Source organism: Pinus tabuliformis, chromosome X (assembly GCF_031772625.1).
Source record: "Pinus tabuliformis cultivar Carrire ecotype Pingquan chromosome X, CPIR1, whole genome shotgun sequence".
In the NCBI taxonomy this organism is placed as follows: domain Eukaryota; kingdom Viridiplantae; phylum Streptophyta; class Pinopsida; order Pinales; family Pinaceae; genus Pinus; species Pinus tabuliformis.
The window spans coordinates 376,241,631-376,313,719 of NC_142308.1; the positions used below are offsets into that span (position 1 = coordinate 376,241,631).

At 36.7% G+C, this 72,089-nt stretch overlaps 1 protein-coding gene across 1 annotated transcript; it reads left to right on the top strand.

Annotated features, from left to right (window-relative positions):
* The first annotated feature begins 54,424 nt into the window (after window positions 1-54,424).
* LOC149140078 (E3 ubiquitin-protein ligase ATL23-like) lies at window positions 54,425-54,937 on the top strand. The gene has a single exon (XM_089450890.1). It carries the CDS (start codon window positions 54,425-54,427, stop codon window positions 54,935-54,937), a length of 513 nt encoding a protein of 170 aa, XP_089307016.1.
* Window positions 54,938-72,089: the final 17,152 nt, after the last annotated feature.

Genomic DNA, 72,089 nt, shown 5'->3' on the forward strand with positions numbered 1-72,089 from the left:
GCAGATAGGTAAGATGATCTATTCCACCTTGATAGGTAAAGCTATGACTGCACATAAACTGCAAAGTTCACTACATAATATCACTGCACAGTACAAATTGGGAAAGGCCTTGAAGATAAATTCGAAACCATGCAGCTGGTTATAGACAAGTTCATGGTGAAGTTTGATGTTTTTAGGCAGAAAGTTCTACCAAATCCCTTGGTGATAAATGATAAATTAATGCCACAAGAGGACTACAACAAAAATATAAGAGAGGTGGCAAGGGATTAGGTAAATACTTCTTCCATGAAATGGATGCCTACTAGAAAGGTTCTATATCAAACATTTGAGAACCTGTTTTACCTCCAACATGAGGTAAAACCCCTTTTTGTGAATAGACCCACTTTTTCCAAATATACAGAAGCAGATGAAATCTACAGGAAGATGGTAAGTATTCAATTACCAAATCCAAACACATGGGAGAAGTTGAATGACTTACTATAAAAATTCACAATCAAAATGTGAAAATTGATAGTCAAAGTGAAAAAGGCACAATAAAGAAAAAGTAACAGGCCAGCCAAATGAAAGAGTATTATATGAAAGTGTATCAGTTGAAAGATCAAAGTAAAAATAACAGCCAGTGTGAAGACCAACAGCAGGGCAAAGAATAAACAACAAAATATCATAGCATAAAGACAGCACAACCAAATAAATAGGGACATCATACAGCAGTTGAACATCTGTCTCTATCTTCTTGCATGAAGATATTTCTTTCTCCTAGATTAATTCCCAAGACAGTTTGGGATATTTTGTAAACTATTTTTGTATAAATGCTTCATAATTCGAAGTATTGAAGTGTGGATTGCTATATATTTGTAGAGTTGTATTAATCAGAAACCTGAGGGTTATTGTACCAATTTTTCAAATCAACAGACTGGACTGAGTAATAAAGAGATTGCATTACAGGATTCATGCGTTGAGCTATTACAGTGAAGTATTTTCTTTTATCAATTTTTTTAATCTTCTTATGTATTTCACAAACTTGCATGTTATCTAAAGTGAATGAATTAACTGGAAATTTATTTCAGAATTTGTCTAAGTACACTCTGTCTTGAACAATTAATCATTTCTATGTTTTCTTCTCATATCTGAATTTGAGAATCCTTAATTTCTCTCCCATCCCAGTTGACCTCTTTCACTTCTTTCATAATCCGACCTAAGGAACCCTTGATTTCTCTTTGGATCCGATTGAAACCAACTTCACCATCCATCTTTAAGATCTAAAATAACTCAACTACCTTGCCCTGTAGACACTATTTTTAGAACTTGATCCAGTCCTGTTTGTTTGACATTTGACCCCATAGCCCAAGAATAAAGGACATCCCTCCATCCATCTAATTAAGTCATTCCCCCACGAAATCAAAATCAAAACCCAAGTACAAACATAACTAGCCTAAAATCAATTAACTAAACAAAGTTAGATCATAAAGAGAGAGCCATCTCTGAGCATTAGGGAGGCTATATCCTAATCTCCAAAGTAGGCTTGTGGATACCTCTATCATTTATTTCCTAAAAACTTAAAAGAAATTTTGGAGTGATAATAGGTGGTATGGGTGAAGTCGCAGGTGATGGTGGTGAAGATGTAGGTGGTGTGGGTGGAGGTGGTAGTAGCAGGAATCATTGTCTTATTAACTGAATAACACTTCATGGAGAAGCTTGCACTACTCCCTCTTCATCATCCAACGGAGCTGAAATCAATGAACTATATTCAAAACCCTTTCTTCCTTCATTCCCGTAAGTCTTTCCACTTTGCATAGCTCCGAACATCAAGGTAGCTGCATAACCCGTTTTTCACACAATAACATCTTAATCTAGGTATTCAAAGACTTCAAGTACTTACCTCATGGACCTTTGAAAAAGCGTGACTCAACCTCGCTATAGCTAACTAATGTATCGACCGCAAATTCATTCCCAAATCCTCCTATGATGCGATCAAGCCAATGATCGACAGCGCAGGCGATCTTATCCTAAGAGGGTTTCAATATCCATACTAACTCTGGTGTCCAAACAATAGGACTGTCAAGTCTCCACCTTCCTTGGCTATCTTCTAGCTTTGTGATCCACTCGTATAGCTCAACTAGAAAGGAACAGAAAAAGATCTCATGGATCTCTATATATAGGTACATGTTCAGCCACTGTTCCTTTGTCAGTCGCAGATTTTTGTTCTCCTATGTTGTGAATTTGTGGATCTTCCTATCTAACCAGTCCCCAATCTCTTTCTTAGTTGGATTCCAGTGATACGACATCACACATCTCTTATGCAGATTCTGGTCCCAACAATGGAACCATTTGTTGGCTGCGTAGGGCCTAACCTAGGTTTAGCGTTAATTAGGCAAACAAATCCCTACACTACTGGCCCTTTCGACATCAGCCCATGGAGTGTGGACTGAAGTCTCACTTGAAGCAATATGGGGGGATGCTGGAACCAAGTTTCTACACCCTAAGATGGTCGTGATGTCGGTTTATTCCTTCTGTTCCTACTTTCACACTGGTTGTTAAACTCTAGGGCTCTGTCTATCTAGCCCTTTATTTTTCCCTTCAGTACCTCCGCGAAGGGGTACGATTGACCTTCGCACAGCCCCAACCTGTGGTTCATGTACTTTCACTCTGCTAGGGCAGTGTATCGTGCAAATTCCCAAACTATCTTAAGTGTTTTACTTATATTACTAAACAATCACAGTTAGCACCGCGTAAACATATATCGTTACTTGCGTTCAATTATCCAATGTAATTACATACATTCATGCATCATATAAGCATTATAAATGAAATTCATATACAATATGACAAGATGCATTAACAGGAAACAAAGACATCGAATTTGTAAAATGCTTCTCTTTATTGATATCTTCAGATGATTGCAGTCTCTATCCGCCCTGTGCACACAACTGAAGGGATCCGCGCACTCAGCTGCGAACTTCCACCCTAGGCCTCTCCTCACTCAGTTGCAGAGCCTCTGCTTACACTACGACCCGAAACTTAGACTTTTCTCCTTATCGCTCAAGACTTCTTACTTCCCCCAAAACTTATTACGACTTAGAGCAAGCTTACTTAGCTCGTTTTATACAATCCCATGGTCCACGGATCATGGGTAGATATTTACAACCGACTTTACACTTTACAAAATAAGGGCGAACAACCCTTTATGACTCATGACACCTTCACGCTTCGCGACCACAAAATGCGGAGACTTTACAATTTTATTACAATATTTGACACAAAACTCGGTCTTGTCATGATGGACAAGTTTGTCACTATTTGATGCTTTAACTAGTTTAAATACAATGAGAACTTGGTCTTTTTCATATTTAGAGAGTTTGAAAAGGGACAAAAAGAAAACTCCACAAGTTCATTTTTGTAAATTTGTCTCTCAAGTTCGAAAAAGCGTAAAATAATACAAGAGAGAACCTATTGACCATGTTTGATCAACGTATTCCTTTTTTGTAAGTATTCTATCTCAGTCCGGAAAAGGGTTAAACTTATACTGAGTAGATGTCATTTCCAATCCATTTATGAGTTGAAAAGGACAATCGCCCGATAATCTTTTCATGTTTAAAGAGTCGGAAAAGATCTTGAAAGCAGACCCCCTATTTTTATTTTATTTTAACGAGTCAAAAAAGGAAAATACTCGGCAATCTTTTCATTTTTTACGAGTCATAAAAGTGCTTAAAGGTCAATCGCGCTGAAGAAATGAGTGGTATAAAGGGTAGTAATTGGTTCCGGCAATGGTGGAACTGCTCAAAAAATATAATGGTCAAGAGGCTGTCTAATATAACCACTCATTGCAATTGTTCCTCAAAAAGGGTAAAACAACCAAGGGAAAGCATATGATTGGGCAAGAAGGTAGTGACGATGGAAGGAGTAAAACCAAGGCTCATCTAATGGAAGAGGCTAACAGAATGGAAATCACGAGGGTTAAAATGGAGATGGGTTCATTTTTACACAAGCTTGAACCATAGGGAACTATGCTTGGATTCAATTTCATTTTTACACAAGGGTTCATTTTTACACAAGCTTGAACCATGAAAAAACTATGCTTGAGATTTGTTTACATGCCCCCAGCATGATGACTCGATTTTAGGTGCATGCCCCCCCAATATTCATTACATTCACCTAAGTAGACTACTCGTGGCTATCAGGTGGATGGAATGAAGGTTCATCTACGAGATCAATTGAAAGACTCGACTGGGATTTTACAAGATCTAATAAAATATTAGAATTGGAACTTTGCTCCAGGGGACCTTGTTTCATTTTTTAATGAGCTTGACACAAGACAAGGAACTCTGCTCAAATTCCTTGTTTCATTTCTTAACAAGCTTGACACAAGACAAGGAACTATGCTTTGGGACCTATTTCATTTTTTAGTGAGGTTGACACAGTAAAAGAACTATCCCCATATTTCTTGTTTCATTTTTTAATGAGCTTAACACAAGATAAGGAACTATTCTTATGATTCCTTGATCACAACCCATAAGAGGTCATGACTTCCAAGAGGTTCTCATGATATGGGAGAACAATGCTCTGGAATGGATACCAAGCAAGGAATCCATTAGAGAGATCTGGTTCCAATTCCCCTAGTACATAATGCACAACATCACAGAATCGGTCGTCAGTTGATGTAGGCATGGAACAGGTTACCACATAATTGACCCGTGGCGGGGAAGATACCATTGGGACAAATGGACCATTTAGGGAAGATGGTTTACAGGAAGCCATATTTGGGTTGGGAAATGAAAGCTGGTCAATGGTGACAATTCTGCCTTCATGCGGGAAACACATCACTCGAAAGAGTGTTGAAACAATAACTCCCATTCCATAAACATAGTTGCGCCCAAGAAGTAAATTGTAATCTAAATGGTCTGGGACTACCATCACATTGAGATAAACAATTTTTCCTCCCAAAGTCATAGGAAACTGAGGAAGGATCCCTAAAGGTTGATTGGTTCCTCTGTTAAAAGGCAACACATTCTAGGTAACAATCATAAGTGGCAGAGAACCGAGCATCTGCCAAGTAGTGGAGGAAAGGATACTCACGGATGCACCTTCATCTATAATAGTGCTAGATACAATCATATTATAAACCTGTACTATGATTTAGAAAGGAACATTGGAAGGAAGACGACATCCTGCCAGTCGATTCCAATCAAAGGAAGTTACCAGACTACTTGGAGGGGGTACTGTACGAACAGGAGAATTGACCCCTTGAGTTACGAGAATGGGAGGATTTTCCTCTTGTCTTGATGGAACAGGAGGGTTGCCTCCAAGCTCATTGGAATCTAAAGAAGCGAAAAGAACCTGAGTAGTATCATACTCACTCTCTATGGGAAAGGTACGATTAACTGATGGTGAAATCAGGTCAACTGTTTCCTCGACCTATGAGACTCATGGGATTCACATTCAGAGAGAGTGGGTTTGACCAACGGTTCATTTGGGTCAGTCACTTCATCAACTAGTGAAGGATTAAGGAAGAGTCTCCTATAACTAGATGGAAGTCATTGCAAAGAAGTAGGACAGTCATCCGACACTTTTTTGGCTTCATCCAAATAGGGACAAAGGTGATTTCCTTCGCATAACCTACAAGGAAACTTAACTTTACCCTTATTTCCCTGAACTTTACTACCACTAGTTGATGATGGGTCACCAGCATGATATCTAGAAGTTTATGACACGGGATGATGTGAACGAGAAGACCATTCTTCTAAGATCTGAGGAATACCAAAACAATTTCGAAGAAGATGGTCTCCCGTACAAAGTTTGCAAGGATATCGAAGTTTGTGAGGCTTATCGGATGGTTTCTCATCAGAATTTGCATTCGAAGCAATGGTTGCTTGGTTGCCCCCTTGCTGAATTTTCTTCTTCTTCTTCTTCTTCTTCTTCTTCTTCCCTTTCTTCTTCTTCTTATCCACCTGGTTACTAGTGTCAGTACTTTCACCAAGTGAAGAGGAAGAAGGGGAGGAAGAAACAACTGACGAAGAAGGTGTTATCACAAAATCACAACTGAAGGGCTGCTGATCAGGCAGACTCTGTGTAACTATTTCAGACCAAGCTTTTGACTAAGGATTAGCCTCCCTAGCCTGAGAGGGCTCTCTCAAGAAAAGGTTATTGATTTTGAATGTTGATAAGAGGGCTAACTCTTGTACAATAGATTTAATGTAAGCATAACTGGTTGGAAACACACCAAAAGATATCTCATTGGGCTATGGAGTCTATAATATCAAGTAAACAAGAAAAACACAGTGAACTCATAGAAATCAAGGCTCTTAGCATTACAAGTCAAACATATTCCACCACACATAGCTTGCTGTATACACAGGAAGTCAGAGCATATAAGTATGAATTCTGAGTGATTGCATACAACAAAACCATAAAATAACATAAGGTATAACACATCATCACTTCATTTGACCATGACAATCCTTCGAGAATCTTGAGAAGAGTATAACTCTGTTTTACTATTACTGTCAAAAAAGATCTTACAGTGGCCCAAAACAACACACTTTTTCTATTAAGTATCCAACCTTTTTTACATCTAAGTTATTCCTATATATAGCCTATCAAAACACTGCTGTACGAGACTCCTCATCAAGCATGAAGGGAGCTCGGGCTTTTGACATAAATGACCTTAACAATAACATAAACAAACTAATTTATTACAAGAGATATGATGCTACGAAAACAGAGGATTCCATCATATTGGCACTTTAAGTCTTCTTCCTTGTATACCCTGATGTGTCCTTTGAGCTTGCCACCTGTAGTACTGCAATAATAACCATATCCAAGCTTAAAACAGATTCAATGTACATACAGCTCCGGATACTTGATGCATAGATGACTTCAACAACCGAAAAGAAAATGAAGCCTATATTCTTGGTTGCTGCCTCCCCTCGGTGTTCATATATTAATGATCCATCTTTAAGCCATTTAAACCTTGGATAGTCCCGCGTGACTGAAGAAAACTCATAACCCAGCCATCCCACAACTGGACAAGTGTATCATTTAACACCTCAGCAGCTCTATCCAAACCCTAAAATTTCGGAGATAAAGTGACTTTTAGGCAAAAGACAAAACTTCGACTTTTTCTTTGAATATTTACACCTGGCCTCCTTTTCAAAATTTCTGACTGATCTTCTATAGTCTACATGCTGATATTAAACCATCTCTTTGAATATATGCTGATCTCAGCATTCCAACTCAAGCTTTAAACCTAACCAGTCATCTACAGCAGTTTCGTAGCGCGCTACGAAACTGCTGTAGGTCATCAAAATTAAATATATGAACCTCAAAACAGCAATATTTCAAATCTATGATTCCTTTAGTCTTTCCATACAGGTGTGAAGACACAAAAAAGTCTCAAAAACTTTTAAAAAGACAATGGCCTAACATATATCAAAATTTGAGAAAACACATTCCTCCTTGAATCATTTAGCTAGCTTGTCTAGCTTTTCTTTCAGGCTGATGACTTCCTCCTTCAACTTCTTGTTCTATGCTCTTAGACTTGCATTCATTTGTTTCATAGTTTTTGCCTGTTTTAGAGCTGGTATTGTCCATACATAGGCGTCAGATACCGAACTAGCTTGACTGATCAAACTTGTTTTACCTTTCATCACAGCTTTCTTATAACTAGTATATCTCACTGCCTTCTCTTTAAAAATATTATGAACCTGAGGTATCTCCTTACTTGCTCCAGCTTGTTTTGTAATGGCAACCACATTTCCACTTTGACTGATAACCACCTTATTGTCCTTATTCTTGTTTTTAACTGCTTGGACTATTCCAGAGAAGATTTCAAGTGCCTCTGTCCTAGGCATGTCTGAAGGGACTTTCTCTTTTTGAGCCTTTTCTGCTTCCTTCATTTGCCTCCTAGTCATTGGTCTGCGAGGTTTAAAGGCATACTCTTCACCTGGTTCTTCAAACTTTAACCTTTTGGAAGCCTTTGACTTCTTAGAACTCTCAGGTGAAGATTGTGTTAGATCAATATGCATAGGTGACACCAATTGATCTGGTTCTATTTCAAGTGGTTCAACTTGAATTGGATGTTCTTGCTCTAATTCAATGGCTTCCAACAAATCATTTAGACTACCCTTAGAAACAGGACTCTCTTCCACATGAGCTGATTTTCCTTTTTCTTTGTTCAGCTGGCCTCTAGTTCTTACTCTGGAAACTCTTTCAACTTCACTAGACTTAATTTCATCTTTTCTTTTGTGAGTCTTCTGTTTAGATGATTCTGGTGTTTCTTTAAGAGGCAACTTAGAAGCTTCTTTTTCAGATACTTTAGATGATTTTGAAGTTTTGACTACTGATGCTTCAGGAGTTTCTTTAACTGCTAACTTAGGAGTCTTCTTTGTTGATGCTTCAGGTGTTTCTTTGACTGTTACAGACCTCTCTGGCTTCTTTGTTTTAGCTTTGGGCTTCTTATGGTCTGTTATTTCTTTCCTAATCTCAGCCAAAGTAGTATCCTCACTCCTATCTTCCCTTTCTCTTACAGGTAATGGAGTGAGGCCCGTTTTACTAGGGAAACCGGCCATGAATACAAACGAATCCCAGTCTTTACCAATTTTATGTAGGCTATCCAACACCAATAATTTAACCAGACCATGATGAAAAAGAGATGTTTCATAAGCTTCCTTTTTCAACTGAATCTTGTCACACATCTTAGAAATACTCCTGAATAAGTAAAAAGGGATGTCTATTGAGCTCTTACCAGTGAAGTGTAGTAGCAGCTTGAAATGATATGAGTAGACTTTGTTGTACCGACCTTCACATGTCAAGTACCTCTGGATGCATGTCAATAATGTAGCATAATTCTCCTTAAGATAGCTCCTTGGGACAGCTTTAGCAAGATCTTCGTCTACATATGGTGCCTTTAAGAACTCCTTACACGGACCCATATCAAACTTGAAATTCTTAAACCATTCTTGGCCACCTCTTGGGATTTCTGTGACTGTAGAAATGACTTCAGGGGAAACCGGAAACTCCAGCATGGCCACCTTTGAATTTAATCCCGTGAAGTTCACTGCAAATGCCTTGGTCACTTCTGCATGTCCACCTTTGAGTTTTTCACAGAACCGCCAACAACCAGCACCTCTGAACGCCTTTGCTACTTCCTCATCCCTGAGGGTTACATCTAATCCCTCCGGCTCTGTTCTCACACATCTACCCGAACGGTGCTCCTTTCTTTCCATGTTTCTTTGCACAATTCTACACAAGGAAATGACGGTGGTTTGCAGCACGATAACACTCTTTGGCTGTAGAAATCAGGCTCGCTTGCAGTAGTCTGTTTAGAATAAAGCTCACGCTTTTCATAGAGCAGAAGACATTCATATGTTATGAAAAACACATCATGGAATGACCACTTCCTATAACGTCCTCCAAACTGACACCTAACTCAATGAAATCAGACCTGATGGCAAAGTAATGGCTAATCATGACACGTAAATGGTGTGAGGAAACAATCATAACCGGACTCGTGACTCACCACTTCTCGAATTAGACATTCCAGGAAAAAAAACTAGACAACAGCCCGAAACCCCGATTTCGTAGCGCGGGCAGTTCAAATTTAAAGGAATGCGCTACGAAATCGCTGGCAAACGGGCCGCTACGAAAACACGCAAACATTATTTAGCAGCAGAACTGACCAATCACACTCGCGCTACGAAACTGCGCAAGTACCTAAGAGATCATACCCGCGCTGCGAAACTGCGCAAGTACCAATGACATGACATGACATAACTAACCATGATGGAAGATGACTAATGCCCTTGCCTTTACACGAATTTCATTCATAACTCTTGAATTTCAAAATTTGAAATTGACATAAGTTAACAAACTTATTTACAAGACCTCAAGACTTTATAAAAACTTATGGATAATTAACATATACATGAACTATAGATTCTAGTGATAACAGAAGGTAAAGGGTAAACTTTAGGATCAATTGGAGGTTGATTTTTTCCAGTTGTAGGAACATTCAGTTGTGGGTCCAAGGAGGTTGAGAACAACCATACTGGCAATCCAATGGTAAGTCCCAGAAAGGACAATGTAGCCATATAAGGAGCACTAATATTTCTGAAAGGAGGAAAAGGAGTAGGATTCCAATCAAAAGGAATTCCTTGATCGATGGACTCCGAAGTTGTTGCCATATGTCTCAAATTAAGATAAACTAAGGAGTGACATGGAGGATGTTATCTGTGGTCAGTTAATTTTATTTTAGTCAAAATAACATAACAAAAAAAAAGAGGGATAATCTAGGCAAAAAGGATTACCAAGTAACTATGAATTGTAATATACTGCCTCAGCAATCGAAGGACTTAACATACATGCAGGTAATCTCCCCGAATGTTGTTTTCAGTGTATCAGAGTATACAAGGCGCTCGACTCGATTACCTCTAGATGGATAGCAACCTAATGTAGTCCTCCCAAATATACCCGAAAGTACGTGGAGACCCAATCCGTGTTGGCGTTGTCTAATGAGAAACTGCACAGTTAGAGCATTCCCTTATACTTTTCGTATTATAACATCGCCCGATATACTTGAAGGTACGTGGATGAGCTACAATATACTTATGTACATGGAATGAGGTATCACACTCGGAATGTATCATAGACCATTAGTGACAGCTGCTATGTTTAACGATGCCAGTGTTGGAATTATGATGCATGTGTTATACTTGATGGCAACCCACTCGTAGAAGAACAACTCTCTTACATATGAATCTACAGAAGAGATATCAGATGTGATAGAATACATGGGGTGCAGGACAGCTCAAAGGAATCAGATGACAGATCTCAGTATGACAAGTTAGCTTTGCCATCAAGTCCAAAGGGGGAGATTGTTGGCATTATGATACAAATGTTGTCCTTGATGGCAACTCACACAGATGACAGATCATAGTGCAGCAGATCAGTAGAAAAGAATTGATGATCAGACTACAAAGAATGAAGAAAGAAGAATATATATGCAGGTTCAGAGTATATACGCAGGTTCACTATATATCAAGTAGGGTATACACGGAGGTTATACTTAGGTTCACTACGTACCAAGTCGCGTATATATGCAGGTTCACTATATACCAAGTAGGGTATACACGCAGGTTATCTATATACAAAGACGCGTATACATGCAGAATTTCCGATCAAAAGTCGCGTATGCATATGCACGGAATTTCATGCACAGAAAAGCGCGTAAATGTGGGAAAGCTTATTTTTGGGTCCGTGGTATTTAGACCTATGGTTTTGGTCCTTGGTATTGCGTCTAAAGTGTTAAAACCGGGTATTAGGTTCCTAGTATTGGTTTTCAATGGTTTTGGACCATGGTATTGCGTAAGGCCTAAGACTATAAAAGGAGAAGAAGGTCATTAGGCAAATTGCATTCAGAAAGTCTTGAATATCCGATGAAGAATGAAATTCAGTATGCAGGTTATGGGCTCATGATGCATTGCTTGATCTGAGCTAAGGAGAAATCTCACCGGTTGATAGAGAACAAGATCTAAGGATAGATCGGGATCAAATGGTTTGAAATGAACTATCTCTATATGGTTGATTATGCTTATTCTAGATTTGTATACTGACGCTTGTAATGTTCTGACCTGGGTATAACTTAAGTTTGAAATAGCTGCAAGTCATGATTGAATATTTATAGATCTATACGTGGGTTGGCTTTGGTGAAAGCGCGTATGTACGCGGCTTTGGCTCATCGTAGTAGCGTATACATTATGAAGTATGATATTTGAAGTTGTAGTTGGGTCTGGTTGTTATTGCAGAGTTCTGTTGTCTACTCTGTGTTCTGGCGACTGTGTTCTTGACAGGGTTTCAGTGTTTCAGTGATTAAGAAATTGATGATGCTAGTATTGATTGTTTTGTGATATTGATGCGTCCAGTATGAGAATTGGATGAAACGTGACCTTCAGATTATAGTGTTCTGCTTAAGGAGTATCCAGTCTGAAAATGTATGAAATGTGGTCCCTGGAGGATGAAAGGAGATCGTAGGCCGGCGCCTACGTAATAGTACATTAGCTAGTACAAGAGCAAAGGGGGTGGTAGCTCCCTTCCAGTAGCAGCTAGAGAACGAGTGAAGATTGGAGCATTCAGTAGGTAGGCACCTATGTACTAGTAAATGGATAAACTAGTACAAGAGCTAAGGGGGTTGTAGCTCCCATCCAGGAGAGTCTGGAAAATGAGAGAGGGTTGTAGCCTTCTGTAGGTAGAAGCCTGCGTAATGGTATAAGACAGCATCAGTACAAAACTATTGTAAAATGAAGTTTCTTATTAAAAGAAGATAGAGACGACTTGCAGCAGGTGGTTTTCACCCACATTGGGTTTCCACCTTATATCATGGTGTGTATGTGTGCTTCTTGTGTGTGATGATTTGTTTTGTTTTACTGCACCTGCTTATTATACATATGGTTAATGAAGTTCCGATGCACTAACTAAAGATCAACATTTAATGGATTAACTGAAACATAAGTATTCTGGATATACGCTAGTTGCATTAGACACAGTCGTGTATACACGCGGGTTCTATTAACTGAAGTAGCATATATGTATCTTAGTTTGGAAATGAAAAAGTATTATTGATTTGATAATACTGATTCACCCCCCCTTCTCAGTATTATTTCCAACAATTGGAATCAGAGCAAGTCCTTTGGTAGAAGCTTGATCACTTGAAGGAGATCCGTAGATCAATGGGAAAGAAGCTTAAGAAGAAAGCGCCTAAGAAGAAGAAGACATCTCAGAAGAACTATGACAGTGGGAGCATCGATTGGGGATTATGTGGAAGAAGCACTTCAGATTCAGAATCACTTCAGAATGAAGATGAACAAGATCTATCAGGTATGAATTTGTTATTCTCTGGTGATACATTTATCCATCCATGTGAAAATGATGAAAGGGATAGCGAAACAACTGAATTTTCTCTTATGGGTGAGCAAGAAAGATATCAAATAGAGGCAGAATTTAAAATGTTAACAAACGAAATTAGAGATCAACAAGATCTATTGAACAAAAGGGAATGTGCCTTCAAAGAAGTAGCTACCAAACTAAAATCTCAACTAGAGAACGGTAACAAGGTAAGGAAGCTATTCAAGGAAAAATATCAAAAGTTGCAGGATGAAGTGACATCATTAAGAAATGAAGTAAATGAAAGAAGCACAACAATCAAGAAACTCAGAGATAGATCCTGTTACTATGAAAGGCTTGAAGCAATGATCCTCTCGCTAAAGAAAGATCTTGAAGAATCAATGAAGCAGAATAAAGAACTACTCCAAGCTCATGAAAAACAAGAAAAATAAGCTCTTAATATAAGACATCAGTTGGAAGAAGGAAGAAATGTTGAAGAAAACATGAAGAAGCAGCATCTTAAAAAGGAAGAGAAACATCAGGTTGATATAAATATTTTAAAAGATAAATTATAAGAAAAAGATAATCTCTTACGATTTCAAGATAGTACTAAGATCTTGGATGATATTCTTAGTAGTCAAAGGTCTCCTGCTATCAAAGCTGGTCTTGGTTTTCATGAATCTGTTGAAGAAGAATCTAGTTCACAAAGTAAGACAAGGGAATCTAATGCAAAATCTGAAATGCTCAACAAGGAGATGAGAGGTCAACCCCATCAACAGCCAAGGAAAGAAATTCTTCAAAGAAAATCTTTTACTCCTCCAATGAATAAGGTTGAATGTTATGTATGTCATAATCTTGGACATGTTGCAGCCAGATGCAGAAGAAGAGTGGTTCAAAACCGTCATGCAGAAAGATCATCACATTCCAGGTACTTTAATGGATATTGTTTTTCTTGCAATATGTTTGGTCACAAAGCTGCTGATTGCTATAGGAGGAATATGAAACATATGAGATGTTATGCATGTAACAAGCTTGGACATATAGCAAAGGAATGCAAGAACAAGGTACGGGCACCACACCAAAAGGAGAAAACATCATCACACTTGAAGATATGGAAGAAGAAGGAAGTACAGTCAGGAAGATGTGGCACAACACCATATATAGACATAACAGACTCAGGGGGAGCTGGAAGTGTAAAACTTCAGTGTCCTAAATCTCATACGCAAGTTGCAACAAGGGAATTCGTGTATATACGCAAGTTAGACACTGAGCAGTCACGTATATGTCAGTCTGAGGAAAAGCAGTAGGGACAGGCTCAGAAAAAGGATCTGATATGATTCAGTCTATTATTTGCTCTGTTTGGTTACAATCTACTAATGATGTGTGGAAATGCCTTCATACTGATAAGATGTTTAGAAGTGTTTTTGATCCTAACTTGATGATGATGATGTCGTGATACTTCTTGCTGATATATGCATGATCAAATCTGACAGTAATCAGATGGTACAAGTTTAGGGGGAGTTTATGTTTTGAATAATGCATTGTTGGCATTATGGTTAGTAGTCCTTGGTGATGAAGCTTATATGGATAAATGATATATCGTGCTATGATATGGTGATGAGTTATCCATGACAAATCTCATATGATTCTTCGGGTTACATAGTTGATGTTCAGACCAGATTTATGGTTTATTCTCTGATGATGCATATATGGTGTTTACATGGTGATCTTCATAAGGATAAGGAGAAGTACAAAGTTTGTATATACATCTTCATTACTTGATGATGAGTCACTCCTATGCTGCTGTCGTCATATGCATAAAGATCAAATAATACAGTTATGTTGCAGGATTCCTATAGTTCTTAGCGCTCACATGGATGAGGATTGTGGCTGTTGATGATATCAAGAAGTCTTGAGCTCTAGATACATAGTGCTGGATACATGAAGTTGCATTGTTGGAGACATGATGATAATGATTTCTTACCTATATGATGATAGGTTGATACTTACATATGTTGATTGATGCAGATATTCCCAAGTGATGATACATGGATGATATATAAGATCATCTTGTTGATGAGATGGGTATGGTGTTTTACTCATATGATATAATGATGATGTTCAAAAGGATGAGTTGATATCTATATGCAGACATACCTTGTTATAGTACATTTAGAGGTTGCAGATCTGGAAGTGGTTGTACGTGAGTTTCATGAGGAGGATCTGCGTATATACGCTTGTTTCTATGGATACAGTCGCGTATATGTTAATTAGAAGGAAATCAGTGGGCCAAACTCAGGATGAGAAGAGTCTAATATGGTTCTGACAGAGACCATCTAGCACATATGAAACAGGTACAGAGGGAGAACATGATTGCTGGTCTAGATGTTGTTGACAGATGCTTATGGAGCATATCACACATTGTGTCTTATTTAGAGATTTGGTCTCATGTAAAGGTCATATCAAAACTCATGATGTAATAGTGTGTCTCTTCTATTGTAGTCATTTGATGAAATCTCTTCTGGTCACATGATGTAATTTGTAACCCCTCTATGCATAAGAAGGATGATGAAATATTTCAGTCATGTATTTCTTTTATCAAGGTCATGTAATGGCCTATGTTGGTTTCCCCACTATGCCTGGGATGAATGATGTTATACTCTTGTATTATCATGTGTAAACTTTTGGTATATCCCCACTTTGATCGGAGATGGATGTATGTATGAGTCCTTGGTGATAGGAAGGTGGAGTCATGCTCTTCTTGTAAAAAATCTTTTTGCAGACCTTGCTTACAGTCAGGGGGAGCATGAAAAACACACTTCAAAAGTGCAGAGATTTTAGCATGTACTCAGAGGGAGCATGGACAGATTGGTACAACTTGGCATATACAAAGGGGGAGCTCATTCAGGGGGAGTATGGACAGCGGAATGTTTATCATGGAAAGAGAATATCTTGGTCCGCCCTTTGCCCTTGATTTCAAAGGGGGAGAGTGATTTAGTGTTGTTGCCATCAAGTCCAAAGGGGGAGATTATTGGAATTATGATGCATGTGTTGTACTTGATGGCAACCCACTCGTAGAAGAACAACTCTCTTACATATGAATCTACAGAAGAGATATCAGATGTGACAGAATACATGGGGTGCAGGACAGCTCAAAGGAATCAGATGACAGATCTCAGTATGACAAGTTAGCTTTGCCATCAAGTCCAAAGGGGGAGATTGTTGGCATTATGATACAAGTGTTGTCCTTGATGGCAACTCACACAAATGATAGATCATAGTGCAGCAAATCAGTAGCAAAGAATTGATGATTAGACTACAAAGAATGAAGAAAGAAGAGTATATATGCAGCTTCAGAGTATATACGCAGGTTCACTATATACCAAGTAGGGTATACACGAAGGTTATACGCAGGTTCACTATGTACCAAGTCGCGTATATATGCAAGTTCACTATATACCAAGTAGGGTAGGTTATACACACAGGTTATCTATATACAAAGACGCGTATACACGCGGAATTGCCGATCAAAAGTCGCATACGCGTATGCACGCACTTTCATGCACGGAAAAGCACGTACATGAGGGAAAGCTTATTTTTGGGTCCATGGTATTTAGACCTATGGTTTTGGTCCTTAGTATTGCGTCCGAAGTGTTGAACCCAGGTATTGGGTTCCTAGTATTGGTTCTCAATGGTTTTGGACCATGGTATTGAGTAAGGCCTAAGACTATAAAAGGAGGAGAAGGTCATTAGAAAAATTGCATTTAGAAAGTCTTAAATATCTGATGAATGATGAAATTCAATATGCAGGTTATGGGTTCATGATGCATTGCTTGATCTGAGCTAAGGAGGAATCTCACCGGTTGATGGAGAACAAGATCTAAGGATAGATCGAGATCAAATGGTTTGAAATGAACTATCTCTATATGGTTGATTATGCTTATTCTAGATCTGTATACTGACGCTTGTAATGGTTTGACCTGGGTATAACTTAAGTTTGAAATAGCTGCAAGACATGATTGAATATTTATAGATCTGTATGCGGGTTGGCTTTGGTGAAAGCGCGTATGTACGCGGGTTTGGCTCATCGTAGTAGCGTATACATTATGAAGTATGATATTTGAAGTTGCAGTTGGGTTTGATTCTTATTGTAGAGTTCTGTTGTCTGCTCTGTGTTCCGGCAATTGTGTTCTTGATAGGGTTTCAGTGTTTCAGTGATTAAGAAATTGATGATGCTAGTATTGATTGTTTTGTGATATTGATGGGTCCAGTATGAGAATTGGATGAAACGTGGCCTTCAGATTATAGTGTTCTGCTTAAGGAGTATCCAGTCTGAAAATGTATGAAATGTGGTCCTTGGAGGATGAAAGGAGATTGTAGGCCGGTGCCTACGTACTAGTACATCAGCTAGTACAAGAGCAAAGAGGGTGGTAGCTCCCTTCCAGTAGCAGCTAGAGAATGAGTGAAGATTGGAGCATTCAGTAGGCAAGCACCTATGTACTAGTAAATGGATCAACTAGTACAAGAGCTAAGGGGGTTGTATCTCCCATCCAGGAGAGTCTGGAAAACGAGAGAGGGTTGTAGCCCTCTGCAGGTAGAAGCCCGCGTACTGGTATAAGACTGCACCAGTACAAAACTATTGTAGAATAAAGTTCTTATTAAAAGAAGATAGAGACGACTTGTAGCAGGTGTTTTTCACCCACATTGGGTTTCCACCTTATATCATGGTGTTCATGTGTGCTTCTTGTGTGTGATGATCTGTTCTGTTTTACTGCACCTGCTTACTGTACATATGGTTAATGAAGTTCTGATGCACTAACTAAAGATCAACATTTAATGGATTAACTGAAACATAAGTATTCTGGATATACGCTAGTTGCATTAGACACAGTCGCATATACACGCGGGTTCTATTAACTAAAGTAGCGTATATGTATCTTAGTTTGGAAATGAGAAAGTATTATTGATTTGATAATACTGATTCACCCCCCCTTCTCAATATTATTTCCAACAGCCGGAACATGTCTCTAGCCTAGATATCTAAATGTTATGCATTAAGTTACAATGCTCCATTAGGTTAATTGAGATAAATTTTAGTTGATCTTGTTTAAAATTTTGCCTTTCAGGTTCACCGCATGATGTTTATGAAACTCCTAGAATGCAACTAAGATGAGAAACATTCTTTTCATTTGATTTAAACAATGAAAACCATAACTAAAATGGATAGAGCAATAGAATCTCTAAACAAAGAGCATAGAGAACATCTAATGCAAATTTCCCTATACCATTCCTATAAGCACACACAAACTTCTAAATGCATTATGCATGTTTTTCTTTTCATTCATTTAATGTTTAGATTAGCATAAAGAAACTAAATTCACAGATGATCAACCAATTATTTTCACAAGAATAGAAGACTTTACGACAGTTTCTTTTTCAAAGAAATGAAGACTTTACGACAATTCTTTTTCAGAAAATTAAAGACTAATCAATATAAGCTAACTTTGACAATGAATTGATAATGATAAATAAATCTCTTAAGAAACACTAAACAATCAAGATCAAAGTAGAGATAAGAGAGGAAATGCAAACTGATTTCAGAGACAAAGAAAAGCATTGATCTCCAGCAAACAACATCAGAAGCACTTTGGAAAAAATCAAACAAAAGATGGATTTTTTGGCTTGATAGGGATCAACGCACCCCTGAGTGGGAGACAGTGTGATGCAGAGGACTGTCTTAAAGCTAAGGGTGCTCTGCAGCGCACTGTGTTAGGAACAACACTGTTCTGATGCCAGAAAGCACAATCAACAGACATTTAAGCACAATTTTTTGATAAAAAAAGCTTCAAAATGACTGAAAAGAGATCAATGAATTCATGTAAAGTCCTCTAGGACGTAATATGATAAGGGTAAACTACCAGGAATGATGGTCGTTCTTTAGTATGGTCACCAATTTGTTATACAGAATTTATACCTAAGGATAAGTACATCTTCCCTAAGTGGGTAGTTACACTTAGAACAACAGAAGTAAAGATGTTTAACCTTTTGCTACAATAGACAGATAAGATAAAGGAACCTACTTGTGATCTTTTGCTTCCTTTGATCTCCTTTGATTTGCTCCCGTCGCTCCCACTCAAACTAAATTCTCTCAATTGGTACCTGCCAACATAAACAGAAGATGACAACAATCAAAGCATATGATCTATCTACTATAAAAAAAATGGAATTGACAACATTTGAACATACATTAATCATAAGTATAGACAAAATTATTGGAAAAGGAACAAACAACTTTATTGATTGATAGAAGGAGAAGTTACACCCAATGTGGTTTGATCCTGTGTCACTCATCCAACTTAGTCCAAACCCTCATCACACTAATAGCACATCAATATAGTAGCATAACATTACTTGAAAATGATTTCAAGTCTCAAACCAACAATATTTCTCTATAATATCCAAGTTCTAGCCTCCTGATCAGTATGATGAGGGGTCAATTTATAGGGAAATGCAAGTGGTTTTGTCATAAATTGGGTTTTGAATGTTTTTCCATAATTGGATAATTAGTTTCCATGGAGAAAGGGATGAGAGGATACAAGGTTGAATGATCCATATCCTGTCCAAAATCGAGCTCATAGGATGAGATAAGAGTCGGGCATCCTTCTAGAATGCTCTAGAATCAAGGAATATTCCCAAAATCCTATACCAATTTTGCTCATCCTCGCCCAACATAGGCTAAAATGGGCCTAAGTTCTCTGCAACGTAGGTCTGAATGGGCCTACCTGCTATGCAGAGTAGTTTCCCCTGACCAAGGGTGTGTTGGTGTCCCAAGGAGGCATTTCAACAGGGTTTCAAACTAGGAAAATTTCATGGATGAAAACATTCAATATGATGACTTGTCTAGGGCATGTAGCAACAAAAATTAAGGTTTGATGAGCCTTATTTGTACTGATCTGATCATCGGGAGTGATGTGCCCAAATAGACCTGTAACAATTGGCTGATTTGTTTCACAGGTAGATGCATAAGGATGATGTAACATGCTCAAGAAATTTCGGTAAATTCCATTGCACACTTTTCGAGAAATTGACCTCCATCACCTACATCTAGTTTTACATTTTCTTGGTATTCGAGCATCCATTAGAAAATATTTTTTATGGGGAGGTTCATAAGGAGGATGGAGACATTCTCAAAACATTTCAAGTCAATATAGTCTACCATTTGAGAGATACGAATAAAAAAATTCCACTACAAGACATTGTCTTGAAATGCTACAGGAGGGAGAAAAATTGCTACATGAGCTCACCTACAAGTTCTCCTCGATTTTTCCATCCATAAAATATAATATGCATACCCCTTTTTGATATTACCATCTCTCTCCACCCTCCAATCAAACAGAAAGTCAAATTTCACCTCCTCAACGTAATGTTACAAGAGGTCATGTAATGCTACAGGAGGAGTTTGTCCAGCTACAGGAGGGAGATCCAATGAGAAGAAAAGCCCAAAATGCCATGATTCCTCAAGTAAATGATGAATAATTCCCTCCTATTATTTTCTCATCACCCATCCTCACTCATCCATTCCATTTCACCTAAACTTTCTTAAAATGTTCACTTTGGATTGCCTAAAAAAACACACGGAGACCATGGTTCTCCATTTTTCCATTCTTAAACTACCTCCTCATGACTCCAACCCTATATACACGGCCTTTAATCACCCCCCTAAACACCACCATTCCAACTGAATACTAGAAGAAAGGATCAAAAGTCTAATATAGGAAGAAACTCCTCCTGTAGCAACCTGTGCAGTCAAAAGAAATCTCTCACATTTTTTCTCCCACAACAACAGGAAGCATGAGGTAGTAATGTATGCACCTAGGAAGAGTATCATCAATCTCAAAGAAGCACTCTACCATCAGATGCAACCTAGTCATGAGAGAAACACCTACACACACAGGAACATCATAAGTCAAGGTGCAATCCAATTCAAAAGACATGCACACCAGCCTTACCTCTGTTTAGAAATAACATATGGTTAGCTACAACAATCACATCAAGAGAACTTCAGGAGGAGAGAAATAAAAATAGCAAGAAAACCTAGAGGACCTCTAGCATATCATCACATGTAGCTTCAAGATCATCGAAAGAAGCCTCCACAACTACAACAACATCCTACACAAAAGAAAAGGACACACATAGTAAGACACGGGTATGCAACTCTCTAACATCACCCTTCAAACCTATTCTATCTTAAGAAAACATTAAAAGTTTGAGAAGGAAAGGTCTTTTATAGCCAAAATTAATAGCAAGAAGCCTTGGTCTTATCTAGCAAGTCACTTAAATTTTCTCCAGAGGACAAGCACACATGTTGAGATAAATGAGACAAAAGTGAAGAAAGACTTAAGAAAATGGGATGTTATCATGTAGTTCAAATATTAGTTGGGGGCCAACTCAGCTAACTCAAAGCACATTGAGTTTATTTTGCATACAATGAAGAAAAGGAGAAAAAAATTGAAAGAAAAGAACAAAAAATAATGAAAAAATCAATAATAAATAAAAAGGTGGACCCACGATCTCTGGGCATGCAATGAATAGCTGCTATAGGATTTGGGTTGGTTTCTACATGAGAAAACAAATCTTCTACAAGAGGAACACATTGCTACAAGAAGCTTGTTAGTGGAAAAAATTTTCCTCAAACCTTAAGAAGGAAAATAATCATGAGGGAAAGGGTAAGTACAAATTTTCTCCACCAATACTTGGCATGAAAACCCTTAAAAAATCTCAATTATCAAAAGAATACTCTGTATTTTCCACATATTTAAATCTTAGTAAGAAAGATCAGTGAGTTTGTGTCATTAAGGATAAAGTGTCTTGGGTTGCATGTTGAATTCTACCTTCTCCTCAGCATCATAAAAATAACATTTATTCTACCTTTGTTTCCATAAACACTCTCATGCATGTAGTAGAAAAGATAAACTCCTTGTTTCACATTGGTACAATTTTATTGAAGTCATGAGTGGAGGAGAATCAATAGATACTTCTGAAATACTAAAACCAAGAAGGAGAATCAAAAGAATCATGGGAAATTCATATAAACATAAATATTATCCAACAGGGGAAATTACATCCACATTAGTGTGGGACATCATGAAAGTCATATGAGGCATAAGAAAAGAACAACATGGCAAGAAGATGGAGAGGTTGCTCATAGGATGAGAAGTAGTTTCAGTAGGGGGTATAATGGGCCTCCAAATTAGACCCAAATTAAGGCCCATGTAACCTTTATTAGGCACTTGAAGGCTATATTAAATGTCTCCTTCTACAATTAATAATTTTTTTGTTTCTTTAATATGTTCTTAGGAAGGTTTAGAGATGATTGCAGATTATGTGCCTAATATTATTTACTTTTGAAGAATATTGTGAGAATATTAGGAATATTATGAAGATTTGGAGGAGGCATAATATAGGGACTTTATCCCTACTATAGGAGGATCAATATTTGATAATAAATGAAAAAACATATCATGAAATTATTGAAAAATTCATTAGCTCCAATGATTGAGAAAATCTAGGAATGTGTTCCTTGTCATTTAATTGAGATTCCTAGTGTAGAGAACCAGATCCACCATTTGAGGGATTTTGCAGGGAGCTTCCTCATTTCAAGGAGAATGATTCCTCATCATTTTTTATAAGTGCCAATTCCAATTTTCATCTGGATGCATGTATTTCGTAGTCTTCTTGGGGAGAAAAATTTTATTTTCGCAACTCCACTTTCATTTATAGCAGGGATGTACTTGGATTGGTTCGAATAATGAAGTGTTGTGCCATTTTTAGCTTCTAAAGCTTGGTCTCCTTCGTAGGACTCTTAGTATCCTTTACCTTCGCCATCCTAGGATCCTAAGAGCCATTTTTTATATTTTTTTCTTCTTCTTTTCACTTCTTGTTCAAATGCATCTCTTATTCTTGTTTTTCCTATTTTTGGATTTAGTGTTGATGCTTCTTTTGTTGTAGGATTGGGTTAAATGATTGAAGTAAGTTATTTTGCAAGTTATCTATAGAGCCACAAGTACAATTCATCATTATAACAACTTTGAAAAGAAATCTTCATCATTGAGACACTTGGATTGGTTTACTAGTTCACAAATCTAGAATTTCTAAAAGTCCCTTGTAGCAAAATAGTAGTAATTTTCGGTTATTTTCAGAACGTGTTAATGAAATTAATTTGAGTTTATTATACTTGAATTAGGTCATAAAAAAATTAAATTTAATAAAAAAATCTACCCCATTGCATTTTCACTTGATTAGGTTAGGTATTTTATAGGTTAACTAGCTCACACATTCTTGAATTTCCAATTTTTAGAGTAGTGATTTTCTATTATTTTTTAGCACGTGTTAACAGGGTATTTTGGAGTGATTGCACTTGTAATGGAGACCTAATACATTCTAATTAATAAAAAAAATTCCATCCCATTTTAATTTTATTTACTTGGTAATTTAGAAAGACTCTCATGCATGTAGCATTACAGGCCTCATGTAGCAATCACCTGTAGCAAACCTGTAGCATCATTTTCCTTCACCATTTTTGATCCCCACTATAAATTTGACTTAGCATAGATGAATAATGACCTCTAGGATCTAAATAAATGATTAGGGAGCCCTAATGAACACAATAGACCCCTCCTTTTGCCACTACAAGCACAAAACAACAAATAGAGTTAGGAAGCAATTTTCACATTTGAAGGTCTTCAATGGAAGTGAAGTAGACTTATTTTCTGAATTTCCTAGTTATGTTTTATATATTAACTTTATTATTTCCAAGAAAAATGAAATTAGATTAATGATTTCCATTTTCTAATTAGAATAATTGATTTGATTTTTTTTGCAATTAGAGTAGCAAGGTTTATTTATGAAACTAGTTTAGGTTAGATTTTATGGCATTCAGTTCATTAGATCAATGAAAGAATGACACATTGCATGATACACTTATAGTTCTGGCACCTATTAAGTTTGTATGAACCCCAGTTTGATCATTTATGTTTGTAGCCTTAGGATTTGAAACATTCGTTTTGCAACACTGGGGCTCATCAACTATGATGGTCTCAGGGGGAGCGTTGGTAGCTTTATGAGCAAGAGTTTGGCAACAATATATGATGAGTTCATTCTACTTATATGCATGTTCAGATCAGTGGGATCACCACATGCATATGAGGTATATTTTTCTTAGTGGGAGTTATGATATCTTCTAGGGATTCAAGGCTTATTCTTCATAATTTTATTTCTTTTCACTCACACTTTTACAGTTGGTATATTTATTGTTTATGGGTGGAAAGAAAAGTTATTTAAGCCTTGTTAAAACTTTTGTTCATCATTTTTCAGTTATCCAAGCATGATACATTGTGGCATGGAATACATAGAGTGATTTGAGACATGGACCAACCATGTGCGGGTTATTATACACTCTTATTAAAGCCATGTATTTACTATTATCTCATCATCTTATGTTGGTTGAGTGTCCAGTCATTACTATGTTGAGTATTCATGGTGTAGGGATGTTTTTGGAGTCTCATGGAGTCTTCTTATAACCATATGTATACGCTAATGGTGTTGTAACAACCAGGTTATTATTTTGGTTCATTTTTCCTTAGGATATGATTACAACATAAATGTATTTCATTGATAAAATCATGTAAAATTCTCATAAAACCATGTACTTGTATTGTCTCTATCATTAGGTCTTTAGTGGATTGGAAAGAGAGCCATGAGGTTATATGATAGTCATGTATGAGATCTTATGTCATTGCTACAACCATGTATATAAAATGGTATATGTCATTTAGTCATGGTCATATGGAGTCTTAGTCGACATTGTGCTTCTTACTTGTTCTAAGGAAGCAATGGTTGCAACGAAAGTGGTTCACTACAGTTTGGAGATGATTTTGGAGATGGCATGTGTTTAGGGGAAGAACTATATCTTTCTATTTACTTCAACCATCCATTGTTGGAATTATAGTCCGCTTGGAGGTGTTCATGATGTTCCTCATGCTATGCCTTGACTATTGGTTTTCTTTAACTTATTAAATGGGAATATAGGTTGATGATTCACCATTGATGTTGCTATTGGGCATAAAGGTTGGTGGTTCTTGTAGAAGTCTTTCTGCATCACATTGTTTTCTATTATGGAGAGTATGGGTTGGTGCCTCATGTGGATTTTGTTTCATATTATGCTTGATGCTACTCATAGATGCACATATTGTCATTCATGATGTTGTTGTTCATTGATGCCTCGTGTGCATATTTCTATTGCTACTATAGTTTATTTGTTTGACATGCTGCTCTAAAGAGATTAGTTTTTTTCTTTTCTTGATATGTTGCTTGTTTTTGTTGATGTGAGAGGCATGGAAACTTATTGATGTGAATTCATATTTTTCCATGTAGATATCATATTCTCTCATTCTTTTGCTTGTGTTAATTTTGCCTTTTCATATGGAGTTGACCCTTTTCAATTAATGTTAAAGGGGGAGTGCTAGAAGAGAATATTGATCAGGAGATTATGTTTGGTTTCCATCAATGTCAAAGGGTAGATGGTTGGAATTATGGATTTCATGATTGTAGCTAGCTAGTGTAGGATTTGTGTTCATGGTTGCATCTAGCTTGTGTTAGCATTGATGTCAACCTTATGACGTTCTACATGGTGCATTAATTTGAACCTTGTGATGCCTTATGTTGATCTAGACGATGCTTGATGTCAACCTTATGATGGTCTAGATGATGACATTGACACGGTTTGTATACTGGTCTATTAGGAACTAATCTGCTGGAAAGATGTTGGAGTTGTTAATCCATGTTGATGAGTTTGGCAGACTAGGTTTTCATTTAGGTATTCATGTTCATGTTCAGACTTATTGCAGTGATGTTTGGCATGATGATGATGTTGCTGATGTGCTACAAAGTTGTGCAAAGGTGTTGAAATTTATGTTGGTGTCTACGGAGAGTAGATGGCTTATTTTCACTCGTGTCAAATGTTTTCATGTTGTCTTATATATAAACTTGGTGGTGGCACTTGGTTATGTTATTTAACCTATTTTTAGAATTGTCACAGAGTTTGGCAGAGGTTTGGAGGTGTTTTTAGATGTTGGAGAAGATGTGTAAGCAGTTGGTAGAGGTTATGAGTTGAAGATATTTTAATTTCTCCTATACTTTTCCCTAGCCACTGTGAAGAAGTGTCATGCATGTGGCTAAAACCCTTCATCCGAGATCTTCCAGTGTTATGTGTGCATTTGTAAGCCTTTCAACTGAGTTTTTTCAGTGTTGTGGGTGCAGTTGAGGCTGTACATGGAAATTTCTTTGCATTCATCATAAACATCAGAAGTACTTCATCTTGGTAATTCATAGAAGGTTCTAAATTAACTGGATAAGGTCAAAATTGGTTGAATATGCACTCATTGGGTGTGAATGCCTTTAGTGCACAAGTAGTGATGGTTATGGATGAATTTCATCCATGTTATGCACCTTTAATCTCAGTCCAAAAGTGGATTTCACCGAATATGTTACACATACTTCATTTGGATCTGAGATATGATTGGTTAGTGTGATTGAGAGTGAGAAATGGTTGCAAAGAGGAAGAATGCTTTATATATAGTGGTGAGCTAAGATACATAACATGTCTGCAAATGGAAGCTATGTGAGTAGATCAAAATTTTGTAGTAGAGTGCTCGAGCAATCTACCAAATTTGTAGATCATATTCATGGTTTTTGTAGCAGAGTTTGTTTGGTGGATATGGAGTAGATTTTAATGGGAGAGTCGAGACAAATCATAGAGTGCCTCCTATTTTTTTGACTAATTCATTTGTTTTGCAGAGTTACTGGTGCATATGGTAAAATGCCATATTATTTTATGTTGCTAATTAATTGAGGGTTTGATGTTATGGCTAAGTGTGAGATGCGTTTATGATTTTTGATAGTTATGTTGGTTCATATTCGATGTATGTAGCCACCATTTTGATTTACTAGACAACATATTTGTTGTGGTGCTTTTGTTTTGTTGATGTTGAAACTGTCTTATTCCTATGTTTTGATATTATGGAGACGGGTCTTGTTCAGCATAGTGTCTTAAGGATCTAGTTTAAAAATGAATGAAATTGGGGCCCACATAGAGTTGTGGAGCAATGACCTACTACAAGTGGGTGCTTGATAAGTGGGAGTAGTGATTCTATGCTAGTGATTTCTAGTAGCAGTGTTGCGGAAATGACCATTTCTTCCCAGTGATAATTGGAATAGTTGATGTGTTGAAAATAGCAACAAGGAAATCCTAATTTAATTTTCCCTTGAATTAAATTAGGAGAAAATTGTAATTCCACATCAAAAGACAACAAGAATGTTTTAACTAAGTTAATTTCACTTAGTTGGCTCAGTTAATTTGAGTTGGGGTCTAACTTGAGTCATGTAGGTTGAGTTTATTTTGAGTTGTAATAGTTTAATTCTGTTAAACTGAGTTAAAGTCAGTTAAACTAGTTCCAATTGTTGGAGGAATTAGTAGGAGGTATAGCGGCGGAGTGCAATTTCAGTGTTCACCCATTTAACTGATAAATCAACCATAATTAACTCATGCATGCATGGAATTCGAGTTACCCAGTTGAGATTGGACAATGGAAATGTACTATCAGTTGTATAATTTTCCAAGTTGTATAGGTGGTGGATGTCATCAGAGAAAGGCCTATAGGGATTGCACAATTCTAACTGGGAATTTCCCTAATTAGTAGGGTGCTAATTCCCAAGGAAATAACACAAAGAAATAGGAGCTTGGAAGGCAACAAAATTGGCTAAGTATTGGCCAAAGTCAGCTTGTGGGCAGTGAGATAGATTATAATTGTGCAAATATTGTTTGGGCTTGAACAAGCATTATATTTCTTCTCTATTTTCTTATCTAATGCAATAAACATAAGAAATGGTTTTGAGCGAAAGCTTTCCCCATAGATAAATATCTAACCATATGTTATTTATTCTTGTCTCATGTTTATGTTGTGATTTATCGATCAATTATCTATCTCCGCTAATGAGTAGAGTAGATTCAAGTCATTTGTTTTAGAATATTACATAAGAATTTTGAATCTACAAGGAATTTCTACATGGTATCTAAGCGAGAATTACAATAGAAGAGAAGAAAATTTGAATTTTGTGTAGGAGGTTTGAATTACAAGATCATTGTTGTAGGTTGTATCGAGGACTCAAAAGATGACTTCCAGTAGACTCAGGCTCGAGTATGCTCTGGAAGGAATCAAAAAAATTTGGCAATGGAAGATACATATGGAGGTTGTATTACATGATAACGAGCTACTATATTACATCAAGACATATGTATTAAAACCCCCAATAACTGATGCCTAGGATCTCGCTTAGTGGAAGTAGGATGTAGCTCAAGTGAGGAGGATCATATTGGAGGGAGTTTGAGATCATATTGTCTTGAATCTCCATTGGAAGGAAACTCCATTCGCAATGTGGAAAACATTGATCGAAATTTTTGAGAACAACAATGACACAAGAACATGGAACTAAAGGACAAGCTTCATAGAATCAAGATGTAGAAGGCTAAATCAATTCCTCAGTAGCTCAGCAAATTCACACAGTGTAGTGATGAACTTGGTGGGCTCGGTATTACTATGCTTGAAGAAGATAAGGTAGCTCCAGCTTTATTGGGTCTTCTGAAGAGTTGGCACAGTCATCATGATTCTGTGAATGGTAGAGAAAAACTACCAAGATGGAAGTGGTTATGGTCTGATCTCAAGCAAGAAGAGATCAGGCAGAGCAACAGAGATGGAACTTCATCCAAGGTTGAGGATGAGGAGAATTGTGCCTTAGCTAGAAAGGAAAAGGGAAGAAATCCCAATCTAAAGGAGATTATGTTCAGGAAAGAAAGAAGAAAGACTTGTCAAAGATTAAATGTTTTCACGGTCATGATCTTGGGCACTATTGCACGAAGTGTCCAAAAAAGAAGGCTGGAAATAATCCCTCAAGAGTAACAGGTGAAGCTCTAGCTTCACAACTGAAGTTGGATTTCACACTCATTGAATGCATGGTGACATCGGTGATGGGTAGTGTGTTGTATCTGGATAGTGGAGCCTCATTCCATATGACAAGAAACAAGTATGTTTTTAGTAAATTGGAGGAGAAGGACCTCCAGATGCACATCGAGAAGGGATATTATGGAAGATATAACGTGACTAGTATCAGTAAAGTTACTTTCTAGAGGGAGTCTAGTTCTCCTCTCACATTAAAAGATGTCGTGTATGTTCTGGGTCTAAAGAAGAATTTAGTTTCAATTTATATGTTGGAAGATCATGGCTATGATGTGATATTTAGCAAAGGAAAGGCTTTCTTTAGACATATCACCACAGGACAAGTGAAGCATATCAGGGTTCATGTGAAGAAAATCTACAAATTGGATGTAGAAGACTGTGCATCTTTGATCACAAAAGTAGAGAAGGTGCATAGTGAAGACATCAGTGAATTATGGCATAGGAGACTTGACATTTTCACCATGGACCCTTGAAGGTTATGCAACAGATTTTTGTAGGACTTCCCAATGGTGCATTAGAGCAATGAAATATATGAAAAGGGTGTACACTTGGGAAGGACACTAAAGCCACCTTTCATTATAAGGACAGTAGAGCGCAATTAGTCCTTGAAAGAGTTCACTCAGATGTGTGTGAAACTTTCTCAACAACCTCCATGACCAAGCATAGGTATCATGTTATATTTGTAGATGATTTCTCATGTAAGTGTTGGATTTTCTTCATACAGAAGAAAGACCAGACATTCTCCAAATTTTGTGAATTTAAATCACTTGTTGAGAAAGACACTAGTAGGAAGGTGAAGTCTCTCATCACTGATAATGATGGAGAATATGTTTTGAATGAGTTCAAGAAATGATGTGAAAAATAAGTCATTCGACGACATTTAAAAACACCCCATAACCCACAACATAATGGGGTGGCTGAGAGGAAGAATATAAGTATTGTGTGAGATACATGGGAAATGTTGCATGATCAGGGCCTACCATTGCACTTGTGGGATGAAGCATGAAATAAAACTATATATGTGTAGAACAGGAGTCCTCATCGAATTCTTGGGATGAGTACACCAAAAGAAGATTTTTCAGGGAAGAAACCAGATGTGTCACACTTCAGGATCTTTCGTTCATCAATTTACTATCATGTTTCCAAGGATGCAAGGAAAAATGTAGAGTCGATAGCTGAGTTGGACATATTTGTGGAGTACTTTGATACACGCCACAACTATCGGGCGTACCTTCCATCTCACAAGGATAAATTTTTTTTGTAGAGATGTGAAGTTTGATGAAAAGAAGGCCATGTCATGTTCCCTTCAGAGGGAGCTTCAGTTGCATGCAGATGAGGAGCTTCTGGATCCAAAGGAAGAACCTCAAGATGTCATGGAGAATCCACAAGTAGAGGAGTAGAGAGTGGAAGCACCCACTCATGCAGAGGAATCTAGAGATGGAAGGAAACACACCAGGTAAGATGACATATTATTACATGATGCTAGAGGGAGAACCCACATTGTAGCACAGGAAAAGGAGGTCTCCATATCGATACACTGGGTACATGGTTCTGATGAGTGAGCTAGTTGAGACAGAACCATCCTCATTCGAGGAAGTAGTGTAGTTTGGTGCCATGGTAGATGAATATGATTCCATAGTCAGAAACAATGTTTGGGAAGTTGTCCCAAGACCAAAGAACAAATTAGTGGTAAGATTGAGGTGGATCTACAAGGTGAAGCAAGTTGTAGACAGAAGCATCGAGCAACACAAGGAACAATTGTGGCCAAGGGGTTCTCTTAGGTGGAGGGAATTGATTACGAGGGGACCTTTGCTCTAGTAGCAAGTTACTCTTCTATCAGATAAATTCTATCACTTGCAACACAGATGGGATAGAAGATCCATCTGATGTATGTGAAGACAACATTCCTCAATGGAGTGATTGAGTAAGAGGTGTACATGGAGCAGACGGAAGGATTTGAGACCTTTGACAGAGAGTCACATGTGTGCAGACTCAAGCAAACACTATATGGATTGAAACAAGCAACCCGTGCTTGGTACATAAGGATCGATTGTTATTTCACCAAGTTGGGCTTCACCAAAAGTGAAGTAGATGCAAACATTTATCATATTATTGTTGAAGGTAAATTATTGATTATAGTATTATATGTTGATGATTTGATTTTAATCGATGACGAGAAGATGATCAAGTCTTGCAAAGAGGATCTCGCAAGATAATTCAATATGAAGGACATGGGACTCATGCATTAGATCCTAGGTTTGGAAGTATGGCAATGAGATGGGGAACTATTTTTCTCTCAAGGAAAATACGCCAACGAGATATTGAAGAAGCTCAACATGGAGTGTAGCAAACCCATGGACACTCCTCTAGTAGGTAGTTGGAGGAAAAAGGATGCCACTTCAGGTGACAAAGTGGAGGCCATTATTTATAGGCCGCTTGTGGGTTCTCTTACATATTTAGTGACCGCACGACATACATGTGTTATGAAATTAACCATCTTAGTAAAGAAATAGTTAAGCCAACCAAACTGTATTGGAATGAAACTAAACATGTCTTGAGATACCTCAAAGGAACTACTTAGTATGGTATTTGGTACATATATATAGGAGGAGTGAAGCTTCAAGGCTTTATAGATGCAAATTGGGCGGGTAGTCCATCAGATCGGAAGAACACATTAGGAGGAGTCTTCAATATTAGGTTGGCAACACTTTCTTAGTACATCAGGAAGTAGAGATCAATTGCACTCGGTTCAGCAGAAGCAGAGTACATGGCTTCTAGTCAAGTATATTGTGAAGTTATCAAGCTGAGGAAGATTATTGTTTCATTATTTGGTGAGATGATGGATCACACTGTGATTTACTGTGACAATCAGAGTTGTATAAAACTCTCTAAAAATCTAGTTTTTCATGATCAATCCAAGAATATGGAAACCTGGTATCACTTTCTATGAGATTGTGTCTAGAGGTGGATCATGTTGTTAGAATACATTCCTATAGAGGAACGTTATGAAGATATTTTGAAGAAGGCATTGTCAAGAGGAAAATTAGAGTTTCATAGGGACAAGATTGGGGTATCTGATAATCCCTTTCTTGCTGAGAGGGAGTGTTGAAAATGGAAATAAGAAAATCGGATTTAATTTTCCTTTGAATTAAATTAGGATAAAATTGTAAGTCCAGAGCATAAGACAAAAAGAATGTGTCAACCAAGTTAATTCCACTTAGTTGGCTTAGCTAATTCGCATTGAGGGCCTAACTTCAGTCATGTAGAGTGGTTCCTAAATTTTAGGAGCCTAGGTTGAGTTTAATTTGAGTTGTAATAGTTTAATTCATTTAAACTAAGTTAAAGTACGTTAAATTAGCTCCAACTATTGAAGGAACTAGTATGAGGTCTAGCAATGGGGTGAAACTTCAGTGTTCATCCAGTTAACTGATAAATCAACCAAAATTAACTTAGGCATGCATGAAACTTGAGTTACCCAGTTGAGACTAGATTTCAATGAGAGTGTACTATTAATTGTATAATTTTTCAAGTTGTATAGGTGGTGCATGCAGTCAAAGAAGGGCCTATAGGGATTGCACAATTATAATTTTGAATTTCCATAATTAACAGGGGGCTAATTCCCAAGGAAACAACGCAAGGAAATAGGAGCTTGGAAGGTAGCAGAATTGGCTAAGTATTGGCCAAAGTCAGCCTGGGAGGTAGTGAGATAGATTATACTTGTGCAAAGATTTTTCAGGCTTGAACAAGCATTGTATTTCTTCTCTATTTTACAATCTAATAAAAATCTAAGCCTATGTGATTGATTTTGTGATTTCTCAATCAATTAATTGTTTTTTCTCATGACTAGAGTAGATTCAAGTCTTTTGTTTTAGTATATTACAGAATTAGTTTGAATCTACAAGGAATTTCTACATGATGGTCATGAACTCAATGTATATTTTGGATCGAGTCTCCTAACCTGTGTTAGAGGTTGAGCCTACTAGCTAGTGGTAGCCAGAAATCTATGTAATAGACTACTACTTGACATAACAAAAGATTCAGAGAAGCGCAACAACAACATGGGTAGTTTTCTCCTGAAAGGGTTTCCACGAGATATCATGTGTTCTAATATGGTTGATTGTTCTGTTGTGCCTTGTTTCTCTTAGGATTGCTTTGGTTTTTTCTCATATGATTCACATGTTATGCTGGTTAAATTAATGCGTGAATCGGTTAAAGTTAAAATTGGTAAAAATTGTTCATAAGGCACACTATTGATTCATCCCCCCTTAGTAGTGCTCAAGGCTCCTTGCATGGTAATGGAGTATAATGCATATTTACATGCATGCACTTATGGAATTAATTGTACCCTTTTCCCAAGTTTTGGTACTAAGCATACCACATATACATTGTGATAGTCTTATAATGTTCATAATTGAACGAGGATATTGTAAGTGATAAGAAATGAGTAATGAGTTGAGACTTATTTAATAAGGGAATTGTTTGAATAAGGTTAAAATCATAAGAGCATAGGAACTAAATCGATAAAGTAAATAAATTCCTGAAATATCACGAATCAATTAGGAAGCTGTAATTTACAGTCAAATCCTTTATAATATGTTAATTGTGAGTTCACATACTGTTTCGATAAACTCAAATGTGACCAAGGAAAGATAATTCAAAACTGAATAATAATATTATATGAGGTATCAATAGTGCTAAATTTACATAAGTATGGAGAAAAGATAGTTTTCGATTCCTAGTGAACCCATAGACTAAGAGAGAAACAACAACTTGAAAATAGATAACTTCATAAGGGAATAATATACATGTATAACTAGAACAATCACAAGTCAACAATAGCCATGATGGACAAAGTAAAAGTAAGACCTTTTCAATATAAAAAAGGGAACATAAACATGTTTGTTGTAACCCAAAATAAATACATCAACCTTGTTCGTTTACAAGTGTCTTTGTAAAGTAGAGTGAAAAGAAGACTATATAGGAAAATTTCCAAAACTTTATAAGGAAAGTCTATAGTCTAAAATGTCTATGGCTGAATTGTACAATGTATAAAACCTTATAGGGTTGAAAGATAATAAACAATGGACAACCCACATTGAATTGGGTCTAGCTTATAACAATACATCCTAGGAGAAAGTGAGTGTTTCAAGGTGTTGACCTGTAGAAGCAACAAGGCGGGGTTTAGTTGTCACTTCAAAACAAAATCCTAATGCAAATTAACCAAGAAATTAGCAGTTGAATGTCATACCTATAGCCAAATATTACAAGCTAGGGTTAGATATTGAACCATTATTATGAAAATTTGAGTAACCATAAGGTTAGTATATGAAGGGAGAAGAGGTTCCGAGAAAAAGTTTACCTGTCACTGAGAAAGGTCATTCCTTTGTTGTAGAAACTATGCCTATCACAAACATGAGAATGGATTAGAGAAGGAGATTTAAAAGTCTTCATGAAATGAAGAGAAATAACCATGGGGGCTTCACTGACAAAGCAATGCCATATCATGTGCGTTCATACTAGGGCATAAAAAATGAGGAAAAAATGAAATAATATATTGATCATATAATAGGGGGGTAAAGGGTTTTTATATGTTGTATAAAAATATGTGTATTATAAGGTATTGTTTATACAATACATTGGCCACGCGGAGGAAAAAAATAAGTCGGTTGGAGAAATAGAGGTTTAGGAGTATTATGGGAGTATTGAGAGTGGGAGGGAGAAAGAAAAAACTATAGTAATATTAGTTCCATAGTATCATAATATTCAAACCTATGGCTCTAGTATTGACATGCAATTCATGGTAATGTTAAATTCTTAAAGTAAAAGTGGCATTTTCCTTATCTTTTACTTTCATCCTTTTACTTAAATTTTTAACATTACCATGAAATTACTCAATATGTTTGAGAGTGGTTCCAACCTCATTAAATTTAATATGGAGAAAGTTGAATTTTATATCTCACTCAAAATTGAGCATACTTACTAGTTTTTCAGGATTGAGGGATTGAGGGAATTCCAATGTTTCCAATGGATTTTGTCATGTACTAGGGTATGGAACTTGTATTTAATAAATAGAACCAAGCCCTCTATGTACCCTGATGTTAGTGACATTGGTTTTCAAGCTCCTCTATTATGACCCTACTAAAAATGTACCTCTCACTCAAACAAAATCTTAACTTGACATGCTACGTTTCTTCTAATGTATGCTAATTCTTAAAGGGTGATATTAATGAAAAATATACCAAGATAGGCAATGATTTGATGATATGTAGGTATTTGTTGTAGCATGATTTTTTGGATGCTAGAGGCCATCCAGAGCCTATTTGTTGATGTATTTTCGGTTCAAAGATGGATTGCACTCGAGGTTATTTTGGTTATGTGCACCCTTTTATGCTATATAAATGAGAACTTGTAATTTGAGGACTTATGGTTGATGAAGATTATAACTAAGTTATATGAATGATGCTATATAGTTTAATCCATGTTTTTATGTTTTTTATCACAAAGTCATCATTCTACATGTTTTTGTTGACATATATGCATCAAAATATACAAAAATATATATTATATAAAATTACCTCCCAGAATCACTCCCAACCTCGGAGTTTTTGAAAATGTCACTCCTCTCTCCTACTTCCACTCCTACTTATTGCTTCTTCTCCTGCTCCCAAACAACCTTTCTCTAGAATAGAAATGCATCACATTAATAATACCCCTATGATCTATGTCTAAGGTGCATGTTAAGATTTTTTACCTATTGCTCAGCTATTGATCGTCCAAATGATGGGACAGTAGAGAAGACAACATATATGGCACCATCACCCTTTCCTTTCATTAGTGATGAATAGGTTGAATGAAAGTCAAGGAGATAGTGATACTAATTATTTCTTGATAGAGGGCACATGCATGCCACGGGATATAGCAAAATAGACTATTGTTTGGAAAAGGGTGCATGTATGCTAAGGGCACATATGACACACCTTCAATTAATTCCAGTTTAGATGTTGTTTTAAATTTAGAAATTTCAGTCTTGGATAGATTTTTTCCATTATGAGAGCTTTCTTTTGTTATTTTCTGCATGCATGATCTATTCTTACTAAGAGGGTGCAAATCCTTAGTGAATTAGAATACTTATGCATGAAAAATTCCCATCTTAAGTAGAGGACACATATCTCAAGGTAGGGATGCATGCTTGCATGCTCCATTTCATCTTTTGATGGAGACACACTTACCTGGCACTCTTACCATGCAACTATGGTGTTTGGTCAATTTAGTGTGATCTAAATTGCTATTTAAAATGTCAATCCGGGGTTCGTAAACTGACGAAGTGAAGTGTACTATATGTACTAGATAACCATTTTCTTAATCTTTTGTCGTTTTTGAGTTTTTAGTTTATTTTTGGATTTATCTTTCCCTAATGTGTGATGGTGAAAATGAAAGTGAAGTATGAAGTATGGATGGTGATGGTGGTTTCTATAGTGATTTTCTCAAACTTGAAAGTGCTCAAGAAGAAAGCTTTAAAACAACTAAACTGAAATCAATTCTTAAGAGAAAGTAAATGCATCAAACAGTGAACTAATGACAATGGCCCAGTATCCTTGCTGCTGAATGAAAAGAAAGTAAAAACTGAACTTAAAGCAACTCAAACCAAAAACAAATCAACTATTTCACACTACTTAAACTCTTCAGATCCTTTACCCTTCAGCTCAATCTACCTTGTGGGAAGTAATCATGAATAAGTCAAGCAATATGCTATCTAAATGGCAAGAAATTAAATTGCATAAAAGAAACTAGTCACACTACTTTAACTCTTCTGGTCCTTTACCCTTCAGCTCAATCTACCTTGTGGGAAGCAACCATGAATAAGTTTAAGCAATATGATAACTAAATTGCAAGAAATTAAATTGCAGAAAGGAAACTAATCACACTACTTCAACTCTTCTGATCCTTTACCCTTCAGCTCAATCTACCTTGTGGGAAGCAATCATGAATAAGTTTAAGCAATATGATAACTAAATCACACTACAGTTAGTAATATTCTGATTTCTTGCTAATAGAGTCACTTCACTATAGAAAGAAACCATAAATTGATGAGCAGTATGATATCTAAATAACAAAAAAAATAAGTAAGCAAATCACAACTTGAAAAAGACAGTGCTGAAATTAAACTTCAGAAAATGAAAGTTAGCAGGAAGGACAAGATGATCTCATATGTCAATAGTTATCAAAAAGATGAAAATTTGCCCGGGCTGCCTAAGAAAACCTGCAGAAAAGCACTGATCAGTTGACAGTTATAAGAAAACAGAGGTGAAAATATAAACAGCAGTGAGTTAAGAAACATCAAACAGTGTGTTATGTACAAGCTAATGATACAAGAACATAATAAAACCAAATGAAAACTTTACAAGGCTTCAGCGCGCAGGGGCCCTCTGCCACTTCAGCCGGTCAACAAGTAGTCACACGAATAAACTCAGAAAAGTCTTCTCATATATTAAAACAGCAACATATATAAATAGTGGGGTGATAACACAACAGTTCAGAATTTACATATCCAAAAAAAGCTTCTTTACAGCGTTCATCGACGCGTTATTTATAATGAAAAGTGCTGAACTAACTAACTAGATTCTACGCTATTGACTGTGTTGTCAAAGACACGTAGATCCCTTCAGCCGAGATCTAGCGTAACTGTCATCATGTCTATTAAATCTCCGGAGTGGTAACTGTTGAATTCAAGTTACGGGAATGATCTCCAGGTGTGCCGGTGTCTTCGTGAGCTGAGGACTGTGCCACGTAAACGCTCACATGCTCAAAACAGAGACGTGCCACCGCTGAACTCCTTGGTTGGCTTTGCCTTTGACCTTCGTTGACCGTGACCTTCTATGGATGATTTGGCTGATTTGAAGGGACACGTTCCATGTATCCGTCACCTGGAGCTTGCCCATGTGGCTCGTTTCTTCATAGGACACCTGTAGCACAGCTTTTAACAAAATAGCTGCGGAATCCTGTGCTGGCTGCGGAAACCTGTGCTGGCTGCGGAAACTGACAAGTTTCTGCAGCTGCATGAACAAAAAAACTAAACCAAACAACAGTCATAAGCATAGTCAAAAAACCATGTAAAAATCTCTTTTTAAACTATAATGCAATGATTTAACAGTTGGGTGGATGAAATAAGTGGAAAAGGAAGGCTGAGAGGGTGTATAGGAAGGTGCAGGTTTGAGGCTCAACATACCCCCACTGTGAAGGTGTTGCATGTCCTCATGCAACCAAAATTGAGTTATTTCCCTCTAATCCATATGTTCTGATGCTTCTGCAAGGACATCTATCCCTCTTTTCTTCTTCCTTGATGCTAACATCATCCTTGGCTTCCTGACTAGGCATTTGAACTTGAGGTTAATCAATGCTCTGCTTAACTTTTTGCACTTCTTCTTCAGTTTTCTGTTTTTCTTTTGCCACAGTCCTAAATGGAGCATAGTGTTATCATGGACAATCTTGTCTACTTTACTCTGCTCTTTGAGTGCTTCATTTTCCTGTATGATATTCCTATTTAGGACTTCTAACTCAAATATTTCATGTTTCAAAGACTAAACTTGTGCATCAAGTGGCAGAGAGGTACTTGGTCTTGCAGCTGATTGTTCTAAGGTTTCCAGGTAATTTTATGCCTCTTGCTGATTAGAATCTACCTTAGGTTTCTTTCTCGGCCTAAACTCAAAATCTGGTGGAGGAGGACTGCTCTCTCTTTCTGGCCGAAAAGGGCTTTCTTCATGTGGAGGACTTGACTCAATGCTTGGCTAGGCTGGAGATTTTTCAAGTGTCTCTTCACCTAAATCAATAAAGTGAGACTGTTTTTCTTTGGCTTTATTCCCCTTCCCTTTTAGCCTAGTGCTCCTTCTTAAGTATGAACTAGTACTCTTCTCTTGTGCACTCTGTTTTCCTTTTTGCTTTTTCTTGGCTATGGCAGCAGCTTGAAGATCTATTAATCTTTCTGACAGAGGTTGATAATCCTCTTCTATGGATTGCTCAGGGGATGGATAGACTTCTTGGATGGTTCTTTTGCCTTTTTTCTTCTTCTGTTTCTTACTTCTAGCTCTATCTTCTTTTTCTTTTTGGACTGTTTCTTGAATTTCTATTGTAGGGGAGTCTTGGATTGTAATGTTCTTTTCTTTCCTCCTACTTTTCCTTGGAATCTTTGGTGGACTGCTTCTAGAGGCCTCAGACAGCTCTTGGAAGTAGTTTCTTGTCAAAAATTGCCCCCAAGTATCCTTAGTTTTCTTCAACTGATCCTCAATAAGAATTTTTATGAGCCCATGATGGTAGAGATGAGGTTCAATATTGCCTACATGTTTTTGAACTGTAAAACTCATCTTTTTCAAACTTGATAGCAGAAAATGAGGCAAATTAAGTGTGTGACCGTCTATGAAATTCATCATCAGTCTAACATGATACATATACATAGAGCCAAAACGATCTTCACACGTGATAAATTTCTGGATGACTAACAGTAGACTAGACCATTCCTCTTTTAATACATGAACAGGGATGCCTCTTGTAAATACGGTTGTATCCATACCTTGGTTTTGTAGCATGGTTCTCCATATTTGATCGTCCACACTTCGATTTTTAAACCACCTTTCACCTTCTTGAGGTAGGCCCATGGCAGCTGCTACTGTGGCCTCGGTCACAGTGAATTTCAAGTCTCCAACCTCCACTGTTTGTCCATTAAAGGACCTTGCAAAATCTTTGGTCACCTCCTTGTTATAGCCTTTAAACTTCTGGATAAATCGTAGCCATCTAACTTTCTTCAGCAATTCCTTAACTTGAGGATAACCCTTCAAGTATTTCGGTCCTTCCGGCTCAGCTCTCAGTAATTTTCCCATCCTCTGTTTTAAATTCCACTGAGAGTTCTTCTGTGTGTGAGGGTTAAGGGAAAAAATAGCTCTGTTACAGGGTTTAGGATAAACTATAATGACTGTAGTCAGGGTTTAGGATGACTGTAGTGACTGAAATCTGGGTTTAGAGCAAACTGTAGTGACTGCAGTTGGAAATAGAGAACAGTGAATGGAAATACCCGAATTACGGGAGGAACAGTGGGTGAGCAGTGGTAAACAAGTTCATAAAATGAAATGTGGACGCATGCAAGGAGTATGGTATAAGTGGAGTATGAGTGGAGTGATAAGCGAGTGGAGTAACGGCATGATTCTTTCGAGTCGGATGACTGTGTATGAGATTTTACACGTCTCAATAGACGACTGCGGAAATTACGGCTGGGAAGAGCCGTAACACAATAGGTCACGTCTCAAGAGTACGGGTAATAACTAGAAGTGCAGTCATAGTTGAGTTCAAACTTGGAGTAATCATGAGACCGTTAGGGAAATGAATGTGAGGTGTGTGGAGTGATATCGCAGAATAAGAGTGATAGTGGGCTAATATATCAAATCATTGCACATAGAAGAACCTATTATGGTTTAATAACTATACGTAATTATGACTTGAATTGTTATTTGATAAAGATTTTTTATCATACCTTTGGAAACTTTGTCAATTCTTGCTCAAGGCTTCTAACCAGTTGCTCTTCTTTGATATCTTGGAGATGCCCCATGTCTTTAGCTCAATTACACCTGCATTTCATGATTATGGCACTAACAATTGATTGTATTTTTGAAAACAGAGTGATGCTGGCTGCGGAAATCGTTTCTGGCTGCGGAAACTGCTTCTGGCTGCGGAAACGGTTCCCAGCTGCGGAAACTGAGACAACACCCCCTTGTCTGCACAAAGATAGTTAGAAAAGAACTAACTGAATGAAAATAGTCCTGAAGGGGACTTTTTATTGATGGAGTGAAATGGAATGAGTGAAATGAAGTGAAAATGAAGTGGAATGAAGTGAAATGGAGATGAAAATGAGATGGAGGTGAAGTGAAATGACAAGTGAGATGAAGTGAAGATGGAAAGAGAAGGAGAGGAGATTTTTTTTGGAAAATATAGAGTGTCAGGTGTCCCTGATTTTCACTCTATATTTTCTGCATAAGACCGCCAATCTGGGATTGGTTTTCAGGCTTATACACATTTTTTCTTTTCTATTTTTCTCTTTTTTTTTCTTTTTTTTTTCAAAAACTGAAAGAAACAAAGATTAGGCTGGTGGGAGAGAAGGATTCTTCTCCACCAGCCTTATTGCAGAATTCTCTTGGAACATTTTGACAAACTCCTCTTTTGAAAGTGGCTTATGATAAATTTTCAATCGGTGGCCATTCACAATAAGAGGGTTTGAAATTCATTAATGGTCTTGATTCTTACTGCTCCATTGTTAAAAACTTTATCAATCTCATATGGCCCAAACCAATGAGTCTGAAACTTCCCTTTGAAGTCTTTAAACTTGGAATCAAACAGTAAATCCCAATCTCCCTCTTGAAACTTTCTCTCTTTAATATATCTGTCATGCCACTTAGCTCTTTGATGTTGAACTAGATCAGTCCATAAAATTGCATCTTGTCTGATCTCATCTATCTCATTCAGCTGCTCCATTCTGTGCTTTTGGGCTTCTGATAGATTCATCCCCAACTGAACTGCCATCTTGAAAGTCTTGACTTGAAACTCAATGGGGAGCAGGACTTCTTTCCCATAAACAAGTTCATAGGGAGAATGTCCTGTTGTGTTCCTCCATGTAGTTCTGTAGGCCCATAAGGCTTCAGGAAGCCTTTCTGCCCAATCTCTTCTGTGGAGATGAACAGTTTTGGTGATGATGCTGTCAAGAACTTTGTTTGTAGATTCCACTTGACCATTTGCTTAAGGATGGTAAGGAGTAGATTTTTTGTGCTTGATTTTGTATTCTTCCATCAGCTTCTCCATCAAGTTAGATGTGAATTGACTTCCTTGATCTGTCACAATTTCTCTTGGGACACCAAAACGAGTAAAAATATCCTCAAAAAGAAATTGAACAACTGAATTTTCAGTGGCAGAAGGCAATGCCTTGGCTTCTACCCATTTAGTGACATAATCAGTGCAAACCAATATATATTTATTTTGTCTAGATGGTGGATTAATGGGTCCAATGAAATCTAAAGCCCATTTTTCAAAGGGTTCGATGAGTACCTGTGGCTGTAATGGCATTTCATTTGAAAGAGTCAATCTCCCAACTCTCTGGCAGCTGTCACACCTTCTGACATATTGTTTTGCATCTTTGAAGAGAGAAGGCCAATAATATCCTAAAGAAAGGATTTTATAGGCCGTCCTCTTGTCAGCAAAGTGTCCATCGCATGGTTCATCATGACATGCCTTGAGGATGTCAGGTATTTCATCTTCCCGAACACATCTTCTGATCACACAATCTAGCCCTGTTTTAAACAATTCATTAGAAATCCATGAATAATTTGAACTCTCCTGAATAATTTTCCTTTTCTCATTAGGAAATAAGTGTGGAGGTAGCTTCCCTGTAACCAAATAGTTAGCAATATCTGCATACCAAGGAGTCTTAGTAGTTACTGCAAACAAATATTCATCTGGAAACTTATCCTCTACAGGAGAATCTTCGTTAGTATTTTGGATTCTAGACAAGAAATCAGCTACTGTATTTTGTTTCCCTGGTCTATCCAACACAGTAATATTGAATTCTTGTAAAAGTAAAAGCCATCTTGTAACTCTACCATTAGTAACAGGTTTGTTCATGAGATATCTAATTGCAGAATGATCAGTATGGACAAAAGTTTCATAGCCTGTTATATAATGTCTAAACTTGTTGATTGCATGAACAACAGCTAAGAACTCTTTCTCAGTCACAGTATAATTTAACTCAGTAGGAGTCAAATTTTTACTGGTGTAGTAAATGGCATAAGGAACTAAATCCTTTTGACCCAACACAGCTCCTAGAGCTGTATCTGAAGCATCTGTAGAAATATGGAAAGGAAGTTTCCAATTTGGCCCTCTCAAAATGGGTGCTTCAGATATTCTTGTTTTCAAAGTTTCAAATGCAGATTGACAATCAGGATCCCACTTGAATTCACAGTTTTTTGTAAGTAATTTGAAGAGTGGAGATGCTATTTTGGTGAAGTTTTCAATAAATTTTCTATAATATCCAGTGAATCCAAGAAAATTTCTAACATCTTTTTGACAATTTGGAATAGGCAACTTGGAGATGACTTCAACTTTTGATCTATCAACTTTAATCCCATCCCCTGAAATATGATGTCCTAAAACAATCCCTTCAGTAAACATCATAAAGCATTTCTCATGACTTAATGAAAGGTTTGTTTCTTTACATCTTATAAGGACTTTTTCCAAATTCTCTAATGCCTCTTCAAATGAATTACCATAAACTGTAAAATCATCCATATAAACCTCTACACAATCATGAATTAGATCAGAAAAGATTCCTAGTACTGCCCTTTGAAATGTTGCGGGTGCATTACATAATCCAAAAGGAAGTACTCGGTAAGCAAAAGTTCCCCATGGACAAGTAAATGTGGTCTTGTCCTGATCTTCAGGTGCTACCTGAATCTGATTGTAACCACTAAAACCATCCAAAAATGAGAAATATTTTTTGCCTGCTAAAGTATCTAATACCTAATCAATAAAGGGTAAAGGAAAGTGATCCTTCAAAGTTGCTTTGTTTAATTCTCTGTAATCAATGCAAACCCTCCATTTACCATTCTTTTTAGGTACTATAACCAAAGGAGGAACCCACCGGCTATCTAAAATTGGATAAATGAAGTTTACATTAAGTAACTTTTGGAGCTCTTCTTTCACTATCTCCCTAAGGTTTGGATTCATCCTTCTTTGAGGTTGTCTGATTGGTCTACTATTTTCCTCAATGTAGATGTGATGAATGCAAGTCTTAGGGTCAATACCTTTCATATCGGTATACTCCCATGCAAATGCAGTAGAATGTTTTTGCAAGATTTTGGTTAGCTCTTCCTGTTGTGATTTTTCCAAGTTTTTGTTGATATTCAATGTTTTTCCTGGAAAAATCTCAATGGCGGAACTACCAAACTCTTCCATAGAGAAAAGAGACATTTGTCTAGATGATAGACACTGAATGTCAGAATCCAACTGAAATTGTGTGTGGTCATATTCTGAAGATGTTTCAAAGTTTTCTAATGTGTTCAGAATTTGACTATCTTCACTGATCTCAGAAATGGTAAAGACAGGTTGTATAGTATCTTCATCATCAACCCACTCATTATCTTCTATTTCTGTAATTGCTTTTGCTGGAGGATACAGATTGAACTTCTTTGTCAAATTAACATCAGAAATATACATATCCCTAGACCTACAACTGATAAAAGCATCAGCTGTGGCTAGCCAAGGTCTTCCTAAGATGAGAGGATGTCCTCCTAGATTAATCTTGGGAGTTAAAATCATGAAATCCACTGGATATTCCCAAGAGTCTAAGGAGACTGAAATGTCTTCTAATACACCATCTGGTTTAATAATTGATCGATTTGCAAGTTGCAATAAAGTAGGTGTAAAAAGAAGATTAGGAAGTTTTAGCTGTTCCATAGTCTGTCTACTCATGATGTTGATAGCGGCCCCTAAATCAATCAGAGTATTTGGTATTTCTACCCCATTGATATGTGTTTTGACAATTGGACTACCGGGATCTACATACTTCTGCATAGTAATTTTTCCCATCATGATATCTGCAATTTTTCCTACCAGGTGGATTCTTCTTGTATCTCTTGGTTTCCTTCCTGGTCTTTTAAGACTCAACTCCTTTATTGTTTTCGCTAGAATAGGAATCTCTTTAATGGCTTGTAACAAGGGAATCTTGATACAGACATTCTTCAATTCATCTAGAAAATCATAGTCAGGCAACAAGATTTGTTTTTCCACCCCTTTGTCAATTTGTAATGTTTCAGGAAAAGGAGGTGTGGATGAAGATGCAGGTTGCTCAACTATAGGAGTTATGGGGGTTAACTCTTTTTCTTTTTCTTTTTGAGTGCTTGGGTTTTGAAGAGATGCTTCAGAACCCTTATTGGCTTCAAGAGAATCTTCCTCAGAAATGCTTTGCTTTTGAGCATCTATAGAAAGCTTATCTAGGACTCTACCTGATCTGAGTTGTACATCATTGAGAGGAACAATCATATAGGCAGGAAATTGTTGACCTTCCATCATGTAAGCATTTTGAGGGTTTTTGTTATTGGGGTTTGGCAATGGCTGAGAAGGAAGTTGATTTGACTTTTGTTGGAATGGAAGCAAGAGTTGAGAATTTGGATTTTGTTGAGAAGGTTGTTGTTGTTGTGGAAATGGCAATGATAGTTGTGGGTTTTGATTTGGAAGTTGTGGAGCTTGTTGGTTTTGAAAAGATGGAGGATATTGATAAAATTGAGCAAATGTCCCATAAGGATTTTGCATACCTTGTACCCATGATTGAAAAGGATTTTGAGGTTGGGACCAAGGTTGTTGCCAAGGATTCCAATTTGGTGGTGGTTGAAAATTCATAGAGTTGTTAAACCCTTGATTTTGTTGCCCCTGCCAAGGTCTCCTTGCAACAAAACAGAGAGACTCGATTGTATTTGGATCTTCTTGAAAGACAGCTTTGAGCCCAGGAATTGAAGGACAATCCTTGGTCTCATGATTCTCTGAACAAATTACACATGTTTCTACAACTTTTGCATCCAAGGGACATTCCCTTAGAGCATGTTCCTTTCTACACTTTGGGCAAAAGATGGCCAAAGCCTCAGCTTCTGCTTTCTGCTTATTGTGAATCTTAAGAGTGTCTAGTTGCTCACTAAGACTCCCTAAGATGTCAGTCTTGAATTCATCAAGCATGTTGCCAATCTCAGCCCTACTTACTGATCTAGTTACAGATTTGTTTGCTCTGATGAGAGAAGGATCTCTAGGCCCTTTTTGAGTTTTAGATTTCCCCCTTGAGAGATGGACACATAGCTCTGCTATATCATGAAGTGGAAGTTGAGATACGTCTCCTTTTCCCATCATGTTCAAAATATCTATCCATTCATCTCTAATGGCTTTTAATAGAAGGGCTTTCAAGGTCTCCTCATCTAAGTTACTCATTTTTGCTCTTTTCAGGTTGTATTGAAATCTTTCAAGTAAATCCTCCAAGTTTTCGTCTTCTCTTTGCACCATTTTGAATACCTCATCCTTGTCATTGGTGGGCATACAATAGTCCAGGTACCTATCCAAAAATGTTTGTTTCATATCATTCCAAGTCCTAATGGATTGAGTGAGTAATCCCATGAACCATTTCAAAGCTGCTCCTTTCAATGTTGAAGGAAACAATTTGAGTTTTTGAGAGTCTTCCAGATAATCATAAGTTCGACACACGACCTCAAACTCAAATAGAAATGTTTCAGGGTCCTCATTTCTTAACCCATGGAAGTTTGGGAGGACAGATGGTGAGATGTTTTTCATTGTGGCTCGGGAGTCCTCATCGACTATAGGAAATCCGAATGAGTTATCTCCATCCCTATTTCCCCCAATGTTACCTCTACCTCCTCCATTATTTCCTCCTCCTCCTCTACCTCTACCAAATCCATTTGCTCCTTCCTCTGTCATAGTAGTTTCCCTGGAGACTTCAGAGTCCTCTGGTTCCTCTAATAAGGGTGAACGAGAAGGAATTTCTCCCTCTTCTTCTTCAGATGATTCTACTTCTTCAATTACAATTTGTCTCTCTGTAGAAGGAAGGAAAGGATCTCTTTCTAATTCAGATTCGATGGAAGGTGTGGGAGAGTCAACTACTGCCTCTTGAATTCTAGGAATCCTAGGGCTAGGAGTGTAAGTTGGAGATGATGGAGGTGTCTCTTGTCTATTTCTTGAAGTAGATGGAGTTGTAAAAATCGAACTCTTGGCTCTAGCTGAAAACCTTCCCCTAGAATCTCTTGCTCTATGCATGTCATTTTTTTTTATTTTTCTTCAAGTCGGGCTAATAATTCTCTTTCTGATCTTCCAGGTCACTCTAGGTGCAAGAAGAGAGCATACTCAAGAAACTATTAAACCAATAACTTTCTCTTTTCTGATCCTCCAGATCACACTAAGTGCAAGAGGAGAGCATACATTGAGAGGTTATCAATTTTCCTTCCTTGAAATTTTTTTTTTTTTTTTTTTTTTTTTTTAGAAATTGGCTACCTAATTTCACTTCCCCAGCAACGGCGCCAAAATGTTTGGTCAATTTAGTGTGATCTAAATTGCTATTTAAAATTTCAATCCGGGGTTCGTAAACTGACGAAGTGAAGTGTACTATATGTACTAGATAACCATTTCCTTAATCTTTTGTCGTTTTTGAGTTTTTAGTTTATTTTTGGATTTATCTTTCCCTAATGTGTGATGGTGAAAATGAAAGTGAAGTATGAAGTATGGATGGTGATGGTGGTTTCTACAGTGATTTTCTCAAACTTGAAAGTGCTCAAGAAGAAAGCTTTAAATCAACTAAACTGAAATCAATTCTTAAGAGAAAGTAAATGCATCAAACAGTGAACTAATGACAATGGCCCAATATCCTTGCTGCTGAATGAAAGAAAGTAAAAACTGAACTTAAAGCAACTCAAACCAAAAACAAATCAACTATTTCACACTACTTAAACTCTTCAGATCCTTTACCCTTCAGCTCAATCTACCTTGTGGGAAGTAATCATGAATAAGTCAAGCAATATGCTATCTAAATGGCAAGAAATTAAATTGCATAAAAGAAACTAGTCACACTACTTTAACTCTTCTGGTCCTTTACCCTTCAGCTCAATCTACCTTATGGGAAACAACCATGAATAAGTTTAAGCAATATGATAACTAAATTGCAAGAAATTAAATTGCAGAAAGGAAACTAATCACACTACTTCAACTCTTCTGATCCTTTACCCTTCAGCTCAATCTACCTTGTGGGAAGCAATCATGAATAAGTTTAAGCAATATGATAACTAAATCACACTACAGTTAGTAATATTCTGATTTCTTGCTAATAGAGTCACTTCACTATAGAAAGAAACCATAAATTGATGAGCAGTATGATATCTAAATAACAAAAAAAATAAGTAAGCAAATCACAACTTGAAAAAGACAGTGCTGAAATTAAACTTTAGAAAATGAAAGTTAGCAGGAAGGACAAGATGATCTCATATGTCAATAGTTATCAAAAAGATGAAAATTTGCCCGGGCTGCCTAAGAAAACCTGCAAAAAAGCACTGATCAGTTGACAGTTATAAGAAAACAGAGGTGAAAATATAAACAACAGTGAGTTAAGAAACATCAAACAGTGTGTTATGTACAAGCTAATGATACAAGAACATAATAAAACCAAATGAAAACTTTACAAGGCTTCAGCGCGCAGGGGCCCTCTGCCACTTCAGCCGGTCAACAAGTAGTCACACGAATAAACTCAGAAAAGTCTTCTCATATATTAAAACAACAACATATATAAACAGTGGGGTGATAACACAACAGTTCAGAATTTACATATCCAAAAAAAGCTTCTTTACAGCGTTCATCGACGCGTTATTTATAATGAAAAGTGCTGAACTAACTAACTAGATTCTACGCTATTGACTGTGTTGTCAAAGACACGTAGATCCCTTCAGCCGAGATCTAGTGTAACTGTCATCATGTCTATTAAATCTCTGGAGTGGTAACTGTTGAATTCAAGTTACGGGAATGATCTCCAGGTGTGCAAGTGTCTTCGTGAGCTGAGGACTGTGCCACGTAAATGCTCACATGCTCAAAACAGAGACATGCCACCGCTGAACTCCTTGATTGGCTTTGCCTTTGACCTTTGTTGACCGTGACCTTCTATGGATGATTTGGCTGATTTGAAGGGACACGTTCCATGTATCCATCTCCTGGAGCTTGCCCATGTGGCTCGTTTCTTCATAGGACACCTGTAGCACAGCTTTTAACAAAATAGTTGCGAAATCCTGTGCTGGTTGCAGAAACATGTGCTGGCTGCGGAAACTGACAAGTTTCCGCAGCTGCATGAACAAAAAAACTAAACCAAACAACAGTCATAAGCATAGTCAGAAAACCATGTAAAAAGCTCTTTTTAAACTATAATGCAATGATTTAATAGCTGGGTGGATGAAATAAGTGGAAAAGGAAGGCTGAGAGGGTGTATAGGAAGGTGCAGGTTTGAGGCTCAACATATGGTGCACTAGTTGATCAGGTTAGGGCTATGATTTGACAAAGTCCAACCAGATAGGATTTTGCATGTGTCCATATTCATTGTACTTTCCGTCCTCTTCCTATTCTATAAGTGAGATAAAGGGTGCAACATTATGTTGGCTATCAAGGTTTTGTTTTCAACTATTGTAGTGTATATCATTCAGTATTCAATAGAAAATAGATGAAATTGAGAGTTCGAATCTATGTGTTTTCCATTCAAATTTTCTACAGCATGTATTTATAAATCAACCAACTTATATCTGCCTCTTTTTTATTGTAACTTTCAAGTTTTCAACTACCTAGTATTTAAGTTATTCTTTCTAGGTGCATAATTTTCTTACCATTGTTAATGAAAATATAGGAATATAAATGTAAAGTGGTATAAAAAATGTTAATGAAAAAATGGATACCTACAATATCTAGTGAAAGTAGAGGCTTTTTAAATTGGGAAGGTGTATTGAGTTCGTATTGTTAGGGAGTTAAATAAAATTATTTTCAGAGGTATTTTCCAATATGTAGTCAAATTAAGGGTATTATTTAGTATAGAATGAAAAGACGTGCTATTTTAGAGGTTCATTAAGTGAAGTCTTCATGGAAATCACTGATAATTTATCTATGATATTAAAAACGAAAAATAGGCGAACATCGCTAGGGTTTTGATAAAAACCCTAAGAGAGAAAAATGAAATAAATTTCATAATAAAATTTTGAGACTTTAGTTGAAAGAATGTAGAATCATAATTCAATTGTAAAACCTTTGTCTCAGATTCAATAATATAAAGAAAGAGAAAATTCAAGAAGTCCTAAAATTTTCCAAAAGGAACTAAATTGGACCAAAACTCTTCTTTCACCAAGAATCATAATAAAATTAATTCAACAAGGTAATTGAGAAAAGGGTAAAAACCCATTCTCAACCCTATCTCTTTTGTGACAATATCAACCCCAAATACAATAAACCAAATGTAAATACAAGGTCTGAATTCAAAAGGTAAGAGCAAATGAGTGAAAATTACCTGGCCAATAACCCAGATAACAAATAGAAGAGTGTGGAAAAATGCTCTAGATGCAATCTCCACAATGTAAGAGTTTATTAAAAGATCCTCTCCAAATGTCAAAAACTAAAAAGTTTTTTTTATTTATTTATAAAAGAGAGAAAAATATAGTTAGATGCTACCTCTAAAGAAGAAATTGAAACCCAAAAAGACTCAGTTGGTAGTCATAAATTCTCCGTAACTAGGCTCATTGTTTTCCTTCATGAAGAAATTGAAAATTACAGCCAAACAAGTGAATTTCCTTACAGGTAGATACAATTAACAAAAGTCGACAAATATAATGAAAAATACCAAATATAATGTACCTACGAGATTAGCAAGAGTTCAGAAGGAATCTTGGGTATTACAGGCATTCCCTTGTGACGAGTTATAGGTGTAATGGTGGCCAAATGGCCATAAAAATATGGCCCTAATCGATGGCACTTTTCTAAACCACAGAGCGACGCTCTAGTGGAATGAAAAGATCAAATGAATTTGAATGAAACTGGGAAGATTAGGGCAAGTCGATAGGTTTAACCCTAATCAATCTCTACCCTCTGATCTCACAAACAATATTTCCACCATTAAAAATGTGTAGGTACAAAGAGTCACATGGAAAGGGACCGCGTGGCATATGAAAGTCTGCAAACGTGGGCCAATGATCCCTGTCGTATTCGTATATCCCACACGAAGGCCATAAAATAATATCATAGTTAAAAGGGATTAGGAATTGAGGTTTTCATATACGTATTGAAGTGTAACTACTGGTTTGGACTATAAGTGATTATAGATTATATACCATCGAATTTATGAGGGAAGTATGGTTCTCTTTGAGATGTATATTATGGTTATGAGGTGTAAACCTTATAGCTACAAATGTTTAACATAGTGATACCAAACTTAATGTCTTGAAAAAAATATATTATCTTAGTTCGATGAAAATAAGTTGGAAGAAGACTATGAGGGATAAATAAGTATCTTGTGTAAATAGTAAGATTAGTAAGATATCCAATTTTACTATGTAAATATGTAAAGGAGGAAATTCAAAAATTGCAAAAATAGATGTAAAAGAATTTAAGTAAAAATATTGGAGTCATCAATGTAGATTGAGTAAACATGTTATTATGTTGTTATGTTTTGAATGTTTATAGTAATTTTTTTTTTTTTTTTGGTATTTGAAATTAAGGTATATTATACATTGTTGCAATGTGATAATTATTGTCACAATGTTATATTACAATGCAATTCATCTAATGTGGTTGACTATATTCAATAATGTTTGACTATGTTTGATAGTAAACACTCTTCAACTTTGATCAAATATAATCTCCTATTATTATTATTGATTAATATTAATAGTTAAACATAGTCAAACAAAATAGACCTTTATAGTCATTGTTTAAATAATTGATCATGATCAAACCTGGTCAACCCTATTTTACCATATTTAACAATAGTCAAACATTGTTCAGTCATAGTCATCCTCAGTTAATGTAACTCAACCATATTCGATTATAGTCCAGCATTCAAACATTATCAACCTTAGTCAACACTACCCTATAATGCAACATTTCTATTTAACCCTGTGTTAGATATTATGTTTCATAGTGAGCACTCTTCAACTTCAGTTAAACATAATAACGTATTATTATTATTATTTAATTTTTATAGTTAAACATAGTTAGCCACATTAGTCAACATAATCAAACAAAAACAACATTTATAGTCATTGTTTTAAATAGTTAACTATTATCGAACTTGATCAACTCTATGTTTACCATATTTAACAATAATCAACCTTGTCCATTCACAGTCCTCCTGAGTCAATGTAACTCAACCATATTCAATTATTGTTAACCATGGTTCATCAAAGTCAAACATTATCATATCTAGTCAACATTACACTACAATGCAATATTTCTATTTAAGGTTGTGTTAAACATTATGTTTAATAGTCAACACTCTTTAACTTCAGTGAAACATAATTGCCTATTACATAATTGATTAATATTAATAGTCAAATATAGTCAACCAAATTAATCAACATAGCCAAAAAGAAGCAACCTTTTATAGTCATTGTCTAGATAGTTGACCATGATCAAATTTAGTCAAATTTATGTTTACCATATTTAATGATAGTCAACCTTGTTCACTCATAGTCATCCTAAGTCGACTTAACTCAACCATATTAAATTATAGTCAACCATGATTGACCAAAGTCAAAAATTGTCAACCTTAATCAATAATACACCACAATGTAAAATTTCTATTATAGTATGTATATAAATATTTAAAAAAATATAAAAATTAACATTAACATTAACATATTAATGTTAATGTTAAGATTAATGCTAATGCTAATGTTAATGGTAACATAAAAATGAATATTAATTTTAATGTTAATATTAGTATTAATTTTAATACTAACATTAATTTTTATATTAAAATAAATACTTTTAGTCACACATATCAACATTTTTTAATCATGATCAATTAATCCACTTTACAGATATTTACTAATAGGGCTGATATACACTTGTTAATGGTATTTTTAACTTTTTATTATGGCTAATATACACTTATGAATAGTATTTTTAACTTTTTATTAGTCAATGTATGCATGCATATATATCAACCCATAAATATATATCAACCATACTAGTAAATGTGGTGGGTTGTGATAATTATTTGTAAATTTTAATAGAATGTAAACTCATATTTCAAAAATGTGCTGGGTTATGATAGTTATTTGTAAATTTTAATAGAATGTAAACTCATATTTCATATTTATATGAGATAAATATAGTCGATGACAGTTGGTGAGAGAAATTGCTCGCTTGGTTCGCAGCTGGTTTAAAGAAATGTTTATTGAATATTCAGCCCATAGGGGAACGTTCTATGATGATGTTTTGGAGTAATTGTAAGGACAACTTTCCGGAACACGACTATCAAAGGCCATTTCACACACGACTAAGGAAATATCGGGTTGAGCAAACTTAGCGAAGGGGTTTTGGGCTTACATGATGATGACTTGGACTAGTCATAAGAACAAGATCCAGGAAAACGACGATCAAAGACCATTTCCCACACGTTGAAAAAAAAAAAATTCCACCTGAGCATACTTAGCCTGGGGTTTTAGGACCATCGTCTAGATTGACTAAAGTTATAAAAATGATCAAAAGATCATTGGCCTCACAAAAATGTCAGTGATGGTACAAAGAGCAGAGGCTATCGATGCAATCAAACTGAGTCGATATTAACGCTCCGCTATAGTAAGGGGAATTTGACCATGGATCAAAGTAAATTGTTGACTTTACTGCATGTCCTCTGAACCTGTAATCAAATTAAGGTGAAGACAAAGAATGAACTGGGCAATGAAAATAAGTACTGGATTTCTTTGAAAATGGCCATACGCTTATATGGGCTGGGTACTTCATTAAGGTGAAGACAAAGAATGACCTGGGCAATGAAAATAAGCACTGGATTTCTTTGAAAATGGCCATACGCTTATATGGGCTGGGTACTTCCTTAAAATTTCTAATCGAGAGTTTTATGAGTTGTAACTTGTGAGATAAATGAATTGATTGATTTAATGAATAAGGTTGGTTGGGGCAAGCTAAGGCGTAAACTATGTAACAACTAAGTTGTAGACTATGTAACAACTAAATTGTTTTACTCCAAATTAGCCGAACAAAGAATTTTACAATCCCGTCAATCAGTTATTGAAATTGTAAATATGGTAATTTAAGTAGATGCAGAAACCACGAATCATGGCTAATTTGCGGTATTGAAATCCCCAATTGCGAGTTTGAGGATACTAACCTCCATTTGAATTGAATCCCCTAGGAAAACGAAACAGAAAATGTGGAGATATGCTTGGCAATTAAGCTATGCTGTCCAGGTTAAGCGAAACAATTCAGTGAGGTGTCTCTACCGTCACTCCAAGTAAAGTCGGTAGAAAAATGGGGGGCTGCAAAAATCGGAGAAAAGATAGGGACGACGGGCAATGCTAGTACGAGTCAACTTCAAGCATTTAATATGCTTACGCTGGAAACACTTGGACCATGTGCGTGGCAAAGCAGCCCTTGCACATCTCCGACATTTTATGTCAACCCTAAGCGTATGGGTGGAGCGGGTTTTAAACTATATTTGAAACAACTGATTAAAGGGGTGGCCATGGCCAGATCGGCAAGTGACCTAGTATTTGAATCGTTTGTGTGCATGGGTTTCTACTAGTATTTGTAAAACCCACCTTCATTTCCTTCCGTCTGACATTCATAGTCAGTTAGTTTCTGGAATCAGATATTCTCCTTGATATCGTCAGTGCAGAGGTGAAAGAACACAGAAGATTGTGGAAACGATGGAGAGAATGTTTATAGTGCTGATGTTCTCGTTCATGTTGCTCTTGGGGACCATCGCGAGCATGGTTTTGGTCTATTTGTGGATTGTCTGGTATGTTTCTTTACACGAGAGGAGCAACCGGGAGGAACCGTCATCACAAGGCAACGGTATAGCTCAGAAGCAGCAGGGCCTCTCGGTGGCTGACCTCGAGCGGCTGCCCACCATCGAATGCGTTCCTCGGGGAGAAGAGCGCTCCTCGGAGAGCGAAGGAGGGGCTAACGCCGAGTGCGCGGTGTGCCTCGAGGTTTTCCAGAGCGGAGACCGGTGCCGCGTAATTCCGGCATGCAGCCACGCTTTCCATGTGGAGTGCGCGGATGCGTGGCTCTCAAAGCGCTCTGTCTGTCCCATTTGCAGGCGGAGCGCCGCTTGCGACATCAAGGTAAACAACGGTATCAATGATAGCGCTGTGGCGGCTGAGATTATCGTGGTCGACATGTCGATTGCCACAACACCCGTAGACCACAGAGGTTGAGGCCACGTATATAAACGCAGCCGTCGTAGTTGTATATTTATTTACATATTTTTGCTCTTGGGTGCAGGGAATTTGGTCAGACCTGCTCGCCATTTTTCTCTCGTTTTCGAGTTGAAGATATTCTGTGCTGAAATTATTTCTGGAATATTCTGAAGTCTGATTGATTGTAGAGAGTTAAATTAAACAATTGATGTGGTTGTTGTTGGTTGCACTTCAGCGAGCATTCTGAGTTTTTTTATACTTTGCTAACACCATTTGAAATGAACGCCGTTGTCCCAGTGGATTGTCTTTTTGATAGAACTCGTGTTCATGGTCACATAGTGTTGCAATTTTGATGATGTGTCAAGAGAGTTTGTTATCGCAATCCTTTATGATGTTTGAATCGAGATTTTCTTCACACTTGTGATGAGGTGTGAATATGATCGGTATGGTTAATGGTGTGCAATGGTAGTAGCCGGTGCATTTGTGACGATGTGTCATATAGAAAAGGGGTGAGTGGAGGTTGTCGTTGCACGGTGATGGAGTGTGACAAAGTGTTTTTCTCTGCCGAACAAATTGTTTTTCTATGCTGATGCAGTTTAACGAAATTGTTTTTTTCTTTCAAAGTCATGGAAATTCCTATATTTTGAGAAAATTCAGTAAGGATTTTTGTAAATCTAAATTATAATCATTAAATTTTATGATTTTAGGTGTTTTAGAAATTTTTGATAATACTGATCTATTTTCACTATCAAAAACATGATTCAAATACTATCTCTACAAAAAAAAATCAAAATTTTTTAACCCAAATTCTAATTTCACTATAAAAACATGATTCAAATACTATCTCTACAAAAAAAAATCAAAATTTTTTAACCCAAATTCTAATTGTCCATCCCAACAATTCCTCCGCCTCCTCCATAGACTACTCCTGCTCCTTTTTCTTTGCATTGTCATGAGGCGTGAATAGAAGTAGCAGTCACAATTACGACGAGTGTCATTAAAGAAATGATAGTAAAACCTATGATGATGTGTTAATAGGAGTGTATTTAAAGCTCTTTGTAGCAACGAAGAAGGGAATATTTGTTAGATATCGTGTTTGAATCCAGCGGAGTGTTCGCTTTTTAAAAATTATATAAATATCTAATTTACAAGCATATATGTGAGAGAGAGAAATACTAATTTAATGATTAAGTTAATTAATCAAGTTTTAAGTTAGGATGTGAAAAACTATTCTGGTTATCATTTTTAAAATAGAAAAATAAAGATATGACAATAGAATTGTCATATGAGAAAACTTTTTATTAATTCAAGTTTATACATTTAGTAAATACATAATAGAGTTTTATTTTATAGTAATGAGATTAATGGATGGATAAACATAATAATTTTTATTAATTCAAGTTTATACATTGACTAAATACATAATAGAGTTTTATTTTATAGTAATGGGATTAATGGATGGATAAACATAATAATTTGGAAGATAAAGGTTCTTATTATAAGTCGATTCATTTTTATGATGGAAAACAATACATTCTCTAACATGATATTTACACTTTAATAGTCTTAAATATATATCTTCTTATTATTTTTAACAATTTTCTTTAATGGAAAAATGAATCATTTACCAAACCTAACTTGTCTATACATAATATGAGCTTATCTTTTCTTGATGTTTGTAAAGTTATAATTTGTATTATAATAGATCAAATCAATTTCAACATTTTTTCTCATAGAAAATTATGTGTTGTTTCCATATGTTTTAATCTACCATGATAGACTAGGTTGTTTGCTACTTTGATAAAGCTTTGATTGTCACATTTGATGATTGTTGGTCCTTCCTATTATTCTTCTATGTTTTCAAGAATTATTCTTAGCCAAATTGCTTCACATGTTGCACTGCATAAGGCCTTGTACTCAACTTAAGTGGAAGACAAACAAACAATTGGATGTTTCTTCCTAGTCAATGACACAATATCGGATCTAATAATGAATGCATAACTAGATGTGAAACTCTTGTCATTTGCATCTCATGCATAATGAGAATCTAAATAATTTTCAATCTCCTTCGAATATTAAAGGAATCACTTGGATACTTTTTGACTTAGCCAATATGCAATATTTGGCCTCATTGTAATTAAGTAATTTAGACTTCCCACTAATTGTCTATACAATGTATCATTCACTTCTTTTGTTTCCTCATCACTAATGAGTTTAAAATTTTGCTCCAATGGTGTAAATACTTCTTTACATTCATTCATATTAAATCTTCAGATTAATTCCTGTGCATATTTACTTTGTGTGACAAAGGTTCTACCATTATGTCTCCAAACTTTAAGACCTAACATGAACGAAACTCTCCAAGGCCCTTCATTTAAAATTATTAAGATAAACAACTTTTGATCTTTTCAATTAACATGGTAGAATTACTTGTTATGAGAACATCATCAACATATACAAAAATCGAAACAATATGTCATTTTTCATCATTCTTTATATATAGATTTGGACCCCATTTACCTTTAGTAAAACATTGTTGAAAGAATAATTTACCAATATTCACATACCAAGTCCTAAGTGCCTATTTGGGTCCTTATGGTGCTTTCTTTAACGTGAAAATAAGATGTTCTTGTCCCTTATTTGAAAAAACTTCTAGTTGAATAATATAGACTTATTCCTTTGTTTCTTCATTCAGATAAGATGACTTGATATCTAACTAATTTATCTTCCAATTATCCTTACATACAATGCAATCACCACTCTAATGGTATTCATTTTAGCTAAAGGTGAAACATTTTCTTCATAGTCTATCCCTTCTTTCTGTGAATAGCCTTTTTATCAATAGTTTCATTAACATTAAATTTAGTTTTGAACAACCAGTTTAAGCCTATGGGAACTTTATCCTTGGCAATGTTTTCAATTCCCATGTTTTATTTCTTTTTTCATGACATCAATCCATTGTCTATTATCTTTGGCTTGCACAATTTAAAGGTTCAACTATCTTCATTACTTTAGTCATTAATGCATAATCTTTATATGTAATTAGTTAATGAGCTTTCCTTTTTGATCTCTATAATGGCTCATTATATTTTTGGGTTGCTCAACTTCCTCTTGGTGTGTTAGTAGCTTCAATGCTACCTTGTTCTTCAATATCAACCTATTGATTTTCCTTTTCTTTTTATTTGTTGTATTGTAATTTTCATACATTGTGCTCTCCCTCCTTTGTAATCTCGAATGTACATTCATGATATTACATCTTTGCTTGCAAATAATTTGTGAGTCATTGGATCATACATTTTATAAGCCTTATAATCAAAACAATAACCAATAAAGATACATTTGATTTCCTTGGCATCAAGCTTTCTCCTATCATCTTTAGAAATTTGTGCTTCCAAAGATTCTCAAATGACTCACTATTGGTTTATACTTTATAGTCATGAAATGATTCATAAGGTGTTTTGTGCTCTATAATTTTTATAGGACATATATTTTTCAAATTTACAATAGTGCTAAGTGATTCAACCCAAAAACCATTACACAATCTTTTACATTTTATCATTCTTCGAGCACAATCAACCAAAATTCTATTTTTCCTTTATGTTATACCATTATGTGAAGCAATATGTAGCACTATAAAATGTTGTTTATTTCCATGAATTTTGCAGTAGTTGATGAATTCCCTTGATGTATATTTTATCTCTTGATCCGACCTAAGGATATTAATGTATCTTCTTGGTTAGTTTTCAACCATATTCTTAAATCCTTTAATGTATTCAAATGCATTCTTTTTTCTTCTGATAAAGTATACCCATATGTATATAGTTTTATCATCAATGAAAATAAGGAAATATGAAGCTACATCCAATGACTTATTTTGCATGGGACCACACACATTGTTATGTATTAGATCAAGAATTTCCCTCTTTCACTTTTTTGTTACTCTAAGAAACTCTTCCATATGTTTTTTCCTAATGCATGTCCTTTGCATTCAACATATTCATTCTTATAATTTGGAAGACCTTCTACTCTTTCTTTATTTTTAAGTGGCATAAGATCATTATAGTTCTAAATTAAAGTAGGCCTCCTCTTGCCCAAATCATCTAAAAATCCTTAATCAACATATCCTCAAACATAATGATTACAATCAGTAAAGTTGTTGCAATAACTAGTGGTTCCTTTAAGAAAATGAAGAACCCATTTTACAACATTCCAATGTCCTTTTCCATAATTTTCCACGTATCTGCTGACAATGGCCACTACATTTGAAATATTTGATTTGGTACATACCATCACACACATCGTCGTTCCTACTACATTGGCATAAGGAACAAAAGATAAGTAATCCTTTTCTTCCTTACTACTAGGACATAAAACTGGAGAAAGCTTAAAATAGGAAGAAAAAGGGATATTTACAATTTTCACATTATTGGTCATGTCTCTCTTTTTGCACCACAATTTTTTTTTAATTACTCTAATTGATCTTCCATATTGACCAACACATAGTCTTATAATATACCTCATTCGTTTCCAGACAATAACCTCTATTTTCATTACGATTGGAGATCTTACTCTAACACTCAACTCCCCGTGCGTATCCAGTAAAGTAACTCAACTTGACTATGACCTGGAATGGTTCTAACTACATTCATTCATTCCATTCACAGGTCTATATGATATTTCGTTTATTCTTAATTTCCTTGATAATGTCGATATGGTTTACGATACTCGCACCTTGGCATTTAGAAAGGGGTAAGGAATTTTGATTTATAGTATTCACCATGGTGTGCAGGTCCATGTACCTTTGACCCTTTATTTACCTATTTAAGGTCCTAACACCCTAGTCTAACATACATATGTCATAGAAATTCCATGTAATCTTTGTATTCCTAGCGTTAAGGAAATAAGAAACTCGCACAAGCCCCTTGAACTTTTGGCATACATTTAATTTATTTTGCCATCATAATTTGTGATTCATACGAATCCACTTGTTTTAAATGCACCCCCCCCCTGTACACCTTGTAAACATTGAAGAATGCATATGACTGGGAATGGTATCTCCAATCCACCATTGCCACGCTTTCTCATTCACATGAGGATCGCCTAGTGGGAAGATAATGTATATCATGAACTTTGGCCAACAATCCATATTCGTCGTTGAGATCTGATTGTTAAGGATGCCTCCTCACTAAATCTAACCCTAACGTTTTTCTTCCTCTAGTTCTATTGCCTACTAGCTTTCTTTTGTTTCACTACACATGGTTGTCTAAGGGTCTACTCGAAAGAGGTCATTTTAAACTCATACCTAGTTAGCATGGAGAGGATAAGTCGAAATCTCCTCACAACGGTACCCCACCTAGTGCCACACCATTATCCTAGTGGAGAAATCTAACATTGAGATTAGGGAAGTAGAAGAAGGTGACACTGCTCCTCGGTGCACTTGTGGATAGTTCCCCAACCTGCGTGCACCATCGTCCCTCCCCTAATAAGACATGTGCTTAGATATTGTGTTACATCTTAATTTCTCATAGTCACCTTGTTATCATAAAATATGATGTAGACGCTAACCCTGACTATTTATTCCGAATGCAGGTTTCCCCACTGGTTTTAAGGCCGAATAACCCTATGCTGAACGTTGGAGTATTTCGCAGTATAAGTTTTGGCACTAGTGTATCCCCCCTCCTTATTCCTTTGCGGATCCTTTACCCACCTATTGTTCGCTAAAGCCTCCATTTTAATTCTTGGCAGGGATTGACGACGTTGGTACAAAAATTGTGCCATCATGCTGGTTTTTTCCGTCGAACGCTCCAGGTAACCTTGATTGTTCTCAGTTAGAATTATCCCTACCTCTTCATGGCTTGCCATTTTCGCATGACTACACCAATTCTATAGTTACTACACACTATGTAGGCGACATGTTCTGGAATGATTTGTTTTCATGGTGGCGTTACCTAGCAAGCGATTACAGGTTGTTGGGCATGGAATCCCCCCAAGGCATGTTTTGGGGCTTAAAGCCCAAGTTTTGACTGAGTCTTCTTGTAAAAGCTCCGCGAATTGTGGGCGCGAGGTGCGAAATTATAATAGAGTCACAGGGTTGTCCACCCTAGTTTTTGTAATGTAATGTCGGCTGGATAGACCTACCCATGGTCCGCGGACCATGGGATTGTATAAATAGAGCGAGGCTCTAAGTGTATAAGATAACTAATAGAAGATAGAATAGAAAGAGAGGAGAAGTCTAAGTGATTGAGTTGAAGTAAAAAGTGGGTCTCTAGGTCATAAAGTAGGAGAAGCCTTTGCAACTGAGTGCGTAGAGGCCTAGTAGTCCGCAGCTGAGTGCGCGGACCCCTGCAGCTGAGTGCGCAAGGTAGGTCAAGTCTGTAACCGTTGGGAGAATCAATAAAGAGAAGTTTTACTATATTTCTATGTATATTTTCCTAGTTTAATGCATGATTGGATATAATTTGCAAGTATATTATTTATTTACTGCGTGAACTTGTATGAACATTTTGTATAGCTAATTATAACTTAAGACATTCAAGTAGGCGAAGGTAATTAACTAGTACTGAAAGATAAGAAAGATCTTGGGTAATAGCACAGAGCGTGGCGCGAGAGCTCCACGGCCCCTAGTTAGGGCTGCGTAAGGGCAGTGTATTAGGCCGCGAGGAACGGGAAAGTATGCAAAGCAACCTGCATGTAGGAACAAACAGTGGACTAGTCGAACCCCTCAGACATCTCAAGGGTGCAAAAACCTGGTTCTAGCACCCTTCCATACTACTTTGGGTGAGACCTCAGTCCTCACTCCACGGACTGCTGCCAAAATGGCCAGTAGTACAGGGATTTGTTTGGCTAATTAAATCCGAACCTGGGTCAGGCCCCAACAAGACAAAAATGGTTCCATTGCCGGGACCAGGATATGCATAGAGATGTCTGATGTCGTATCACTGGAATCCAACGAAGAAAGGAATTAAAGACTGGTTGGGCAGAAAGATTCACGAGTTCACAGTGCAAGAAAAAAGGAATTTGCGACTATAAAAGGAAGAGCGATCAGACTGCTACTTATATATGGAGATCCACGAAATTTTCTTTGCATCCTTCCCCACTGAGTTGTACGAGTGGATCGCGAAGCTAGCAGATAGCCAAGGAAGGCATAAACTCAACAAACCTATTGTGTGGACTCCAGAATTGGTGCGTAGATTGGAAGCATCAGAAGATAAGATCACACACACTGTTGATCACTAGCTTGATTGAATCATAGAAGGATTCATCACCAAATTTGCGGTAGATACTTCAGTCAGCTATAGCAAGGTAGAACGATGCTTCCTCAAGGGACTGTGAGGTAAGAACGTTAAATATATGAGCACTTGGATTAAAATGCTACTGTGTGAAGAGCAAGTTATGCAAATAAATTGATGTTTGGGGCTACGCAGAGTGGGAGAATCTATAGAAATGAAGGTAGCATAGAACTAGAAACTAGCCCCTTGATTTCACCTTCGCGAGGGGGCAAAGAAGAGATCATGAAAGTCTCGCCAAGAAGTGCGATCAATATGATAAGACAGAGAATTCCGCGCATACCACCCCCACCCACACCACCACTAGTTTCACCATCTTCACCCCTGTCTTTGCCCATACCACCTCTACCACCACCGCGAAGCAGTATGGAAAGCGCGATAAAGCTACCAGTGTTCAAGGGAGTAGGGAATGAAGATCCAGACTAGTTTTGGTTCGTGATAAACACTGTATTGGAAGCACAGGGTGTCATAGATGACAATATAAAGAAGGAAACATTGGTTAGCGCTATGCAGGATCGCGCATTGACCTGGTACATTAAACATTCCAATGACAATCCGAATGCAGGGATCACGGATATCCAAGCTACGCTAAACAAAGAATTTAGCAGGCCAAAGTCAGAAGCACAATCAATCATTGGATTCAATGAAATCACAATGCTACTAGGTGAGACCCCGTGGGAGTTGGCTCAAACACTGAAGTGCACAATTCGCGAAGCGAACATGAAATTAACAGATGGGCAACATTGCGAATGGTTTGTAGCATCATTAATGTTGCATCTATGGAGCGCACTATTGCAACAAAGGCTAACCACTCAGGGTGAGGCTTTAGAGGTCACGATGACATTGCAAGAGACTCCGATACAAGATCCTAACCTGGGAGTTCAACAGATTCATGTGCAATTGAAAAACTTTTGCTTGGAGATGGAGAATTTGAAACAAGATAGGACAACCTGCCCAGAGATGTGCGATGAGGTATGGTGCATAAAATGCAAGGGTCAGGGGCACGACAAGGACCACTACCCGGTGTTTGCGAATTACCTTGCGGGAGGAGGGCCAATGTCGATAAGACCGGAGGCACAAGCAAGACCAAACATGGTGCCTGCATTGTGGTGGACCATTTTCCAGATAGGAGGAAAGCATGCTATAGATAACTACCATCTATTATAGAAGTATACGTAGAATTCACAGTAGCTGTTCTGTAATTTCTATAGGTCAATAGGACATGATGAACGCACCTGTAGAACTTATGAACCGATGATGGATTGAACTCCTACCTACAGAGTTTAGGCCGAAACATGGGCCCTCGATCAAAACAAAGGAATGGCGTGCACCAGATTTCAGGGGCGCGGACGAGGGTGAGGTTGAGGGGGACCAGGAAAAGGTCGCGGACAACTGATATGCTACAATTGTAGAAGGCTAGGGCATTATGCCTGCAATTGTACGAATCCAACACGACCATCATGCTTGTATTGTACGTTTTTTGGTCATGAGATGGAGGATTGTCCCACACTGGTAGTGAGGTTGCGTGATAAAGGAGCACTCCAACCTCCCCTGACTCAGAACCTGCAAATGACAAGGTCTGAGCTGCGTGAGGAAGAGCTTAATGTAAATATCATGCTCCGGAGTGGAATTACGACAAGGGATGACAAAGACAAGCCACCTGAAGAAAGTACCTGGGTTTGTAAGGCTCCAACGAAGGAACCAGAGTTTTATTTGGAGTGTGCTAAGGAGACCTTCATGGAAGCTAAGAGGAGCTTTGTTGATGCCTCCACTTCAGGAAGTAAAGACAGACTGGAGCTAGAAATGGACCCATCGATGCTCACTACGTTCTTGGAGACATGCATGAAGCTGCTACGTGACAACAAGGCTATAAAGGGGCTGCAAGAACTCATAAATAGATGCGCTAGGACCACACCACGAGAACCGCACAGTCGAGAAGCTCGGGAAGCACGCGATGCAAAGAGGAAGGGAAATTAGATTGACTGCCTAGATCAAGGAATACGAGATGGACCAAGTGATTCTGGATCTAGGATCAGATGCGAACGTCCTGCCAAAGCAGACATGGGAGCACATGGGTAGGCCTGTGCTGCAATGGTCTCCTATCCAACTGCGGATGGCGAACTAGCAAAATATCCTACCTATGGGGAGATTGCAAGGAATCACGGTAGATATTGAAGGAGCAAGCGCGCTAGCAGATTTCGAAGTAATAGAGATTGTTGATGACAAAAATCCCTACCCCGCATTATTAGGAATAGATTGGGCCACTGACATGAAAGGAGTGATAAATCTAAAGAAGTGCAAGATGATCTTTGAGAAAAGGTCACTACGCATAATGGTACCCTTAGACCCTGTAGAAGGATCGCGCTACATGGAGCTGATCCATGACTACGATAGCAACAATCACTTGGACTACATCTACAAAATAACCATGCAGGAGCAAGACTGGGTAAATCCAATCGTGGATGGTCGAATCTCATGGGAGCATGAAATCTCCTGCACATCAGATTCCGACGAGGAGAAAAAAATGATGGCAGAATCAGTTACACGAGGTAACCACGCTCAACTGTAACATGATGACGAGATCATTGCACTGCATAGCAACAAAGGTAAGAGATCTACCTACGTATGATGGGTTAAGTGAGGTGGATGACTTCCTGAACAAATTTGAAAGAGAGGTACTGGAACAACAGTGCTTCAATGCTCTGAAATGGGTACTACAAGCTATGCCTGCAAGATGGTGGGGTACGCACCAAAGAAGTTTTGAGGACTGGCACGAATGCAGAAGGATGATGCGCATGCGGTTTGGGAAGCCTCCAATGCAATTAACAGACAAGATTTTCGGACGAACCCGCCCGTGCACCCACCTATCCAGGTGGATATAGGCATATGGTGTGAAACCTACACGAATGCACATCATACTCATAGTAGGGGACATGATCAGTAAACAAGTGCGGGTAAGGCAATGGCACATGTTATCACTCAGAATTTTCTCAAGGTTAAAGAAAGAAATTTCCAAGGTAACCACAAACCAATCTTTTAGACTCGGGTTCTAGCCAACCTAAGTCCAAAGAGGGATCTCTCTTTATAATTTAACTTTGTTTTGGGTGGGATTTTAGGCTAGTTATTAGTGCTCATGATGTTTTGTTTGATTGGGTGGTGGAATTAAGAAAACAGATGGGAACAACAAGTATTTAGGCCATTGGGCTATGGAGTCAATCAAAGAGTGGCTTAACTAGATCTGATCAATTACTAAAGTAAGAGTTCACAGGGCAGGCTAGCACAGCAAAAAGAAAATCTGCAGGTTCAATTGGATGAGGTATTCCTAACCAGGGCAAAAGGCAATGAATAATCCTTAACCAGGATTAAGATGAAGAAATGAAGGATGATCAGTAGCAAAGGGCAATGAAGAATCCTTTACTATGGACCAAAGGGGGGGTAAACTATGGAAGTAAGGGAGCAATTAAGAATTCCTAGACCAAGATAGTTTAGTAGAAAACATAAAGAAAGCAAATAGTTAAAACAGAGAGAACTTAAGCTAATTCTGATGATATCATTCCTTGTTTGCTTTTAAGATTTCGTAAGAGACTATGAATATTTATATCATGAAGAGAAAACAATATTTAAACATGAAGAGATAATACTTATTTGTTCCAACTATGCATAAGAATCCAGTGAAATGTCCTCAGCTTTATTTCATATCCAGCAAAACCAGTCTAGCCTTGAGTACAATAGCTCCTTAGCTCAAAATAAAATGTCTACAGAAATTTCTTTTAGTCCACCCAAAATACTTCAATTGAAGAAGTATTTACACTAATTTTAAACTGAAATATCTTGAAGAAATATCAAGATTGGTTTTATAAATATCTCAAACTATTTTACATTAATAGAACTTAAATAAAGGACATTCAAAACTAATGAATCTATTTGGCACCACTTTTATGGATTTATGGTGACAAAGAAGAGAAATTCAAATTTGATAGCAACTCTTATGTGATGATGAGGCATCCGAGTCACTAACTGCTTCCTTCCTTTGTGCATTCTGCCCCAGAAATTCTGCAAACTTAGGGTCCAATGATACGCTTGTATATCTCAATCCAAGATAGATATGTAAAAAGTGAAAGAGGTTATTGTAGATAAGAATGTTTTTGAAATAAACCTCTCTTGGTTTCCGGAACTTCAACTCCCACTGTTCACAATATTATCTGCAAAAAGATGTCAAAAACAAGACGTTGCATAAACTGAAACATAGGCTGTGAAGACATGCACGTTTCTCACTTTTGGTAACACCTGTGTAAAAAGTGAGATAGGTTTTTGTATAATAGCCTGTTAGGAACAAAAACCTCCTCTAGTTTATCAAAATACTTCTTGGATTGGCCACAATAGTTTCTGCAAAACTATGACTTAAACAGGAAATTTCTGAAGAATGTACCATTTCTGCTTTTATTTCATCTTTTAACCTCAATTTTTTTTAACTGTTTTTCACTTTTACTTTGGATTAACTTCATTGTTGCTGGTGGAAGCATTTTCATCTCTATTTAACCCTTACTGCATCCAAGTTTACTTTTATTGTTTTACTTTTACTGTTCTATTTTTTCATCTTTTTTCACTTTGACATGAAACTGTATGTTATGCTTTGTAACTGTCTTCCTTGCTAATTATCTTCATGCTAGCTAATTTACTTGACTTGGTCTTCAGTCTAATACTCTTGAGAATATGGAAAAGATTTGCAAAAAGCAAAGGTATGTACATATTATAGATTTAATCTCAGTCATTCAAAAATTATGACTCCTATTGGTATAGGAACCTAACAGTGGCTCCACTTGGAGATGGCATTTCCTTGTGAAATGTCAAGAACATCATCAACTAGTAGCCTGATCCATTGGGCCAATCCCACACATGTATATGCCTTGTTGTATAACCTTTGTGACTAAAACTTTTGAACTGAAGCCACACCCTTTTCTACAAACTGATATCTGATCTAACATAAACTTGCTGCTGAAAACTAAATTTATTCAAACTGAAATCCTACCTACTTACTCTAATCAGCTTTCTAACTATTGGTTAGGTAAAATGAAACAACCAATGCAACCACTCAAGCATAATATACATGGGTGACTTTTGTTGCTTGTTCTTGTTGGTGGTTAAAATTGAGATCTTGAAATCAAATATAACTTTGTTAACCTTTGAGAAGATAAGGAAGTTTGTAATTTCCTTTTCTGACTCTAGAAACTATACAAAAGGATCTTGTAAAATATATACACTATTCTTGAACTATTTCAAACAAATGTACATCTGTTGTGTATGGCCCGCATGCCTTGAAACTGAAATAATACCTTCATCTTTATCACCTTGCATGTTTTCAAATGAGATTAGTGATGATGTTTCTTCTGAAAATGGCAAGAAAACTAGTTGCCTAGCCAAGTCTATATCAATACCTTTTTCAAAGTCATAGTTAGCTAATGGAGAAGGATTTTGACTACAAATTCCATCCAACACATCAGCTATTGGATCATGAAAGACTTGAAGAGACTATTTCCGTCTGTTTTCTATTGGTTCCAATGAAACTACATGATTTTCTAAAAACTGCTCATCCTTTTTTACAGATAGATTATGCAAATTTCCTTTCAAAAACTGAACTGCCTCAGAATAGAATGTTAGGGAATTATCTTGGATCATTTGATCATATGTTCTAGCTTCCAAGTCTTCTTCTGCAACCTGACATTCAATGTCATTTTGGGGTTGCAAATCTAGATATGAGAAGTCTTCAACAAGGATTTTATTGCCTTCTAGATGGTTAATATCAAAACTTGTTGACATTTGATTTCTGATTGCATGAAAGTTATCTCTGATAAACTGAAATGAAGAAAAACATAATGGTAAAGTTCCTTTATTGATTACAAAATTTTATGCACTTTCCTCCTCATTCTCATAGCTGAAATGAACAAGCTGATCACTATCTTCAAGCTGCTGAACCTGAACTTCCTTATTCCTCAAATTATCTTCTGATTCCTCTGCAAGGTTAATTTGGATTTGAGGAACATAATCCTTATTATCGTGATCAAGCCAAGGCACATCATCATAAGAAGTAATGTCACCAAATGTACATATTAGACGAGAAGATTGCCTCTCCATATATGGTTCTATAACTCTATCTTCATATTTATAGTAGTTGGAATTAACAAGAATTTGTTCATGGCTGTCAACCTCTTCTTTTTGTGAAACATGGTGATTTTGAACAAAAAGTTCATATTTCATGGTGATCTTCTGTATCCTCTCCTCTACTGTTTTTAACAAAATGTCTAGTTTTACCTCTACTTCTGCTTTCAACTTTTCTCTTCTAATTTGTAGATTGACTTCTACATCTACTGCCATGTTCTGCATTTGTTCCAGTGTTGAGGGGTTTCTTTCTCTTGGCTAAAATTCTAGCTCTGGATCAAATGCTCTTAGATAGTGCAAAAGAGTTGAACCAGGGGGAGGTCTTATATTTGATGGCATTGAATAATAGATTTGATTAAATCTATCTGAAAATTGTTGTATTGTTTCATCTGGATGTCTTTTTAACTGATTATATTGTTCTATGATCACAAACAGATTAACTTTGATTATCCATTTATCAAGGAAGAATTTGAGAAACTGTTGGAGATTTGAGATGCTTGCCTCAGGCAGGGTTTTGAACCAACTCTTGACTTTGTCTTGCAAAGAAAGAGCAAAAAGCCTAATACTGACATCCTCTTCATCTACTTCAAATAAGTTAAGATAATTCTGAAAAGCTTGAATATGTTTTTGGGCAGTGATACCATTCTCTCCATCAAAACTAGGGAGGTGGTTGTGATAATCGTTAGGGAAAGAATGGAGTGTAGCAAGTGACATGAGGGGCTTATATCTATCAGGAAATTTACAAGGTATAGGAACATGTACAAGGATTGTATGATTAGTCTTGATTGTTTCAGATTCTTTAATTGGAATATGATCTTCATTAGACTCAGAAGAAAGTTGTTCAAATATGTAAGGAGACTTTATATCTACAACTTTTAAAGGAAAATAATAAAGAATTAATCTAAAATCTTCTCTAAAATACGATATACATTGAAAAAATTTATCAATGAGAAAGAACATAATGTCTTGGATAAAAATCCAAGTGAAAAGCCTAATCTTTTCATACAGTTCTCTCAGGCTCATTCCTCCAGTGGAGCCTTGATTTTGGAATTGATTTGGCGTCACCAGGTGGATGATTTTAACCTTTGTGTGTCTGATCACTATCCACCATCATAGATCAGATCTAAACCTGTAAAACAATTCTAAAGAAAATGTTAGTTCTCCCCAGTATGGTCACCACTATGTTATCACTCATAATTTTCTCAAGGTTAAAGAAAGAAATTTACGAGGTGACCACAAACCAATCTTTTAGACACGAGTTCTAGCCAACCTAAGTTCAGAGAGGGCTCTCTCTTTATAATTTAACTTTGTTTTGGGTGGGATTTTAGGCTAGTTATTAGTGCTCATGATGTTTTGTTTGATTGGGTGGTGGAATTAAGAAAACAGATGGACACAACAAGTATTCAGGCCATTGGGCTATGGAGTCAATCAAAGAGTGGCTTAATTGGATCTGATCAATTACTAAAGTAAGAGTTCACAGGGCAAGCTAGCACATCAAAAAGCAAATATGTAGGTTCAAATGGATGAGGTAGTCCTAACCAAGGCAAAGGGAAATGAAGAATCCTTTACTGTGGACCAAATGGGGGTAAACTATGGAAGTAAGGGAGCAATTAAGAATTCCTAGACCAAGACAGCTTAGTAAAAAACATAAAGAAAGCAAACAATTAAAACAGAGAGCACTTAAGCTAATTTTTATGATATCATTCCTTGTTTGCTTTTAAGATTTCGTAAGAGACACATATGAATATTTATATCATGAAGAGAAAACAATATTTAAACATGAAGAGATAATACTTATTTGTTCCAACTATGCATAAGAATCTAGTGAAATGTCCTTAGCTTTATTTCATATCCAGTAAAACCAGTCCAGCCTTGAGTACAATAGCTCTTAGCTCAAAATAAAATGTCTACAGAAAAGTATTTTAGTCCACCCAAAATACTTCAATTGAAGAAGTATTTATACTAATTCTAAACTGAAATATCTTGAAGAAATATCAAGATTGGTTTTACAAATATCTCAAACTATTTTACATTAATAGAACTTAAATAAAGGACATTCAAAACTAATGAATCTATTTGGCACTAATTTTATGGATTTATGGTGACAAAGAAGAGAAATTCAAATTTGATATAAACTCTTAAGTGATGATGAGGCATCCGAGTCACTAACTGCTTCCTTCCTTTGTGCATTCTACCCCAGAAATTCTGCAAACTTAGGGTCCAATCATACGCTTGTATATCTCAATCTGAGATAGATATGTAAAAATTGAAAGAGGTTGTTGTAGAAAAGAATGTTTTTGAGATAAAGCTCTCTCAGTTTCTGAAAATTCAGCTCCCACTGTTCACAATATTATCTGTAAAACGTTGTCAAAAACAGGACGTTGCATAAACTGAAACATAGGCTGTGAAGACATGCACTTATCTCACTTTTGGTAATACCTGTGTAAAAAGTGAGATAATTTTTTGTACACTAGCCTGTTAGGAACAAAACCCTCCTCCAGTTTCTCAACATACTTCTTGGATTGGCCACAATAGTTTTTGCAAAACTATGACTTGAACAGGAAATTTCTGAAGAATCTACCATTTCTGCTTTGATTTCATCTTTTAACCTCAAATTTCTTTTAACTGTTTTTCACTTTTACTTTGGATTAAATTCATTGTTGCTGGTGAAAGTGTTTTCATCTCTGTTTAACCCTTACTGCATCCAAGTTTACTTTTACTGTTTTACTTTTACCGTTCTGTTTTTTCATCTGTCTTCACTTTGACATGAAACTGTATGTTATGCTTTGTAACTGTCTTCCCTGTTGTTTATCTTCATGCTAGCTAATTTACTTGACTTGGTCTTCAGTCTGATACTCTTTAACCCTAATACACTTTGACTGTTATTTACTGTGTCCTTTTACCTTCACTGTATATTTTACTGTTTACTGTGTATTTCAATTAGTAATTTCTTTTGTTCTTGTGTATATCAACATCAGGTAGTGGATATAGGTTAAGTCCATGCTTATTGTATTCATCTGCCTTGTAACTATATTCTCTGTCTGGTTGCTCTGTTCTGACTGTCAATGCTCTGTGTAGTTGTCTTCTTTTCTATTTCCTTGTACAATTGTGTTCATCCTCTGAGCACAAGTTCTGAATGAGGTTTTTTGTTGATTCTTGGAATAAACTAGTTCTGTGACTAGTATCAGAATTGTTTATCCAATCTCTGATCTTAGTTTGATAACCTGAAAAAAAAAATTCAATATTATTTTAAGAGAATACAGGTCTTCATGAAGGGCGCTTGATGGCTCTGTGGCACAGGGATGACTAGGAAAGGGGTCACAATGGAGTTTTGGACTGAAAACAAATGGTGAAATCATGTTGCAGAGGTTCAGGGAGACGCTGGAAGGTTTCATAGGTTTACACAGTCAAACGAGCAAAAACCATAAAAACACAGGTTTTTGTGTTATAAGGTTTGATGGGCATAATTTCGAAATATGGCGTGAAATTCAATTAAATGAATGGACGAGCGGTTTATCAAAATGGCGGGGAATCGGTATTGAAGGGCCATTACACTGCTTATGAGGCACGGGCGGTTTTAAGGGAAGTTCGCCCGATTCCATTCATTGTGTGCCACGTAGTGGCAAGGTGAACAGTGAAACTGCTCACATCAGGCGAGTAACGTTCGACATCGGAGACCGCCCGATATGAGCGTCAGCCGTCGGATCTGAAGGGGTCAAATCATACAG

Excerpts from the sequence above, each read along its gene's own strand:
- LOC149140078 (XM_089450890.1), top strand. The coding sequence starts at position 54,425 with ATGGAGAGAATGTTTATAGTGCTGATGTTCTCGTTCATGTTGCTCTTG.